Here is a 72089-nt window from a genome sequence, read left to right as displayed (position 1 = left end):
CTGGTAGGGCAAGTAGATGTTCTTAGGGAAAGGCAGTCACACAGATAGGTTGGCCTTGTGTCATGTGGATTTGTATTGATCAAAGATTGAATTTTCTTTCAAACATCTATTTTTTTCTGCTCAGCATAACAAGTTTATATTTTCATGAAATATACTATGATAGGTTTTTATATTGAAAATCAGAAATAATCTCCTCTGTAGAAAAATGGCAAATTAAATTGTGGAATTATACATCAACATAAACAATAATTTTATCTTTGAAAATAAGTTTGATTCAGAGTTTAATTCCATTCTTTAATTCTACAAACTGTAGATTATAACACCGGGGGCTTGGATATCTTTGAATATAAGGTTTTAATATCTAAATTATTGTTTGATTCATTAAAGAGGAAAATAATATTTGTGTTACACAGGCTTTTTTGTTATTTTTTAAAATTTCTCACACATTATAGTGATAATTGATGCTAATTATTGCATATTGTTCATATTCAATAACATTCTGAAGTCTTAAAAGGATACAAGATATTTTATCGGCATCAAGGTTAATGTTACTTTGAAATCTTTCTTCAATCTTATATTGTTCATAAATCTGTTAAAATTTATATTTCATTTCTTTTTTCTGTTTTTAAATATCTTGCTGTAATAATGCTAAATAAAAAATAAAAAGAAATCTTGAAATGTGAACAATCTGAACATATATATTGTTGTATAACATAGCCTTTTTTGAGGATGGTGGTGGTGAAAAAAAGTCATATGTCTTACCATCTTACGACCATCTCTGATAAAAGGACTGCAACAACCCAGCTGGAGAAAATCCAGCCACAATCCCACTGATGTAATAATGAATGTGGCAATTCACCAATATCTGGAAGCCCACCAGTTATCCGAGCAAGAGCATTTGCTTTTGTAAGATGCCCTGATCTCAGCAGAATAATGACAATAATAAAAGTATGGACAAGCAATTCCCATTTGCTCTCCACCCTTCATGCTGGCAAGGCACACACGCACACGCACAGACACACACACATAAACACACACACCATATTTCTTTTTGCTTACTATTTTTGGGGAAGCGTCTTTTGCCTTCAGTCGCTTCATTCAGCTAACAGCAGCTTTTTCTTTTGATTTCATGATGTCATTTATATTCTTGTATCTATTTTCTGCCCACCTAGAGATTATTTCCACACTAGAAGGTGGAGACAAGCTTAAGGTACCTGCCTAAGCTACTTGAAAATTAGGTTAGAGTATCTTTGTTCATGGTTGTCCTAAAGCTATTACACCCACAGCGGCGCCCATTTTTCCTATTGCACTATTGCAGAAGATTGACCTAAGTCATAGAAAGTCAACATTGCTTCCTGCTTTTCCCAGTTTTATTTCCAGTCAGTTATCAACACTGAATAAAATAATGTTTCTTTAATTCATGCTCTATTAATTATTTTACGTAAGTCTCTTTCACCAGGGCTAGAATTAGTGTAAGGTGATTTTCATTAAGGATTGTACCGCATGTCAATACAGTTTAGTTCTTCCTACCTCTTTTTATTTCACCTTTATTTTTGGTCATCCCAGGATGGCTTATATACCTAATATTCCTACGTCCTCTTTTCCTCACAACAACAACAACAACAACGAACCTAAGCCCTTTGATGTGGGTGAACCCATTTCTTGGGATGTTAACCTAGTTGATTGTTAATGTTGTTAACATTAGTTAGTTACTTGGTTACTATTTATATTATTTATACCTTTTTATTGTTTCTATTTTGTATTTAATTGCTAGCTGCTCAGAGTCATGTAAAAATTAAAAAACAAAACAATAAAACAGAACAAAAGAAAATAAAAATATAACAAAAGAAAAGAAAGTAATAAAATGAGTTTGCCTAAGAGAGAATGATTGCCCCCAAATCACCCATATTGCTGTCTTGTCTAAGAGACCATTGGAAATCACAATCTCCCAATTTCTAGCCCAGCACCTGAGCCACTACAGCAATCTGGCTTTTAATAGCCCCCAGCAACCGGTAAGATCCCACAGAGTTGATCTCCTCTGGGCCCCATCAGCTAAACAATGCCGGCTGGCGGGCCCGCGGGGGAGGGCCTTCTCTGTGGCTTCCCCAGCTCTCTGCAACCAGTTACCTCCTGAGATCCGGACCATCCCCACCCTATTGGCCTTCCGAAAAGCAGTGAAGACCTGGGTCCTGGGTCCTTTGATCTTGCTGTTGCGATCTGGCGAGATCCGGCCATGAATGGTGTGAATGGGTTTTAATTGTTTTTAATGAATGTGGCAATTCACCAATATCTGGAAGCCCACCAGTTATCCGAGCAAGAGCATTTGCTTTTGTAAGATGCCCTGATCTCAGCAGAATAATGACAATAATAAAAGTATGGACAAGCAATTCCCATTTGCTCTCCACCCTTCATGCTCTCCAACCTTCATTTTAATTTTTAATATTTTTATATATGGTTTTTAAATGCATTGTAAACTGCCTTGAGTCTTCGGAGAAAGGCAGCATACAAGTTGAACAAATAAATATAAGTTGAACAAGTAAATACATATACCAGTAGTTCTTGACTTACAACAATTTGTTTAGTGACCATTCAAAGCATTAGTGGGTTTCACTTACCTTCAGTACCAGTTTGGAACTGTGAGCATCCATGTGTGCTCACTTCCCTCACACGTGGTGCTTCTGTGCATGCGCAGAACCTTTTGCACATGCACAGAGAGTCCATGATGACATCCGGGTGGGTGGGCGGAGCCTCCCACCTCTGCTACTGGTTCAGGTGAACCAGGGCAAATCGGTAGAAACCCACCACTGATTCAAAGTTCTAAGTTCCCCTCTATCGGAACTATTACTCGAATGTGATCTGTGAGTATATGACTATGCCAGAGATTATTTCCATCTCTCTCCCTGGACTGATTGGCTGACTGATAGACTGATAGCTTTTGACTCTCCGACTGTGGTTAGTCAACGAGGCAATATCTGAGGGGGACGTTATTACATCTTGACTGTACCACTGGGAGGAATACTCTGTTTCGATCTAAGGTCACCTGTAGGCCGCTCGTCGTGTGAGGGCGAGTTGGATGTTACTCCTATTGAATTGTATCTGTCAGGACCCTTCCCGCTGTTGTGAGAGGACAGTGGAAGTACCAGTATGCCTCATTGAACTATACCTGTATTTTACATCTTTTGTGAGACCCCTGTTTATGCTCCGTGCCTCCATCGTTATACCTGGAGATGTATACGACATTGGACCTGCTTGTGCTGCGAGATTCCCCCCTCTCGCAGATGTGGCCCTCCTCTCTATCGAGGGCCTACCTCAAGGATGGGTTTTGGGACCCGGAGAGGCGGCATGTGAAAACTAGGGGGTTGAGGGGTCTTTTACTCAAATTTTTAGTTAAATTTTTAAGGAGTTCTAGGGAGGGGGAGGGTTTGATTGGAATGCGGGTTGTGGGCATGGGGGATAGCCCACTAAGGGGAGGAGTGGGCCTGGCAAGAAAGCATGGCGTGGGAGGTGGGGATCCTGGAGTCGAGGGGGGAGTCAGAGTTTGTCCAGATAGTGCTTTGAACATCACTACCATGAGTGGTAGGGGTAGATATGGTGGGAGCAGGGGGCCATATCAAGTCAGGGGAGTGCACACCCCTGTTTACGAGCGGTGGTGCACTCCGGCCCCCAAGGCTCCACCCGTTTCCCAGGTTGCGCAGACCCTCAGGGCCTGGCCCTCCGGCTGATGCTGTGCAATGCCAGGTCCATAGTAAATAAAGCCCCCCTCATCTGTGACTTAATTGGTGAGGGGGGAGCGGACCTGGCAGGTATTACGGAGACCTGGTTGGGCCAGGAGGGGGGGTTCCCCTCGTGGAAATGTGCCCGCCAGGTTTCCTTGCATTCCATTGGCTGAGGTCACAGGGCAGGGGCAGGGGAGTAGCGGTTATTATTAAAGAAGGTCTGAGACTGAGGGAGGCCACTGTTCCTCAGACGGCTGGCTGTGAGCCCCTCCTTGTGAAGTGGGGTCATGGGGTTCAGATGGGCTTGCTGATCACGTACCTGGCTCCCTGCCACGTGGCAGCAGCCCTGCCCGAGCTCCTCGACGTTATCGCCGCAGTGGCGGTTGATACCCCCAGACTTATGGTCATGGGGGATTTCAACCTGCCATCTGTGGGTGAGATGTCAGAGGTGGCTTGGGAGTTCATGGCTTCCATGACAGCTATGGACCTGACCCAGTTAATTCATGGCCCTACCCACACAGGGGGAAACACGCTGGACCTGATTTTTGTCTCTGGACAGTGGTTGAGTGATCTTGAGATAGGGGATATAGTCACCGAGCCCTTGTCATGGTCGGATCACTCTCTCCTTCGCCTTGACCTTCGAACCGCTATACCCCGTTGCAGGGAGGCGGAGCCTGTAAGATGGTTCCGCCCCAGGCACCTGATGGAACCTGATAGATTCCAGATGGAGCTTGGGCCATTTCCTGAGGCTCTGGCACATGCCTCGACTAGGGACCTAGTGGCCGCCTGGGATAGGGCAGCCGCTGGAGCTCTGGATCGGGTCGTGCCTTTGCAGCCTCTGACCCGGCGCCGATCTCACCTAGTTCCTTGGTTCACTGAGGAGCTGAGGGAGATGAAGCGCCGGAAAAGATGCCTAGAGAGTAGTTGGAGGGCCAGTCTTTCTGAATCCGACCGGACACTGGTAAGATCTCATATTAAGAATTACCTAGTGGCAATAAAAGCAGCAAAATGTACATATTTTGCTGCTCTTATTGCATCATCAGACAATCGCCCGGCCGCTCTGTTTAGGGTGACCCGCTCCCTGCTCCATCAGGAAGCGTGAGAGGACCCCTTGGAGGGTAGAGCCGAGGATTTTGTTCAATATCTGTATGACAAAATCACTCAGATTCGGGAAGATCTGGACTCCGACTGGGTAGTTCCAGGGGGGTTGACTGAGGCAGGTCTTGAGAATGTTATCTGGGATGAGTTTGATCCTGTGACCCCTGATGATGTGGACAGGATTCTGGGTGGACTGAACGCGACCACATGTTTATTGGACCCAGGCCCCTCCTGGTTAGTGCTGGCTTCCCGGGAGGTGACACGAGGCTCCAGGGGATTATAAATGCTTCGTTGGGTGAGGGTGACTTCCCCGCTGCCTTGAAAGAGGCGGTGGTGAGGCCTCTCCTCAAGAAGCCTTCCCTGGACCTGGCAGTGCTGGCTAACTATCGTCCGGTCTCCAACCTTTGCTTTGTTGTGAAGGTTGTTGAGAGTGTGGTTGCACGACAGCTCTCCCAGTACCTGGATGAAATGACGTATCTGGATCCATTCCAGTCAGGCTTCAGGCCTGGGTACAGCACGGAAACGGCATTGGTCGCGTTGGTTGATGATCTCTGGAGGGCTCGGGACAGGGGCTGCTCCTCTGTCCTGGTCCTATTAGACCTCTCAGCAGCTTTTGATACCATCGACCATGGTATCATGCTGCACCAGTTGGAAGAGTTAGGGGTGGGGGGCACTGTATTACGGTGGTTCTCCTCCTTTCTCTCTGACTGGTTGCAGTCTGTGTTGGCAGGGGGGCAGAGGTCGACCCCGAGGTGCCACAAGGGTCGGTCCTCTCGCCCCTTTTGTTCAACATTTATGTAAAGCCGCTGGGTGAGATCATCCGTGGTTTCGGGGTGAAGTACTATCAGTACGCTGATGACACCCAGCTGTACATCTCCACCCCGGACCACTCCAACGATGCCCTTGAAGTGATGTCCCGGTGTCTGGAGGCCATGCGGATCTGGATGGGGAGGAACAGGCTCAGGCTCAACCCATCCAAGACTGAGTGGCTGTGGTTTCCGACATCCAGATATAGTCAGTTGACGCCATCACTGACTATTGGGGGCAAATCACTGGCCCCCACGGAGAGGGCTCACAACTTGGGTGTTCTCCGGGATTCACAGCTGTCTTTAGAAGAGCACTTGATGGCCGTGACCGGGAGGGTTTTTCATCAGGTTCGCCTGATTCGCCAGTTGTGTCCCTTTCTGGATCGGGACTCCCTACACACAGTCACTCATGCCCTCGTCACTTCCCGCCTGGACTACTGCAATGCTCTCTACATGGGGCTCCCCTTGAGGAGCACCCGGAGGCTCCAACTGGCGCAGAGTGCAGCCGCGCGGGTGGTTATGGGAGCAACATGGCGCTCCCGTGTGACACCTGTCCTGCGTGAGTTGCACTGGCTCCCGGTGGTCTTCCGGGTGCGCTTCAAGGTTCTGGTTACCACCTTTAGAGCACTCCATGGCTTAGGACCTGGTTAATTACGGGACCGCCTACTACCACAAGCAGCCTCCCACTGGCCGGTACGCTCTCATAGAGAGGGGCTCCTCCGGGTGCCATCAGCTAAACAATGTCGACTGGCGGCCCCCAGGGGGAAGGCCTTCTCTGTGGGGGCACCCACTATCTGGAACGAGCTCCCCCCAGAGATACGGAGGATCCCGGATATACGCACTTTCCGCCGTGCTCTTAAGATTCTTCTATTCCAGCAAGCCGGCCTGGCCTAATTTTCTCCCCTGTTTTAAAATTCTTTTACATCGAAATTTTAATTTGTTTTAAATTATTGGGATTTTTTAATTGTCTTGGGCTAAATTATTTAATTTGGTTTTAATTATATCTTTTAACTTTTGTATTTATGTATTTTATTTTGTGCCTGTTCACTGCCCTGAGTCCTTCAGGAGTAGGGCGGTATATAAATCTAAATTAAAAAAAAGTTAAAACCCACCCCTATACCCAGCTGAGCTGTGCAATCATCAGAAGCTTTTTTTTAATTTTTAGAAGCATTTTTTCTACAACCTCTTCAGCCAAAAAAACACTTTTAAAAGTAAAAAAAAGCCTCTGATAATCGCGCGGCTCAGCTGGGATCATCAGAGGCTTTTAAAAGCATTTTTTCTACAACCTCTTCGGCCAAAGAGGTTATAGGGGGAAAAATGCCTTAAAAAGCCTCTGATGATCCCAGCTGAGTTGCCTGATCGTCAGAGGCTTTTAAAAGCATTTTAACCTTGGCCCGAAGAGGTTATAAAAAATGTTTTTAAAAGAAAAAGAAAGCCTCTGCCGATCAGGCAACTCAGCTGGCATTGACAGAGGCTTTTAAAAGCATTTTTACAACCTCTTTGGCTGAAGAGGTTGTGGAAAAAAATGGTTTTAAATGGTAAAAAAAAGTTGGCCACGCCCACCCAGTCACATTACCCACCACCACCAAGCCACACCCACAGAACCAGTAGCAGCAAATTTTACATTTCACCACTGAACTACCGTACTTTTTAGTTCCAGTTATGGATAAACTCTGTATTGACTTGCAAGGTACCCTATGGATCAGTGATCTGAATTTGCACAAAATCATCAATAGCGACTGATATGTCTATTGCTAATAGATGGCAAGCAATGTTGTAAATGCCTTGAGTAAGAGTACTTGTATATTACCCAAAAAGCTTGATGGATAGGAGAGGACAATATCTATGGGCCATCTGGTGATGTCCTCAGTATATTGAATATTGAGATTTGGAGCAAATCAGAGATAACACTAAAGAGAATGAATTTACCAACACAAAGAAAAAGAAGAAAGTAGGGAAATTGGGTATCCATAAAACTGAAAAAAATGGTGAAAGAGCTAAATGAAGTGGCCTCATCTTGTGGAGTGAAGTGGATAAATATATACACTGCTCAAAAAAATAAAGGGAACACAAGCAGAGGACATCCGAGATCTGAATGAATGAAATAGCCTTACTAAATACTTTGTTCGTTACATACAGTAGTTTTGTGTTTCCTTTAGTTGTTTGAGCAGTGTATAAACTACTGTATGTAAAGAACAAAGTATTTAATAAGGCTATTTCCTTCATTCAGATCTCAGATGTCTTTTGCTTGTGTTCCCTTTATTTTTTTTGAGCAGTATATATGCAAGGGAGATGTGGGTTTAACTAAATGCTTGCCAGACTACACAAATCAGTGCAACCAAAGTCATTGCATATTAAAGAATGAATTAAATGGCTGGCCCTAGTTGCACATTTTGCTGCAATGAATAGTGTTAATGGAAGAATCAGAAATACACTTCGCAACATTTGAAATGACTGAGATCCAACATGAGGTGGAAATATGTTCTGGATAAGTGAAAGTAGGAAAGATTACCCAGAAGCAACTTTTGGAGTCCTGAAAATGAATGAGAATGGCAAGAATCTCCTTATAAAAACAGATGTTTGGTTTTAGCATAAGTCTATTCATGGTACACTTGCATATTAAGGATGATTAACCAGATTGCTTATCATGAAATATTGACCTAGGATTAGTGAAAGATTAGTGAGGGCTTTAAGATTGATGAGTGGTTCTGAATTTGAGCCAGCTCAATTTTTGTGAATTGTTTAATGTTCGTTAAGGTTGCATTAATGTCTGATAGATGTTAGAAATTTGGTATTATTAGAATAGCACCAATAGAAACATGGTTTACTTTTCCCTATATAATGGGAAAGGTAGCAGGCAAATACAAAAACCACAGAACGATTAGCTTATTAAGTGTAAATAAATGAATGAGAGTAATTTTGGCTAGTGGTTAAGCAATGTTGGCACCGGGCTAGAAACAAGGATGCCATGAGTTAGGCATAAAGTCAGCCCCATGACCTTGGGCCAGTAATTTTCTTTCAACCTTAGGAAACAGCCAATATTAAACACTTTTTAAAAACAAAACCTTGCCAAGAAAATTTCAAGGAATTCACAAGGATTAACTTGTTAAATGTAAATAAACATGCAGTACTCTACTGGTGAAACTAAAGTTATGTTGAATTGAGAATGTGAATCTTTTTTTTTTAACTTGATACCTGACAGGCTGTCAAAGAGAAGATAGGGTTGACCTATTTTCCAAAGCACCTGAGGGCAGGACATGAAGTACCAGGTGGAAAGATCATTAAAGAGAGATCTAATCTAGAATTAAGGAGAAATTTCTTGACAGTGAGAACAATTAATCATTCAAACATAAGTTTCATAAGTTTATTTGTCAAGCATATATAAGATAACAGGTAGAAGTATAAACATAGTTTAATACATGAAGAGAGTAAGTAAAAAGGAATATTAGGACAGGGACAGTAGGTATGCTGGTGCACTTATGCACGCCCCTTACAGACCTCTTAGGAATGGGGTGAGGTCAGCGTAGACAGTTTAAGGTTAAAGTTTTGGGGGTTTGGGGAAGAAACTACAGAGTAAGGTAGTGCATTCCAGGCATTGACCACTCTGTTACTGAAGTCATATTTTCTGCAATCGAGTTTGGAATGGTTTACCTTGAGTTTGTATCTATTATTTGCTCGTGTATTGTTGTGGTTGAAGCTGAAGTAGTCATTGACAGGAAGGACATTGTGGCAGATAATTTTATGTACTATGCTTAGATGAGACTGAAGTTGGCATAGTTCTAAATTGTCTAAGCCCAAAATTTGGAGTCTGATGGCATAAGGTATTTTATTGCGGTTAGAGGAATGGAGGACTCTTCTTGTAAAATATCTCTGGACTCTCTCGATTGTATATATGTCTGATATGCAGTGCGGGTTCCAGACAGATGAGCTGTATTCAAGAATTGGTCAAGCAAATTTTTTGTATGCTCTAGTTAGTGGTACAACATTACCAGAGAAGAAGCTACGCAAGTTTAGGTTAACAACTCTTAATGCCTTTTTGGCAATGTAGTTACAGTGGGCTTGGGCACTTAGATCTTTAGAAATGAGTACTACAAGGTCCTTGACAGAGTGAGGGTCATCTACAAGGTCATGTCAATCTAAGTTTGCTTCCCAAAGTTGTGGGTGCTCCATCACTGGAGTTTTCAAGAAGAGCCATTTGTCAGGAATGGTATAGGTTCTCCTGTTTGAGCAGGGGATTAGATTAGAAGACTTCCAAGGTCGCTTCCAACCATATTATTGTATGTTCTATGTATTGGCGGAGAACCCAAAAGATTTTTGGCAAATGCTGGGTAGATTGCATTGTGAAATATGGAATAGGGTTCTGAAAATTGATGTAGTTGTTTTTGATGAGAAAATTTGAATATATGATTTTATATAAAAAAGGAAAATTGCAGTTGGTTTCCAATGAAAGAATATCACATTGGTCATCCAAATATTTTATCTCAATAAAGGTGGCCCTTGACTTACAACCACAATTGAGTCTAAAATTTCTGTTGCTAAGCAAGACAGTGGTTGTGAATTTTGCCCCATTTTTTTTACCTTTCTTGCCACCATGGTTAAGTGAATCACTGCAGTTGTTAAGTTAGTAACATGGTTGTTAAGTGAATCTGGCTTCCCCAGATTCTTGTCTTTGCTTGACTTTGCTTTGTTTTGCTTTGCTTTGCTATGCTTTGCTTTGTGAAGGTCACAAAGGGTGACCCTGGGACGCTGCAACTGTCATAAATATGAGTCAGTTGCCAAGCATCTGAATTTTATCACATGATCATGAGGATGCTACAATGGTCGTAAGTGTGAAAAACAGTCATAAGTCACTTTTTTCAGAGCCATTGTAATTTTGAATGGTCATTAAATGAACAGTTGTAAGTTGAGGACTACCTGCACTGTCTTCCAGGTGTGAGCATCTAAAATGTGTCAGAAAGACTGACGAGGCTCATTGGAGTTGACAATCACAAACCTTTCTACTCACCAATACGAGTGAAAATGAACCATGAGGCAAGTTCTCCAAAATATCTACAGTGACTTAATGGCTTTGGGGAATAGGATCGGGGTCCAAGTGATGTTCTCATCAATACCTTCTGTTAATCAGAATTCAAGCAAGAAAAAACAAACATTTAAAAGTGAACTCCTGGTGGTAAATCTGGCACAAGTGGCAGAAGTTCAGGTTTTGCAACGAACATCAAAGAACAACAGTAGCACAAACATAAGAGATAAATGATTGCTTTGTCCACTCACAAATCTGTGGATGCCCCAAAACACACAAGCCAGACAAGTCTCTTTGTCCAATTATATTATTACCAGAGATTCCAATCTATAACATTGCTAAAGAACGGACAAAAAAGCTTGGATATCTCACAGAGGGAAGCAAATATTTCATCAACTCCCCCACCATAGTGCCTCCAAAGAATCAAAGTCCTGACCAGAAATTATGGTTTCATTTGATGTCACAGTGCTCTTTACATTTATAGACTAAGAAATAGGGGGCGGGGGGAAATCCATGACAGCACTACAACACACAACACACCTAATCTAGCCAGATTGAAATAGCCAGAATCTTGGGAAAAAAACTGAAGGAATTTGGTTTCTTGGGAATTGAATAGCTTGAGAGTCAAGGATTTGCAACATGCCCTAAATCACTACCGTGTTTTCCCGAAAATAAGACCCTGTCTTATATTTTTTGAACCCCAAAATAAGTGCTTGGCTTTATTTCTAGGCTTTATTTTTATTATTTTGGGGTCCTTTCCTTTTCAAATGATTAAGCCAGTTGTATCATTTCTGTGTTTGTTTCAAGAGTTTCTCCTGCCGGAAATCCCTAAGGCAATTGTCAATGTCTGGTCTCATCTTCATGCCCATCCTCCATGCTTGATCAGGCCTGGATTTCCATTAATTTCACTAATATTCTTCGCCATAAGAACTTTTGCAAGGACTTCCATTTCATTAATAAAGTGAAACCATAGATAGAAGATTTCTGAGCTTCTATACTTTCTCCATGAACGATGAAGAAGCATGTTTTATGTGGCTTCCATAAGCCATTGCTTTGGTTTATGGCTTTGGCCAATAATTCAGAACACTAGTATATGTTGATGATAAGAAAAGCATTTCCTGCCTATCAATATGAAGAATATGGGTGCTCCTTAGTGGTGATGATTGGGCAGGTGACCATCTTTCTCCAAGCATGTGGTTCAAATAACAGTTATTGCTTATTTTAGCACTAGAAATGAAAATTGAAAAATTGAAATATATGAATGAAAAATGTAACATATGAATAGAGAAGCATAAGATGTTTCTTGTAATAAATTTTCCATTTTCTTTGCAAAGATTTCCAATGTTAGAACATTCATGCTATAATTGTTGAAATACAAGTAGTAACTACTACTGCTAGAACAACCAAACTAGAGTAGATTAGAGTACACATTAGATTTGCCAGTATCACTCATGGTTTTCCTCCAGCTATAGTTAAAATAATAGATAATGAAACAGGATCTTACAGACAATACCTTTAGAATATAGATGGAATATTTATTTAGCAGCTATGGATAGCCATTTACTAAGAGAGATAGACTGAGTAATTAATACTTTAGCTGGTTTGTGAGGTCAGTAGAAAGAACTGATACATGAAAATCCATTAATGAATTAATAAAAGAATCAATTCAGTCTGCACAAAAAATCAGACTTTTATTTTATTTTTCACTTTATATTACATTTAAATTCATAGTACAATAAACTAATTGTTACTTATGGTTAAACAATAAAATTACCAATTATGTAAATAAAGAATAATACAATTCTCAGCAACTCTTTCTTTTCTTATTTTTTCAGGCTAATAATTTAGAATTTTTACTGGAATACTGTATAATATTTTTGCTTAATATGTGTTGGGAAACTGACGGCTAGGCTGGAAGGAGAGGTCGAGCAAGGATCCAACGTGAAGTCATTGAGCAGCTGCAAGCATCATTAGCTCGACTTCCCCTAAGAAGTCTTAATTGACCTTTCCCAGGGAAAGCAAACAGTCTGGGGAGATTACATTGGTCTACAACGAGAAAATTAAGTCCTGAGTATTAATTGGCTCCCATTTCCAAGATACAGCTTCAGGTCAAAAATGCATCAAAATAATTCAAAATTACGAGGGGAATGTGTGATAATGCTCCATACATTTTCTGCAAAATATGATATAGCAATGACAATGGTACCCCCCTAATCATTATAAATTTATCTTTTTATTGATACCAATAACATAACTTTCCATTCATTTATTGGTTTTCATGTAATATTTTCATGCTTTTTGCATGAAAAACTGACAAGCTCTAACATTAGATTAAACAACAAGGTTCCATCTTTATCTAAACAGTGCTTTTTGGCTTTTCTCTTGTGAACAGCAGTTGGATCATCCCTGGAGAGATTCCAGCAGTAATTGGCAAGCATGGATGGACCATTTCCCTTGGTATCTTTTCTCCAAGCCTGTAATATACTGGTGGAATCTCTCCCCATGCTCATCACTCACTACCCCCAGTTCAAAGAGAAATAGTCTAAACGCAAGTATAAGAAGGGAATTTTCAATGACATGTTTGCCTAAGCAAATTTTCCATGTGTTTTTCATAGTGATCTGTCTTGCTGTTCTCAAGAAACTCCATTGCCATGTGGTACCATTTTTATTGTTCTATCATACTTTATTGAGAAGTTACGAGGCATCATGATCAAGCCCTCCCTTGTAAACAAATATACTCACCATCTGTATAAATCTTTATTGTGAAATATCTTGGAAACTTTAGCCAACCAGCACCTGTTTTCTAATTCATCTAATCAAAATATGTAAGAATTAACACATTTTATCTCAGAGGACGATTATTTCCCAAAATTTGTAAGCCAGTGTTATTGTAAACATATGTAGAAGACAATAAAGTTGTTTACTTTAGCTTTTTACAAGTGGCTCTGATTTCTTGTGTCTGAAGTATATTGATAAAATAGTATATGAGGAACACCTTGGGAGATTAAGCAAAGAAGCCTGCCAAGGAAAGACTAAGATAAGAGACAACATAACCCCTACCAGATAGTGGGCAAGGCAAGAGATTCAGAAATAAACTCTCCCTAGTTTCTTGTACTATAAAATGGGGTCAAGGGAGAATTGTACTGTACTTTTAGGCTTACAAGATTCTATTAATATAGCTTTACAATAGAGTAGAATTCACTCATTTGGTCATGTCTAAACTATCACGTAAGTCTGATAATTGAAAACTAAGATAAATTTTACATATAACTAAGCTGTAATGTCTTTTTTGGTAACAATTGCTTATAGCTTTTGTTACTACGATATATTTGTGTTTATTCCCCACATCTGAAATTCCATTTAAAAATCATCATTTTGAATAGCCATCATCTTTGCTCTGGTACAGTCATCTCAAAACAACTCCCTTGTAAATGTTCTCTCTCTATAAGAGATCATTCACGCTTTGGGTGAAACAAAGTTGATATTGTATATGATAACAGCAGCGAGATTATTGATAGGTAAATACTGGAAAAATGAAGCTTTGCCCACTATCGAGGAATGGACTTTGAAGATGGCCAGCTTTGCAGAGATGGCGAAGATTTCAGCATATCTAAAAGATCGCTCACAAGAGATTTATGAATGGGAATGGAAAAAGTGGATAGATTATGTGCAAAACAAATATCAAACTAGGAAGTATCAAATAGCTTTTCACTGAAGGTATTATATAAAGATAGAAATATTTGAATTTTGTGAAGATGAAAAATTATATGGGGGATGGAGGAGTTCAAGTTTTATAAAAAGGGGATTTTGATGGGATTATATTCTGTGGAAGTCCACGGGGGAGGGGAGAGTTAGGGGGGTTGGGAGGGTTAGGGAGGTTGGGGAGCTTGGGGTGGGTTGGGGGGGAAATGGGGTGAAAATGTAATTGTAAAACTTTTGCAATAAAAAAAAATAAAAAAATAAAAATCATCATTTTGAATAGCCATCATCTTTGCTCTGGTACAGTCATCTCAAAACAACTCCCTTGTAAATGTTCTCTCTCTATAAGAGATCATTACGGTAGATTCTGTTTAAATTAGTCTGAAAAAAATGTCAGTCTGTCTTTAGTTTTACTTAAAATTTTATGTACTATGAATTAGTAATGTATTAAACCTTCAGCAAGAAGACTTGGGCACTGATCAGTCCCACTCAAATAAGTTCAGCATTGGTGCATGGTCTAAACAGAAACTTTAAAAATTTAAAATAACATACAATTTACAAAAAGGCAAAAAAAAAGATTTTAAGAAAGATTTAAATGCCTTAGGAAACTAGAGAGATTTGAAATATTTGTTATTTTAGGTGTAAGATTTGATAAACAGGTAACTAATTAAAACTATTATATTTGTAGGAAATTACAGAAATGGAATTAAACCCATTATGAGGAACTGAGGCTTGATAAAGATGCAAATGCACACTAGAGGGAACTAAAGAACCAGGCTTACAATACCTTTACAATAGCTAAATTCCCGCTCACTTTTTCTTAAAGCATTTTTTGAAACATGGACTGAAATATTAACAATTAATATCCCAGAAAGGATACAATTTCTATGGTTAAACTTTTCAAAGATGATAAGAAAAACTTCAAAAAATTTTAACCTGACATAGGTATTACAGACAGTTTGGACCAGTGGTGGGATTCAAGTAATTTAACAACCGGTTCTCTGACCTAATGATTTCTTCCAACAACCAGTTTGCCAGACTGCTCAGAAAGTTAACAACCGGTTCTCCCGAAGTGGTGCGAACTGGCTGAATCCCACCACTGGTTTGGAGGCATGGAAGATAAGAAAATCTAGATTACCATAATGGGAATACAAAGACAAATCAATATGGACAACTGGGACAAGAAATTCTAGATAATGTCTCTTTATGGGATTTAGAAATTAGGCTGGGGAAAATTTTGAAGATTCCTTTTAAATACCAGTTTTGAAAGATCAAGCTCTGCAATGTCATATGAATGATTTGTGCAGAGCAAAAAGAAGGAATACAAAATTGTACTAAATGACCAGAAATAATCTGTTTGATGTTTCGGGTAAGTCCCAATAGGCTTTTTGCTGAACTAGGGTTGAAAAGATTTTGGTTTCCGGGTAGATAAAAGTTATGGAGACAAGATGGGGGGTTTTAATCTATAATTTTAAAAGATTGTGACAAGTTAATATATTAGCTTAAGCTTTTGTGATAGAGGTTGAAAGACACTTAATTATTGCTTTTGTGGCTTTTTTTCTTTTCTCTTCTACTTTATTCCTTTTTTTCCTGCACTTTCTGAACTTTTATTTTATTTTTCTTTGGATTTAGTTTGTATTAGTTTTTGCTGTGTATATTAAAACTTCAGTACAATTATTAATAAAAACTTATTTATCACCCCTCATTTTCTGCTGTGCACATAGCTGATGTCTCCAGAGCCAAAAAGATAGTGGGAAATTATTTTGTACTTTATAAAGGTTAACATGATTAAACTTATGAGATGAGATGAGGGGAGGGGAGGGAAGGGGAGAAGAGAAAACCTTTATTGTCACTTTTTTTCTGTGTACACACTGGTACACATTAAAAAATGAAATTCTGCTCTCAAAAGAAAACCATGCTTAATATCTCTTTAACTCTTCAGTTTTTAAAATTGTGTTTTCTTTCTTGATGTGGTATTAATTATATTATCTATAATTATAAATATATAATTATATTATAATTATATTATAATTATATAAATATAATTATATTATTAGATATAATCATATCTCAAGACCTAAAATGGACACCTAATATCAAAAACATCATCAAAAAAGCACAACAAAGAATGTTCTTTCTGCGCCAACTCAGGAAGCTCAAACTGCCCAAGGAGCTGCTGATATAGTTCTACAAAGGAATTATTGAGTCTGTCATCTGCACCTCTATAACTGTCTGGTTTGGCTCTGCAACCAGACAGACAGACACAGACTTCAGAAGATAATTAGAACTGCAGAAAAAACAATTACTACCAACCTGCCTTCCATTGAGGACCTGTATATTGCATGACTCAAAAAGAGGGCTGTGAAAATATTTACAGACCCCTCACATCCTGGACATAAATTGTTTCAACTTCTACCCTTAAAACGATGCTATAAGGCACTGCACACCAGAACCACTAGACATAAGGACAGTTTTTCCCTGAACGCCATCACTTTGCTAAACAAATTATTCCCTCAAGACAAACTATTCACTAGGTCTGCATTACTATTACTATTAATCTTCTCATCATTCCAATCATCCATCTCCACCCACTTATGACTGTAACTTGTTGATGTATCCTTACGATTTATATTGATTGTTTCCTAGTATGATGTGATTGCTTATTTGTACCCTATAATTATCATTAAGTGTTGTACCTTATGATTCTTAACGAATGTATCTTTTCTTTTTATGTACACTGAGAGCATATGCACCAAAGACAAATTCCTTGTCCTTCGGGAGTAGGGCGGTATATAAATCAAATAAAACCTAAAACCTAAAACCTTGTGTGTCCAATCACACTTGGCCAAATAAAGAATTGTATTCTATCATATTACAGAATTTTGTAAATCTAATTGTGCTTTCTCCTCTTCCTTCTTACACTTTGGTAAATTAGGCAGACATCTGTCCAACCTACCTCTCAACTTTATCTTGGAATAGTGGAATAGAATAACATCTGGAATAGTGGACTGGATGCAAACTGAACTACAAGCCATGGATTGGAAGATCAAGAAAAGCAATAATCACACAGACAGAATACAAACAAACGTCACGACAAAGTAGTAACAATGGTGCATTGGAATACAAGAAATATCATTTACCTACAAGCAGGAACTGGTGGGAACCATAAAATATACACAGTAATAGAAAATAAAGAAGATAAAGTAGACTGGGACTTTAGAATTCAAATAGGCACCTGCCACATATCACCCCAAACTTAACAATTGTCAATGAGACAAAAAAGTCTGAGGTACTAAAAGCTCAAATAAAAACAATACTGCAGAGAAAGAATAAGATGAGACAAGCATGGTTGCCAAAAGAGCCATCCAGTAAATTAAGAGACAAAAAGGACAATAAAAACTGGAAAGAGGGACATATAACCAGAACAGAATACCAGCAAATAGCTCCAGTCTTCAAGGACAGAGTCAGGAAAGTTAAGGCTCATATTGAACTAAGAATTTCAACGAATGCCAAAAATAGCAAAAAAAAAAAAAGGGGGGGGGTTCTTTCAATATGTAAGAAGCAAGACAAAAGTTAAAAAAATAGCCAGTCCACTAATGGGAGAAGATGGCAAGAAAGTAGCAGGCAGGAAAGAGAAACCAGAACTGCTCAATTCCTTCTTTGCATCTATGTTCATGCAAAAAGCAAAAATAGCCCAACCTATTAAAATCAGCAGTGTGGGAAACAGAGTAGAAATGCAGATAAAGATACACAAGGAATTGGTAAGAGAACACCTATCTGCTTTGGATGAATTCAAATTTCATGGACCAGATGGTTTACATGCCAGGATACTGAAGGAACTGGCAGATGTGATCTCAGAACCACTGGATGAAATCTTTCAGAGCTCCTGGAGCACAGGGGACCTGCCAGAGAACTGGAAAAAAGCTGATGTGGTTCCTATCTTTACAAAGAGGAAAAAAGAGGACTCAGGAAACTACAGACTACTCAGCTTGATAGCAATACCAGAGAAAAAAAATAGAAAAGATAATCAAGCAGTGGATTTTTCAGCACCTACAAATGAACAAGCTGATTACTAGAAGCCAGATGTGTTTGATAAAAAAAAAACATCATGCCAAACAAACATTTTTGCCTTCTTTGATAAAGTGACTAAATTAGTGGATCAAGGAAACCTTGTGGATATACTCATGTAGACTTCAGTAAAGCATTTAATAAATTAGACCACAGCCTATCTCTTGGTAAGATAGAAAAATATGGGATAGACCATGAGTTTGCAACCTTAAATACTCAAAGAGCCATTTGGACCCGTTTCCCACAGAAAAGAAATCACCGGGAGCCACAAAACCTGGGTGGGCATGGCCAACTTGATGTCACTCACTCCCACCCAGTCACATGACACTTCCCCCCCCCAGCTTACCCAGGTTTTGTGGCTCCTCGTATTTTCTTTTCTGTGGGAAACATGTATCTCTCTGTCTCTCTCGTTCTCTCTCTTTCTCCCTCTCTGTCTCTCTCTTTCTTTCTTTCTTTCTCTCTGTCTCATGACTGTATGTGTGTGCTCCCTCTTGAAACATTTCCAAAAACAGGTGAGGGTTGGTGGGGTTTTTTTGTTTTTTGTTTTGCTGATATTGTTCTTTCTTCTTCTTTGGGTGCTTTTTATCATATTTAAATCAAGAGTCATTTCAGGTTTCCAGATAAATGAAGCTCTTTCGTCCCCCTGCTGTGGCTTCCAGTCAGTTGAACCCACCACTGGCTGGCCATGCCCCATGCCCTCCCCTCCCAGTCACTTCTCACCTGACCTAAGAAGGTAAGAACGATGGTGGGCGATGGAGACTTGCTCCATATTCTAGAGTGGGAGCAAAGCATCCTGTACTTTCCATGTCTCACAGGCACTTCTTCTGGCCCTTGTTAGTGCTGCGCACACCTTGATCACTCGGGGAGATGCGTGACTTGTTCTCCACCCAGAGACACTGGTTTGGCCCTGGCTATGGCCAATGCTGCTGCTGTTGCCACCTCCTGCCAGCTGCTCTCACAGCACCTTGTGCAGCACAGTTAAAATTAGTGCACTTCACAATGGGGGAGATGGTGTACCCTCATCCTCCTGGAGCCCATTACGATGAAGAGGATCGGGCTTGGCCAGTGTCTTAGGACAAAGAGCAAGTTGTGTATCTCCCTGAGTGACCAAGGTGTGCACAGCACCAACAAGGGCCGGAAGAAGTACCTGCGAGATATGGTAAGTACAGGGGTGCTTCACTCCTGCTCTGGAATATGGAGCAAGTCTCCATCCCTCGCTGTTGCCCTTACTTTCTCAGGCCAGGCGTGGAGTGCCTGGGAGGGGAGGGTGAGGGGCAGGGCCGGGCCAGCCAGTTCTGGGTTCAGTGGACAGAGAGCCACAGCAGGGGACAAAAGAGCTGCATGTGACTCCGGAGCTGCAGGTTGTAGACACCCGGTATAGACAATACTACCACCAGATGGATTTGCAGTTCGCTGATCAGCCACATTCAGTATATAGTCCTCAATGGGACTACATCTACATGGAGCAAAGCATGAGTGCGGTACCTCACTTGAGTCCAGTGCTCTTCCACATCTTCATAAATGAACTGAATGAAGGGATTGAAGGGATGCTCATCAAATTTGAAAATGATACAAAGCTGAGAGGAACTGCTACTATTTTGGAAGATAGACTACAGATTCAGAAGGCTCTTGAAAGTCTTGAACTGGGCCCCGTCCAGTAAAATGTGGTTCAGTGGTTAGAAAAGAAAGGTACTGCATTTAGGCAGAAAAAACCAAATGAGCAGGTACAGGAGAGGAATGCCTGGCCCACAGTAGTGCCTGCGAGAGGGATCTAGGTGTCCTGTTGAACCACCACATAAGTATGAGTCAGAAGTGTGCTTTAGCTACCAAAAAAGCCAAAGGGAGAACATCAAAATCACAAGAAGTGATACTGCACTAGTAAGGCCACATTTGAAATACTGCATCCAGTTCTCGTCACCATGATACAAAAAGATGCAGAGGACCTAGAAAGACCACAGAGAGAGACATCAGCAATGTAAGGAGTCCGGAAGCTAAATCGTATGATCAATGGGAACTAGTTATGTTTAGTTTAGTGAAGAGAAGCGTTAGGGGAAACCTAATAGCAGTCTTCTAATACTTGAAGGGTTGTTACAGGGAAGAGGGTATCAATTTACTCTCCATAGCACTTGAAGGCAGGTCAAGAAGCAATGGGTAGAAGCTCATCAGAGGGAGTCCAACCTGGTAATGAGGAGGAATTTTCTGACAGTGAGAATTATTAAACAATGGAACAGCTTGTCTCCCAGAATTGTGGGTGCTCTATTGCTGGAGGTTTTCAAGAAAAGATTGGACAATTATTTGCCCAGGATACTATAAAGATTGCTGCCTTGAGCAGGGGGTTGAACTAGAATACTTCCCATATTCCTATGATTCTTTGAATCTTACAATGTTAGCAGATTCGGAGACCAAAATTAGAGAACATGTAAAACAAAAGACCTAGCAGTCCGAGAAGAAAAATCAGGAGTCATCTACAACACACAGTGTAAAGACTTTAATAGTCACTATGTAGGACAAGATGTGGGGTGATGGCTCAGTAGTTAAAGATGCTGAGCTTGTCAGATAGAAAGCTGAAAGCCCAGATTCGAGAAGTGAGTGCTGCACGACAGGGTGAGCTCTCTTTACTTGTCCTAAATCATTTCTCCTGTGCTCCTTTTCCCTATTGCTTTTAGATTTCAAACTATAAGGGTTTAGATTTATATTACAACTAGTGTGTGAAATTCCTGAGACAGTCAACAATTTTAAATGTTTTAATTATATCTTTGATCTTTAAATATTTTAACAATATTTTATTATATTTTTACAAAGATTTAGAACACTTTTTGATATATAATACAAGCTTGATTATTCAGATCCCCATTCAATAGACTTCATTTTTTTCTTATTTTATTTAAAATTTATAGGGAATATAAAACTATTAAACTAATATAGAATAAAAAGAAAGAGAGAAAGAATAAAAACAAAAATGCAGAAAGAAAGAATAAAAATCAATAGAAAAAGTGGACTTCAGAAGCAACAAAATTTTAAATTGGACTAGGCTTCTCCAAACTGACATAATTTATATCATTTGCACAATGATGTAAATTTATGCAAATGGTGCAAGATACATCTATATCGTGAGCAAATCTTTACATTATATTATTGATGTAGATGTGAATTTAATTAATATTTCAGTATAACACTGAAATATATCCCTTCAGTATACCCCTTCAGTATACCCCTTTCCACAAAATGGTCTATTAAACTGAGTTTGAGAACCAAATAGAAATAAAATTAAAAGGCTGAATTTATTTTGAAATTGCAAATAAATTGAAGTCACAAAATTCACTCTCTTTGAGGGAGATTATAGAAAATGCCATATTTATATAAATATTTCTTTTATATATTGTTTCAGAACTAACATAAAATGTTGGTGATCAGTATGAAGAAGAATGAAGTCATAGCACAAAAACAACAATAATTAAAGGAATGGTGGGAGACCATTAACAGATAACTATCTTCTTGCAGCTAAGGGAAGTGATATGGTTATTAAACAATAATTAGAGACATAAACCACACCTACAGCAAGGTAGTTTTAAAGTCAAAAGATACAGTCAGCAGAAATATCTCAACATATGACAGATGAACAAAAGAAGAAACAAAAGTGTAAACCCATTAACAAATAAAAGATTTCAAGCTCGGACAGCTCTTACAAATTAATCCACTTAAAAGGCTTTGAAAAAGAAGAGGACAATAATCACCTACCCAGATTTTGGTAATATTTTTAAATTGTTATTTTGAAGTTTAATACATAATACTATTTAAGGTAATAAGATTTTAATAAGCAGTAACTAAATAATCTTAAAGGAACAAAGTAATGAGATTGCTAAAATTCTTATATTCTTGCAAAAATTTTCATTATCCAAACTAGGTAACATTATCAGTGCTAGTCCAGTAAGTAAGTAAGTAAGTAAGTAAGTAAGTAAGTAAGTAAGTAAGTAAGTAAATGTATACCTAGTAAATATAACAAAAATATATTAATTTGTATTGTCCCTCTTTCATTTAAAAAAGTAGATAAAACTGAACAATTTGATGGAAAGGATTGTAAACATTAAGATGATCCTGTGAAAGTTTTTTTTTAAGTAAATAATTTGCAAGTGTGTTTTCAGAATTACGACGTAGCTAAAATCTATGAAGAAAAATGGGGAAATGTTTTCACAATCAACATGTGACTTATTTGATTGGACAATTTTGAATTTCTAGTTTCAAATTTCTAATTCAGCTTTTTAAAAGTCTGACAATATTATTCAAGTTAGGAATTTGCATATCTCTCCATTCTGACCTCAATAAAGGTCATCAATGAGTGGAAGAAAGCTGTTACATGCATTATTATTTTCCCATATAACTTTATATTTTGAGTTGCCATGAAAAAAAAAGTGATATCTTTTGTTTGTAAGGTATAATTCAAATTTCAGCTACATAGTTTAATGTATATTGATCTTAACATTATTGAACCAATTATAAACAAATATGATAGCAGAAATTGTTAATTAAAGATATTTAATTAACATAAATATTTAGTTTTGTTCTTGGCTACAGATTTATAAACACAGACTAATCAAATACCCGATCTCTAACACTTATGGATTTAAGGTTTTGTACATGATATCCTGAGTATTTTCCTCCTCAGTTATCTAAGATCAGGTTAATGCTCTTTAAGTAATGTAGCATAAGTAATTAACAGGAAAGTTGAAACCTGATATATGAGTATGAATTAATGAGTTTTCAGTGCTTACTGTTAAAGAATTAAAAAGAAAGCAAATCAACTTATACTTTGAAGTCCATGTCTGACTGTCCTAATATATTTCATAACCAGCATTAGCTTTTTTAAAATTGTCTTAATATGCATATGTATTATCACAGTACATATCTAAAATTATATTAAAATCCTTCAAAATCTACTCCTAACTTTCAGATACAATCCAGTAAAATGCAAGCCAATTGATTGTCTAGATTAATTTAATTAGCCATTTAGGACAGGGATCAAAATATATAGTAGTAAGTATCTGGCCCATAGTTGTGAATGCTTTTGGAGTATCTCAGCTTACTATTTTGTGAGTCCTGTGTGGCCTCCAATTTAATTAAAAGCTTGCAAAATAATTAAAATTTGAGATTATATATACAAGCACTGAGATCTTGAGAAATTGCATTCACAAGATTTCAACCATTCTCACAGACAATTGCTGTTATTTTGCAGGAAGGAAGGCAATGCATGCCCTAATATTCCTAAACTTTATATTGCAAGATTTGTGGCAGCTCAATATTTTTGTTGAGTATTGTTAATCTTATATTGTTCTTTGATTTCCCCCCCCCCCTTCTCATCAGATAATAAACATTACCACATTTTGCACCGGACTTATGAACTCCACAATAAGTCTGCCATACATATATGGAGAATGGCTTCCCTTGGGCTTGGAGAAATATTTTATTTACGCAGTCTTATCACCTGTACTGGCATTAATGGTAGTTCCGGTTTGGATTTTTTTCTATGTCTACCTATCTGTTTTCATTGTCCTGTTCTATGAGATGTCTAGTAAAGCTAAAGAAGAGGCCCAAAGAAGCTACTATTTTATTTTGGGACATCTTTGGGACTTCTTTGGAAGAATATGGCATGGTAAGAAATGTTTATTCTTCTGGGTTTGCTTGTTCTGGGAAAAGGGTCCTATTTCTAATGTTTCTATTTGCCATCAGACATTTCTTAAATTCACTGGAATATGAATACTGGGATTTGAGTTCAGATAATTCTGCTTTAAGTTCTGCAATCTGTCTATATGTTCACTACCTGTATTTAAATATTACATTTAAATCACTTACTAATTAGATGATCTACTGCATTAACTAGTTTCTACTGTCCTGAGCTACTGCTTCAGCAAAACAATAATCATTACTAAAAATATTTAGCACAACATAAATTGGTATTAATTACATGTTATTCAGGAGATCATTGTCTGGATACTCTGTTTTAATTGAATGGTAATGACGAGATACTGGTTTGTTTATTTAGAGTAAAAATGTAGGTATTTCTATTATCTATACAATATATAATAGAACATGGACATGAATTTTTATAAAAAAATACTTATATGAGCAAGTTGTTCCTCTGTCATTGATCAAACTGAAACTTACAGAATTAATGCTTGTTGCATTAGAGCAGGGGTCCCCAACCCTCAGTATATGGACCGGCACTGGGCCATGGCATGCAGCAACTGGGCCATCCAAAAAAGTGAAGCTTTTTCTATTAATATATGTCAAAGTTTTAAATCTTCCTTATTAATCAATAAAGTCTAATAATTTATGTGTTTTAATAAAATACCTAAAACAGTAGAGATACTTAGAGTTAGTTATTTGGCAAGCGGAAGTATTTTGAGTCATTAAATCCTCCAGTTCCCTGTTCTCCATAAAACTCTCAATACACAATTTAATAATTCTATCAGACAATATAATATTGTGCTATTTTAATAGAAGTAGAGACTACTGTGATCCAAAGGTGAGTTTCAGCAGGTTCTGACCAGTTCTGGAGAACCGGTAGCGGAAATTTTGAGTAGTTTGGAGAACCGGTAGTAGAAATACCAGACTGACTGGACCCACCCCCATCTATTCTCTGCCTCCCAAGTCCCAGCTGATTAGGAGGAAATGGGGATTTTTCAGTATCCTTCCCCAGCCATGCCCACCAAGCCACAGCCACAGAACCGGTAGTAAAAAAAATTGAAATTTGGGCCAGATACGTCATGCACTGGCCACACCCACTCCGCTACTGCTGTGATCTAATAATAGATCAAGCATAATCAACTATAGATACTTTGGAACCTCTTGGTATAATAAAGTCTTATGATCAGGGGTGAAATCTAAAATTTGTTACTACCGGTTCTGTGGGCGTGGCTTGGTGGTGGTGGTGGTAATGTGACTGGGTGGGCATGGCCAACTTTTTTTATTTTTAACTTTTCAAAACATTTTTTCTAACGCTTTGAAAAGCCCCTCTTGTGATCAGGCAACTCAACTGGGATCGTCAGACACTTTTCAAAGCATTTTTTTAACCACCTCTTCGGCCAAGAGGTTGCAGAAAAAAATGCTTTGAAAAGCCTCTGATGATCCCAGCTGAGCTGTGCGATCATAAGAGGCTTTTTTAAAAAAACTTTTAAAAGAATTTTTTTGTCAGAAGAGGTTGTAGAAAAAATGCTTTTAAAAGTAAAAAAAAAAAGCCTCTGATGATCGTGTGGCTCAGCTGGGCATAAGGGGTGGGGACGCAAGGATTTTTGCTACCGGTTCTCCGAACCACCCGCTGCCATCGCTACCGGATCAGGCAATCTGGTCCAAACCAGGAGCATTTCACCCCTGCTTATGATGCATTTGATTATATGAATGACACTATTCTGTTCTGTTTTGTATTAAAAACAGGTTATGAATTACATGGAGTAGAAAATCTACCGGATGGACCAGGCCTTATTATTTATTATCATGCTCCACTTCCTATAGATTATATTTTCTTTCTAGCAAGGATCTTTTTCCTGAAGAACAGATTGTGTTGCCATACAGTGGTCGATCATTTTGTCTTTAAGTTGCCAGGTGATATATATTTTATTTATTTATTTATTTATTTGTTTATTTATTTGTTTGTTTGTTTGTTTATTTGTTTATTTATTTATTTATTTTGTATACCGCCCTTCTCCCAAGGGGACTCATTATTTGTATCATTGCATTTATAGATTTGCATTGCATGGTTTGTCTAAAGGAGCTGACAATATATTGTCCTGCTTCACTTTATTCTAAAACTTATTTGAGGTTGTTCAGGTTAAAAGTATTTTTGGGATTTGGTATACATGTAAACTTGAAGGACTATTTGTGGATTATCTCACAGACATATTTTCTTGCTGGTAGAGCCCCATTGATGGAATTCGCTTTGACCGAAGTTTAAAGTTTCTCTGTTTTACAGAAACTGAAGAAATGCCTGTTTACTCAGGCAGGCATGGGGTAATACTGTAGCTGTTTTGGATGGCCTTTAAAGATTATTATTGTTATACTTTTATTCATTAAACATGAAACTCAGTCAACTGAACATTTAAAAATGTATCACAAATATTATTGATTGGCATTGATGGTTGAAATGGGTTGCTGCCAGCATCTTAGGTATTGACCAATCACATAGTTTCGAGGTCATGATATTTCGTGATTTTTTCTAGTTCTTTTTCTTCACAGTCATCAAAAACCGAAGCATACAATTTATTGATATCACTGTACCAGGAGACGCCAGAGTCGAAGAAAAAGAACTAGAAAAAATAACAAAATATGGTGCCCTGGTCATCGAAACTACGTTATTATGGATGAAACATGTGACAGTGATACCCACTGTCATTGGGGCACTTGGCATCATGTCCAAGAATTTTTAAAAAGTACATCAAGAAATTGCAGCTTTCTGCAATAACTCCAGCGGAACTGCAAAAAACTGTGCTACTCGGAACTTGGTACATTTTAAGAAAATACTTGGTCGATACCTAGGATGCTGGCAGCAACCCTTAACAACCATCAGTTCCAGTCAATAATATTTGTGATACACTTTTAAATGTTCAGTTGACTGAGTTTCATGTTTAAGGAATAAATGTGTAATTATTATTATTATTATTTCTATTATTCAGTTTTTTGCAGTTCCGCTGGTGTTATTGCAGGAAGCTGCAATTGATGTGTTTTATAAAATTCTTGGACATGGTACCAAGTGGCCTGATGACAATGGGTATCACTGTTACATTTTTCATCCATAACCGTGTAGTTTCAAAGGCCAGGTCGCGATACTTCATGATTTTTTTCAGTTTTCTGTCTCTGGCATCTCCTGGTACAGTGATATCAATAAACTGTATACTTTGGCCCTCGATAACCATGATATCTGGATTATTATTATTATTATTATTATTATTATTATTATTATTATTATTATCATCATTATTATTCAAAGTTTAAGTTCAAAATTTAAGTTGTTGTTGTTATTATTATTATTATTATTATTATTAGTAGTAGTAGTAGTAGTAGTAGTAGTATTTGTACTTTCATTTGCATTTCTTATTTTTACTATGGGGAATTTAAAATTGTTTTCTATTCTTCTTGTACATTGCTCTGAACAGGTTCAGGACGAAAAGCAATATGAAAATAAAATTAATAGCAATAGCAAAGCACCCAGATTTATATACCGCTTTACAGTGATTTACAGCCCTTTCTAAGTAGTGTACAGAGTCAGCATATTGTCCCCAACAATATGGGTCCTCATTTTACCCATCTCAGAAGGATGGAAGGCTTAGCAAACTTGAGCCTGGTGGGTTTGAACTGCTAAAGTTGCCTTGAGTCTTTGGAGAAAGGCGGCATACAAATTGAACAAATAAATAAATTGCAGACAGCCAGCAGGCAGCCAAAGTAGCCTGTAATACTGAGCTCTAAAACACTGTGCCACCGAGGCTCTAATAGGGGAGTTTCGATTCAGGAATCATAGCACATCACTCAAAGAGAGCACAATACATATCATAGATCTCTGCAAAGTAATATATTTTCACACTGAGCAAACAACTGAGGCTATGAAAATGATTTAATTTGTTATCTTGAAAGAAAGAAGATATCAAATTTGCCCTGATAAAACAATTTAGGTGGTGTCAGATTAATCTGAGGTAAATGCTAAAAGCTTAGGGTTCCTCTCAACCTTTTCCCTGAGAGCTAGGGAATTGCCCCCAAGATATGATGCTTCAGCCATCTTCGTGAAGCCATGTCTTCTAGAAGACTTTCAGCATGCATAGGCCAGTATTAAGAGAGAAGTCTTTTCTTAGCTGTCTCGGTCAGCACCTAGAAAAGCTCTCTATACACATCCATACAACATATAATTATATTACCATATTTATATTGGTTATCCTTTTCTATAGGGATCTTAGCTCAGTGGCTAAGATGCTGAGCTTGTCAATCGAAAGGTCAGCAGTTCAGCGGTTTGAATCCGTAGTGCCACATAACGGGGTGAGCTCCCATTACTTGTCCCAGCTTCTGCCAACCTAGCAGTTTGAAAGCACATAAAAAATGCAACTAGAAAAATAGGAACCACCTTTGGTGGGAATGTAACAGCACTCTGTGCACCTTCGGCATTCAGTCACGCCGACCATATGACCACGGAGACGTCTTCGGACAGCACTGGCTCTTCGGCTTTGAAACGGAGATGAGCACCGCTCCCTAGAGTCAGGAACGACTAGCACATATTTACTTTTCTATAACATAATGGTTTGAAACTTTTAGGGTAGGGGAAATTTCACAACAGATGTTCTACCTTCTAGTCAATACGTCTTCTAAATCTATATGTTATAGGGTTACTTTAAAATGCAATCCAGCAAAATAGCTCATATTATGAGAAACTATATATAATTCTTGTTGCTATTTATTAATGAATAATAGAATGAGAAAATAAAAGACTTACTATTTAAAATGAAAACAATTCAATTTGAAATAAAACAATTCTTGGATCTTATAATTTGTATGCTGGCTAGATGGTTTGTCATTTTCTTCCCAGCTAAAACATGTTGATTGTCACTGACAAAGTTAAGAAAATAAATTAGTACTGTTGATTGCTTTATTTCAGAAATAAAGCAATTTAGTCTTTCAAAAAATATACTTTCTTATGACATTGTTCAGCTTTCTGCTCTCAAAAAGATTTTTAATTTTATTTTTTATTCATTTTATCTCTTTCCTTCAGGCTTAAAAATGCTTGGCAGTAATTTGAAAATGATAACTGGTTCAAAGGAAGAATGTCTTCATGCCCTGAAGAATGGCGATTGGGTGGCTATTTCACCAGGAGGAACACGAGAAGCCATCTTTAGTGATGAAACCTATAACATTTTATGGGGTAAACGCACAGGTTTTGCAAAAGTTGCTTTAGAAGCAAGAGTGGTAAGTCCTACCAAATACATAGCAATAGGAATGACATGTAGACTTATATACTGCTTCATAGGGCTTTACAGAACTCTCTAAGTGGTTTACAAATTCAGCACATTTGCCCCCAACAATCTGGGTCCTCATTTTATCCATCTCGGAAGAAGGGAAGGCTGAGGCAATCAGAATCTTACTCCTGCCTGTGGGCAGAGTTAGTCTGCAGTATTGCATTCTAACCACTGCACCACCATGCTCGTACATGGAAAAATCTCACTGTATATTCCACAACATTCATCAGATTGCATTTTTATTAATTTGATGACAGTTGTCTTATTGTTTAATTTGTATCCCACCCTTATTATTTTTACAAATAACTCAAGGCAACATATCCAACACACCTCCTCCCCTCAACCATAATCCTGTGAGGTGGGTTGGGCTAAGAGAGTATCAGTGGCCCAAAGTCACCCACTGGCTTTCATAGCTAAGGTAGAACTTGAACTCACAGTCTCCTGCTTTCTAACTCAGTGCTGTAACCACTAGACCAGGGCTGTCAAACTCACAGCCCACAGGCCGGCTGCATCACACGCTGGCCACGCCCAGTTTAGCAAAGGGGGAAAAAGTCCCGATACATCACGTGATGCCGCCGTGACGATGCCAGTTTGACAACCCTGCACTAGACCAAACTATCTGTAGAATCAAGTGGCATCTAAATCAAATTAATAAATTGACAATGCATGAGAAAGGCACCTATATAACATGCCTTTCTCATGCATTATCATTCTATTTGTAAAGTAGTTCTAACACACAACTCCATCTAATACACAAACTTTTGGGAGGATGCTAAATTATGACTGGGAAGTGCCTAGTTCAAGCCTACCATCAACCATGACTTTGAGTCAATTATTATCTTTCAGCATCTCTATCCTATAGGGCTGTTTTTAAAGAGAGAATCAAAGGAGGGGATGTTATATATGTCACTTTAGGTTCCTGGCAGGAAGATGAGATATACATCTAATAACTTTGTAGATAAAGAACATCTACAGGAATGTACTGTAGCAGCTGAGGAAGCTGCTACAGTAATTAAAAACAGGCACATCAAACCACATGTTCTTCAAATTACCAGTTATTAAAATGAAATATTTTAAAGAAATGAAGTTGATATTTGCTTCCTTGCTTCTTTTCCCCAGCCCATAATTCCAATGTTTACAGAGAACAGTCGTGAGGGGTATAAGATACTTGGAAGTAAGATAAGTAAGTTAAACATACTACATATTTTCTAAACTTATTTTTTTTATAAGTTTTATAACTTATAATTATAAGTTTTTTTAAAAAATAAACTATGTCAATGTTCCTAAACACTCAAATAAACAAATAGTATTTGTTTTATAGTGTTCCACCACAGCTCCAACACAGTGATTTTGCAGAAAGATGGAATTTTCTACTGAGCAAGTTTTACTAATGGATTTATTTATTTATTTATTTATTTATTGATTGATTGATTGATTGATTGATTGATTTTAGCCACCCATCTCCAATGCAAGTAAGTCTGGGTGGTGTATCCCAATACTGGAACAATAAATATCTAAAATCATTATCAATACCCTTTCCTTATTATCAGTAACAAAAAAAAACATTAGCATCCAGTTTATTTTTTTTCTAATTTAGCCCTCCATTTCACAAGCAACTGACTCATGCAATTATAATATAAAAATTAAAGGCTATAAAACACAAAACAAATAAATAACAAATAAAGGGATGTTAGTAATAGTGGAACCACCTCACAAGTTCACCCATCCTCTAAGGTCCAAGCTTACTGGTACAATACAGCATATACATAATATTTCTGATTTTATTCCACTTGACAAATGTTTTTTTCTGCTTGTAGATCTTGTTTTACTGGGAAAATGCATATTTCTAGACTATGTTGCTATTTGTATTGACTGCAGTCTAAGAACCCAAATTTTAAATTGCTTATTATTTGAAATATGCTCACTAAGCAAGGCAGGAGAAGACTGAAGAACATCCTTCTGGATTTTTTTCTAATTCTTTAGCAACAGAGCTACTGAATTTATCTGTGTAATAAACTAATGGACTTCAAAAAATTTCGCTACCAGTTCAGTGGGCATGGCTAGGTGGGGGAGGCCATGTGACTGAGTGGGTATGGCCAACTTGATGTCACTCACGCCCTCACCTAGCCATGCCTACAGGAAAAAGTAGGAAATTTTTTGGAATTTCCACCTATCCCCTTTTTGTCAGTCACCTGGTTTCCCCTCCTTTAGTGGCCCCAGCTCTAGCCCCACTTCCTCCCCCCTCACCACCTCTTTGTTCAGGCTGCTTACCTTCTGCAGCAGCTGGTCCAGAGTCCGGAAGGCAAGCTGACCAGAGTTTTTGGCGGCCCCTAGCCAGCTGCCACAGCCGTATAGCGACTCTCAAAGAGGCGGCAGTTGGCTACAGGCTGCCAAAAAGTACCAGAGGTCTCAGAAAAGGCTGCTGACATCTCCACCATGTTCTTCGCACATGCGCATCCCATTGGACTTGCAAAGCAATGGGATGCACGTGTGAAGAATAGGGCAGCGACGAACATGACAGGCGGGGCAAGTGAGCAGCAACCGGAAGGCCAGATTGGGGGCATGGCCAGCTGGCCATCACTACTGGTTTGGCGAACTTGGCCAAATTTCCACAAACAGTTCCACAAATCAGTGCAAACTGGCTGAATACCACCTCTGGTGGTAGTCGTTATGGTCCTGTTAAGTGCATACTTTGCTTCTGTGTCTGTGTGTTTGTGTGAAGATGTAATTTAGGCTGGGTGATATATATTGCCAGCTTAAATATTTCTGTGTCTTTTTGTATAAGTCCATCAAGGTGGATGCTTTTGTGAGCGTGTCTGCTTTTGCTCTTTCCTTGTGTAAAAAAATATTTTTAAGTGTATACTGTGAAGCGTAGAATTCCACCCTGGTTTCATGATCAGGAGGCAGGAAATAAGGAAGTTTAAACTGGAGCAATCAGTAGCACTCCCAAGGAGTGCTTGCTTATCTCCAAGGTCTGCACTGGTGGATTTTTTTCCAAAACCTTTTCTCCGAGAAAAAGGATAGCCTCTGAATCTGAACAGTCTGAACAGGTCCAATCCATTTTACAACTCTCTTTTGCTACCCACTTTCACAAATTTGGTTTTATTCTCTTCTGTTTTGAGAATTAATGTGTCGATTGACAGATAGCCCTAAGTCTCCCTGTATTTCTTTCCATTCTAGATGAAAAAAATAATAAAAACAAAAAGAAATGCTTTCATATATGCAGTTATATTGTATGCTGAACATAGAATGATACAGAATGCTGATTTAATAGTTGTCATCAATGATATAATAGGCATTGATAATTTAGGAGCTGCTGTAATTTTACATCACTTTTTAAAATATTTTTATTGAAGCATTTTTTAACGAAGTACAAACCATAAAAGACAATAAAATCATATAAGTTAACTTCAGAATGCTGTTCATCTGAACCTAACCTTGAAGACTGACTTTTATACTTAACATGCAACCTAATTTTCTCATCATATAGAACCAGTAAAAGACTTATACGAATATGTTCGATGGCCACTAATTATTTTGTATGGAGGGTTTCCAGTGAAATGGCGTACACATATTGGAAAGCCCATACCATATGATCCAAACATAACTGTTGAAGAGCTGGTGAAAAAGGTAAACTGATCTATATGTGACTGTCATTAAGCAAAAGCATTCAGGAGTCGAGAGAAATTTACATATGTGTTTTCTTCTTCTAATAGGCACAAAATGCTTTACAGACTTTAATAGAAAAAAACCAAAAACAACCAGGAAGTATAAGAAGTGGTCTTTTGGCACGGTTTCATAACAAGAAAAAAGAATAATTGCAATGAAAATACTATGTAACAATGACAGTCTTATCCTTATTGTAATTCTATATCCTCATGCATTATTGAATTATTGCTACTCTTATAAACTTGTAAACAGTTAAAATGAAGCCTTTTGATGTTGTTATAATATGTGTTATATACACATTTAACTAAATGGGCTCCTGGAAATTATAGTTCAGCTGGTTTTGAAATCTTCCATGCAACAATGCTGAAGGATTTCATTCTCCATACCCTGGGTGAGTAATTCATTTGGGCTTGGAATCTCAAAGTTTCTATGGCCAACATGGGCTTGTTACACATGATTTTGGATCCAACACATATCATAGATATAATTATTTATTTTTATATATTATAATATCATTATTATTAATAATAATATGTTATTAATAATAACATATTATATCTTGTCTTTCTCTTGAAGCAGATGAGACATAATTTGAAGATGGAGGACATTGACATTAGTACTTGGCCATAGTTCAGTTATTATTTTGTTCATGTGCACATTGCTGCCATACTTAATCTGCAAGAGTCGTGGACTGGTTAGGAAGTCTTATCCCATGTGCCTGATGGAACAATTGACATTTCTAAGGTTTATTGAGATTTTTTCTGGGAAGAAAGTAGGCATTTGTAGAGGACAGAGGGAATGGCCTTGAAAGACAAAAAAGAAAAGCTGCTACCAAGGCAATGTTCAGATGAAAGTGTCCTGATCCCCGGCCAAGAAAGTCATTTGAAAAAATTTTTGTTTAATTCAAATGATTTTAAAACTATTAAAATTGTTAAATAATATTTTCTTTAATTGTAGTAATTTATTGTGATTGTAAAATTTATGCAGGGGATTGTTTCTTTATATTGATATTTTATTACTGCTGATGGTAATAATAAATAGAGTCTTTGAAGCTGCCAGTATTTAAATTGTTCAATAAATAAATACATAGACAATTTTGTGGATGATAATTATTTTTTATATGTTTTTCATATTAAGGGACACCTTAATTTTAATGTTAGTTCATGATTATCCTTAAATATTTTGCTACCTGAAATGAAGTTGCATGTAGTACCTATCTAATAGGGTCAAAACATAAGTATTATAGGAAGCTATTTCACATTTAAGACTCAGAAAAAAATATTTTCTCCAAGGCACCTGTGTTACCAAGTTTAATTTTAGGACTGGCTCCTTGGCATATAAATAAATTTGATGAATGATATATAATTTTTTACAGAAAATCCAGTACATAGTCTAATGAAATCCATTGCAGTCAGATATTACTGCTTGATGTTGTAGAAATATCTTAAAATACAGATGGCTATAATACTCAAATAATTAAGAGGTTTACTAATGTCATTCAGAACTCTTATCGCCCTTAAATATTCAGACAGAGCCCCATAAATTTTCGTACCTGAAGTTCAGGTACCTTCTCCTGATGCCCATCACTTCAGCAATCTCTTCCCTTTTTTCCTCCTTTGAAAAGTCACATTTTATTTTATCCAAGCTGACAGTCAATGGTCTAGCTTGGTCCACATATTACATCATTGAATTTTCATTGTCTATCCTTTGCAATTTTTATTAAATATAAAATAATAATTTAAAAAATTAAAACTTTCATTCTCCAAGGTATGTGTTAACGGTTTTTTTATTATTACATTAGTATTATATAACATTACTCCAATACAATAAAGTGTGATAATAATGGATTCTTTTTTAAAAAAGAATTAAAAAGAAGAAAAAAGAATTAAAAAGAAGAAGCTACCTTGTACCATGGTGTACTTAGTTATTCCACAGTGTTTCATTACTGTTACCTATTTTCTCACAGAAGGCGAGATTTTTGTGTTTGAAAGGACACCAAAATAAATATAGAAATGGGAATTCCATTTTACATTGCTAGATTGAGAGATTAACTGAGAATACAAACTAATATAGTTAAAATAATACCAAAGTCCACATCAATTTCTAAATGACTAAATGAAATAAGCTGAAAATGTTTATTTTAGTTGCCTAGGGTAATTCACAGATTATATATGTATTTAACAAGTATACTGTAAATAACAACCAGAATATTTTAGCACTGAAGTCCTAGTATTATAACAGGACTCCAACAATTATCCCTCATTCATAACGTTCTCCTGCTTCTAACCAGGCACACCCAAAGCTTCATTTTTTTCTAGACAAATGAGACCCCGCCTCAAAAAATGAGTTTACATATTGTACACAAAATACACAATGGAAAATAATGAATATTTAATAATATAATGTAATAGGACTACAAAATGTTCAGAAGAATTGAACATACTAAAAAAATGGAGACAAAGTACAGTGGCTCCCAACTTTTCTTTTATGATCACAATTACGATATCATTCATTACCAATCTATTCTTGGATTACCAAATTCCACTCATGAAATTTGAAAAGAAGTTTCTTTCATAATAATATTATACAAAAGGGCCACTATAAACATTCACAACACATTAGATTTGCAGAATGGTTTTTATGAAACAAATTACACTGTTATTAACAATGGATGCTCCAGAACTTTCCCTTTTTCAGCAAAATCCAGACGAGATAATGTTCTGGGAATGATACTGTATATATGTTTTCTAAAAGTTAAACTTTTTAAAAGCTTTCTGATGTGCATATTATAATTCTTCAATCTAGTTGCACAATGAAATGTTGTTAAATTCAACAGTGCAAGATTGCATTCCAGTCATATATACATATACATATACATATACATATACATATACATATACATATACATATACATATACATATACATATATATATATATATATATATATATATATATATATATACACATACATACATACATACACACACACATACATACATACACACACACACACAATCACATGGAGTGTCTTTTGACACCTGGCATGATTGAATTTAGAAATATTGGACTGCAATTTCAAAACTCAGAAAACATCTCCATTGGCCATCATAGCTGAGATTTATGGAAACTAAAATTGAATTGACAGCTGGAGGAGTTATAAGTGAACAAAGTAGTTAACTTGCTTGAGTATGTTAGCAGTAATTTTATAATATATATTAATCTATTCTCAAATTCACTGCATTGCACTTAGATGGCAAGAAATAATAGAAGCAGCAGACTGGACTGGAAATAGATGAACAAGCGTTCTGGTTCAAAGACTTCATTCTGCTCTATTTCTATTTATTAATATTCCTTACTTTTACTTTCTTGGCTGAGTAAATACATTCTATACCAAACCCAATAGTAGAAAACCCTCCCTTGATCTGAAAGCATTAATATTTGGCCTGGCTCAGATATCAATAGATATGTCAGATGTTGACAGAGATGTTCAGGGTAATAATAATCAACATAGTGAGATGTAATTTTCAGAAATTCTTACTAGATTGGTCACCACTCAGATTAACAAGGTACACCCTAGGTTTTGAAGTTTTAGACATCTGTGTAATTCCAAATCTGCCCAGCTTCCGGAATTACACCCAATACACACACACACACACACACACACACACACACACACACACACACACACACATATATACATTTTTCTTTTTTGTAGGCTTTTATGTGCATATTCTTTCTAGCCAGGTTTTACCTACGTAAACTTAGTTGTTCTACAACCCTAGGTTCTCCAAACTCCACCTTCTACCATCTGCAGGCACTTTGACTGTTCTCATGGGAAAGAATGCCACCTAGCCATAACAATCCATTTATTTATTTATTTATTTATTTATTTATTTATTTATTTATTTATTTATTTATTTGTTCGATTTATATGCCGTCCTTCTCCGCAGACTCAGGGCGGCTTACAATGCGTTAAGCAATAGCCTTTATACTTTTGTATATACCTGCTTAGTAGGGCTTTTGCCCCCCCCCCAATGGTGTTCTTTTTTATACAAAGTCACCTTATTGCCCCCACAATCTGGGTCCTCATTTTACCTACCTCGAAAGGATGGAAGGCTGAGTCAACCTTGAGCCTGGTGAGATTTGAACTTGCAGTAATTGCAGGCAGCTGGTGCTATTTAACAGCACTTTAGTCTGCTGCACCACCATCCCTTATCTCTCCTACCCCCCTTCTAGCTGCCAGATGTGGCGAGCTTGAAGCACTGTTAATCCCCATAAAGCATATTGAAAAAAGTAGGAAAGAATATGCATAAGAAATGATTACAATTAAAAATGGCTACGCATATGTCAGCTTGGCTGAACAACCAGAGCCATCAGCTTTATAGGATCAATAAAAGGAAAGTTGGTTGAATACCATCAAGGCAATTAACATCTGGATACTTCCAGTCATTAGATACACAACCAGAATAATGGAATGGGCTCAATCAGAACTAAAAGCCTTGGATTGAAAAAAATGGATTAGAATGAATTGTGGTCTTCGTCCATGCATTGAGAAACTCTACTTGCCAAAGAGCATAGATGGGCATGGAGTGTTGTAAGTCAAGGTAGTCCTTGACTTACAAGAGTTTATTTAGTGACCATTCAAGGTTAAAACAGCACTGAAAAAAGTGACTTATGACTATTTTTCACACTTACAACCATTGCAGCATCCCCATGGTCACGTGTTAAAGTTCAGATGCTTGGCAACTGATTCATATTTATGATGGTTGTCCCAAGATCATGTATTCCCCTTTTGTGACCTTCTGACAAGCAAAGTCAATGGGGAAGCCAGATTCACTTAACAACCACGTTCCTAATTTAACAATTGTATTGATTCACTTAACAATCGTCACAAGAAAGGGCATTAAATTGGGGCAAAATTCATTTAACAACTGACTTGGTTAGCAACAGAAATTTTGGTCTCAATTGTGGTCATAAGTCAAGGACTACCTGTACACCAGTTAATTGCAGAAGAAAAAAGGGCATTGGAAGAATGCCCTTCACTGATGGACAATGAAGGAAATGCACTAAAACTAGTGTACCATGAAGGTTTACTGAACCTTCTGGACTGTCCCAAAGGTGCTTTTTTTCAAAAAGCAACTAGACTTTTCTTTTTGTTGTTTTCTTTTTGAAAACATTTTGCTTCTCATCCAAGAAGCTTTTGCAGGTCTGAGTTAGAACTGAATAAGCTTGGATGAGAAGCAAAATGTTTTCAAAGAAAAAAAAACCCAAGTCCAAGACAACCATGACCTGGATAATTGAGAATCTCCATTGACAAGTACTGGACTGAACAAACTGGCCTACATGAAAGACCAATGAAGAGACATGGCAAGGCAGAATATTACAATACCAGTACATACATACATATGCACATTAGTAGGCAAGGCAGTTACCAACATGACTCGGAAGTGACTAAGAGTTGGAAAGGAGATAGGGGAGAATTGTACTTTCAGACTTCCAAGATTGGGATAGCCTAGCATGGCAAACCAGATAGGAAACATTACTACATGAGCTAATACTACTTTATTATAAAGCTACACTGTCAGAATTATGCAAATCTTAAAGTACGTTTCTCTTCCTCTCATTTCATCTCATTTTTACAGCCTGAGAAACTAGGGAATGTCTCCTCTGAGCCTCTTGTTGTGCCCATTATCCAGCTACAGGCAAAGGTGGGTTTCAACAGGTTCTGACCAGTTCTGGAGAACCGGTAGCGGAAATTTTGAGTAGTTCAGAGAACCGGTAAATACTACCTCTGACTGGCCCCACCCTCATCTATTCTCTGCCTCCTGAATCCCAGCTGATTGGGAAGAAATGGGAATTTTGCAGTACCTTCTCCTGCCATGTCCACCAAGCCACACCCACAGAACAGTAGTAAAAAAAACTGAAACCCACCACTGGCTGCAGGCTATGTTGTCTTTTATCTGACCATTCTCTTGGAAGCGTCTCTTCACCTACTCTCCCAAGAGCTTTCCCTCATTCCATAACAAAAAGTGGGCTTCTAAAATCCTGATAGATGGCATTGTTTAAGCAAAGGAATCCGGAAGGTACCTACCAACTACAAGATCGGTAGGTATTAGGAGATTAGGTATTATTTATTTCACCTTTCACAAGCCTATTTCATTTTATATCTTCTGCTATTATTCTTGCTTCTGTCCACAGCATTCAGAAATTACTCAGTAACTCTATCTTCCTCCCCAGAAGTCAGCACATTTCACAGACATTTGATACTCATTTGTGTCCCTTTGGCCCTTCTGAGTTACTTTAGGAACTGAATCATACTTCTGAACAGGATTATCTGACTTCATAAGAGAGAATCTTTTTTTAAATTTCTCACTTAAATTTATTTATATGCTTATAAAGAAGTCTATGTTTTATTTATAGATTTATTTCTTTATTTCTTTACTTATAAATAAATGTACACTGTATACATACATTTCTTTATACACTGTCAGATAATAATCATTTCTTCTTTATCGTATACCGTAGACTATTTCCAAGGCAATGGGAAAATGTGCGGCGAACTCATATACCTTCATTAGAAAAGGGATTAAGGCAATGAATGACTCTTACAGAAGATTCTAGAAACCTTTTAGAAGGTCTGTAGCATGGTTCCTGTTAGGAAAGGGCTGGTGAAATGAACTAAGAAGCTGACAGGAGATCAGTTGTGAGGAAGTTGGACAAAGCAAGGAAAAAAATAAGATGGCAATTAGCAAAGTGGAACTCATGCAGTCTTTGGCTGATGAACAGATGCAGATTCCAAGGGGATTCAAGAAGATATTGTTACAGTCATTTTGAGAAACAGGTAGTTAAATTTTAAGTACAATCTTTGACTAATTCTTTGAAAAATTAGTGGTAACTGCATTTTAGAACAGGGACAATGTCCTTTTACCAGAAGGGTTGTTATTGCCCAGGGTTACTTAATCTCAGAATGGTAGTGCAAAACCTCTTTGAAGACATAACCTGGAGGAAAGAGAAGTGGGAGGACTATAGATCTTCTTTAGAGGAAGATAGAGATAACCTTTAAATAGGCGTGCAGAAACAAGTAATGGAAAATAAAAGATAAGTTGGTCCTGGGAAAGAAGAAGGCGTCAGAAAGAAATTCAAAATAACCCCACCTTGATTCTCTCTAGTGTAAGAAGGGCAGAGGGAAACTCTGGCGGTCTTTCAAGACTTTGCTATTGTACCTTGCAACAATAAAGTAGCAATTATTAGGCTCCTTCCTGACATTGATTACCTTGAAGAGCTGACAGTTTATACATACTAGCGGAATTCCATTTGTCTGGTTAACGAGAAAAGTACACCTTTTACAGAAATCGATATTTTTCTATCCTTGTTTTGCTACTAAAGGATAACAATTTAGAGGGTACATAAGAAGGTTCTTGTAGTCTATATTTTATCCAATCAGTTCTGAAGCTCACAAACACATCTTTTTTTAGTGAAAGAAGAGAATGCCTACACATTTCGTTTTTAGACTAAATGTGCTTAATTAAGTTATGGTTTTCCTTGGTTTTTAGCAAATTTTGTTAAAACCAGATATTATTGATTTTGATCCCAGGCAATTGGAATGGGACTTTTCGCCTCCTATCTTTGGCTGCTCCTGCTTCTCCACCAGGCTTTCACTTGGCGGATTCTCCTCTAGCTTTTCTCCTTGGCTGACCCACACCCTTCCATTCATCCTGGCCAGTCGGCCACGGCCCCTCCATCCCACATGCTTTGGCATGGCCCATTCGGCACCACACTGTTCATCCCAGGTGTTTCGCCTCCCGGGACAGTTAGCCACCAGCCAATTGGCTAGTGTCCCTTCCAGCCCTGGATTGCTGAGCTGTTTCAAAGCATCCACCGAAGCTGCATCTAGTGCCAAGGTTTGTGAGTCTTCCTTCCTCTCCTTTTTCTCTCTCTCCCTCCCTTCCCACCCTCTTTCTTTCTTTCTTTCTTTCTTTCTTTCTTTCTTTCTTTCTTTTCTTTCTCTTTCTCTCTCTCTCTCTCTCTCTCGCTCTCTATCTCCTCTTTCCCTTTCTCCTTCCCTCTCTCTTTCTAGGATACCCACTCAAAACAAAAATTTCTTTGGATGAATCCACTTACTATCCACACATCCCCCACTCTTCCCTTCCACCTCTCCCCTTCCTTTTCCTAACAAACACCTGAGCAGCAACTCCCCCAACCCCTACTCCCACCCCTGCACTTGTGGCTACCAACATTGGCAACTAGCCGATTGGCTGGCAGCTAACTGTCCTGGACGGTGAAAAGCCCAGGACAAACAGTGTGGCATCAAATGGACTGTGCCGAAGTGTGTGGGACAGATGGACCAGGATCAACTAGCTGGGGCAAATGGGCATGTTAGCTGACGAGAAAAGCTAGAGGAGAATCCCCCAAGGTGGAAGCCTGGCAGAGAAGCAGGCATGGTCAAGGGTCTGAGGCGAAAAGTCCTAAACCTCAGCCAATTGTTCGTAGTAACTTGTTCTGTTTTCCAGTTTCTCATTATCGTACCTAAGTTTTAGCATGATTCAGTTGTTTAAAAAGTATGTGCTAATGTTTCATCAGAAGGAACATTTCTGCAGAATGCAGCATTATGTGAAGCTTTACCACTATCCGACAGCTGGCTTCCTTTAATATCAGACCAAACTTTATAGCTTAGGAGTTCCTTCACCAGAGTGCTGTGACTCTCAAGGCTTGGTTCTTTTATTGTGAGATCAATGATCTAGAACCAATAACACTACTTGTTGACTATTCCCTATTCATTTTTTTTAAAAAAAAAGTGTATAATGTACTTGAAGTCCCTCAACTATGCAACATGGCTAAAAGAAATATCTTAACCTCAATTCAGGGAGAAAAAGCCATGCTAACAGATTACTGGGTTTGATTATCTGCATCCATGTAAATAATTAATTATAGAATCTTCTTGGTCCAGAAGACTCTGAAACCTTCAATGCAAGTCATTTACTTCAGGTAAGCCATTTATTATATAGCCAGGCTTTTTATATTATTTTTCACAAATTACTTTAAAATATGATGCTGTTCAAAATGAGAATGGAATCTAATTTAACTAATCATTTTTAAAAGGTTCTCTTTCCTTTTCCTATCATTAATGATAATAGAAGTGATGTAACTGAAGATAATTGCTTTTCACGTCATTGTATGAAAAGTATGCTCTGACTCATAAAGTAGCAATTTTGTCTTTATCTTTCATAGCTGTTATGAAGAAAAATATCAGCACACACCTTCAAGATGTGGGAGAAATAATAATATAAAGAGATATTTCTTCTCTGATAGTGTACTTTTCTGCCTACACACTGATCTGAGCTAAAGCAAACAATTATTATAAACATAACTATGAACTGAAACGTATAATATTCAAAAGTTACCTTGGAACGGTGTTATATAGAACAGTGTTGGCAACTTTTAAGATGCTGGATGGGGAATTCTACAGCTGAAGACCACACATGTTAAAGATGCCAAGGCTGAGAAAGAAAATAGAAGACCTGCTGTCTATTAACCCAGCCATCAGAATACAACATGTGTCGGATGTCATGGGACTTCTGGCTTTGTGACCCCGAAGTCCCAACTATAAAATGTGCATTGAGAGATGACAGAGGTTGAAAACTACAGAGTTAGAATATTTTAATCAATGGAAAAACAGTCTTCCCATGTGAAAAAAAAGAGCTAAGGTTTAAAGAGAATTGGAAAAATCATAGGAAACATAAGAAATTAATTGGATGATGATTAGAATTATGTATAGATACCATGTCGATGTCTACTTATCTACTTTATTATTTGTTTTAGATAACATAGTGCAAGCTAAAGAAGAAACGTAATATCTAATTACAGACATATATAGAAGATGACATTTTGAAAAATAAATAAATGGTTGCTTCATATATGGAGAAGTGGGGTATACGATCAATGAGAGGGATGAGTATTAATCATTGTGTTGTAACACAAAATAAGCTTTAAAAGGTGTCAAACCCAACAGGTAGACCAGGTCCAGAAAATCAGTTCCAATGGAAGTCTAAAACTACACTTCACTGAGTTTGGCTATAGTAGTAAAATCTTACAAATCTGATTATGCTATATTTTTCCCTTTTCTTTTACCCTAGTGACTTAGGTAGGCATTTGCCTTCCAACCAGGGGTGAAATCCAGCAGGTTCTGACAGGTTCTGGAGAACCGGTAGCGGAAATTTTGAATAGTTTGGAGAACCGGCAAATACCACCTCTGGCTGGCCCCAGTATGGGGTGGGAATGGAGATTTTGCAATATCCTTCCCCTAGGAGTGGGGAGGGAATGGGGATTTTGCAGTATCCTTCCCCTGTAGTGGGGTGGGAATGGAGATTTTGCAGTATCTTTCCCCTGGAGTGGGGTGGGAATGGAGATTTTGCAGTATCCTTTCCCTGCCATGCCCACCAAGCCACACCACCACCATGTCCACCAAGCCACACCCACAGAACCGGTAATAAAAAAAATTGGATTTCACCACTGCTTCCAACTATTGTTTTGTTTCCCCAGACTTAAAGAATATTTCATCCCTCTTTGTCTAGATAATAGTTCTTACATATTTCTGTCAATGTTATCTCCTTAGTCTCTACAAACAAAAGGGAAGAGGCACAGAAAAAGGAATATGATGAGTCTGCAGTTTGCCAATTGTAACACACCAGCCCACTAGTTTCTGCTTTCAGCAGAAGTCCTAATCTACCTGATCCTGCCTCTGAGATGTTGATGACTTTGCAGTATGAAATGAAAACTTAAAAACAGAATACAGAAATGGCAGCACTCCATTTTATGTACATCTTCACAGACATTTTCCTATGACCTTCTTTCTTTACCTTTTATTTCCTCCTTCCATTAAATTAGTATGCTAAATGCTGTAAACATTTAATAATAGTGATGACTAATTTGATACCAGGTATTCAGCTAAGTCAAGAGGAAACTATTTATCAGAACCAGCCTTTATGTATCTATTTATTCAAATAACCTGAAGAGGTGTAATCCGGAACAGTAAGTATTATGGCCATGCCAAATAGAATGAATGGTGTTTGAGTGTGTGTTTCAGTAGGAGGTAATCACACAGGGCATGAAATTGACTTCTCCTCAGTCAGTAAGTAGAAGTTTACTAATCTTAGTGGCAGCAATAATCATGTAGGTGGAAAATGGGCAGTTGGTATTCAGTGGCTAGAACTCACCAATCTTTTAGAGAGTTCCTTTTTTTTTGGAATTAATTTTATTAAATATACAATTTAAAAACATTACATTGTATGGTATGTACTTTTCTAGCACTTTTTCTTTCGTGTATATTACAATATAATATCATGCATATTCCATATATAAAATCAATCTTTTGGAGAGTTCTTGATGAATTCAAGAGTTCTTGATGAATTCGAGAGTTAAGAAATTGCTTCTGACTTATAAGGTGCAAGACCAGGGGTGAAATCCAGCAGGTTCTGACAAGTTCTGGAGAACCGGTAGCAGAAATTTTGAGCATTTCAGAGAATCAGTAGCAAAAATTTTGAGTAGTTCGGAGAACCGGCAAATACCACCTCTGGCTGGCCTCAGAGTGGGGTTGGAATTTGAGATTTTGCAATATCCTTCCCCTGCCATGCCCACCAAGTCACGCCCACAGAACTGGTAGTAAAAAAAATGTGGATTTCACCCACATTGTGCAAGACTAACTGTAGAATTGTGATTTGTGGTTTCTAAACGGGAACAGCAAGACATATAATTGTTAGTCCTTTAGGAAGTGGTGTGAATAAAAACAGACCAAAGTGAAGAGGTGGCTAAGACGCTGATCTTGTTGATCAGAAAGGTCAGCGGTTCAAATACCTCGTTATAGGTCTCCTGTGTGAGTAGGAGGGTTGGACTAGATGACCTCCAAGGTCCCTTCCAACTCTGTTACTGTGTGGCAGTAGGAACACCCAAACACAAATTTGGCAAAACACAATCCCCTTTAAAAATGAGGATTAAATCAAAAGAGAGAGAGAGAGAGAGAGAGAGAGAGAGAGAAGAATCAAGACCTCTCTCATCAATTCTCATTATCATATTCTTGGCAACTGAAACCAACCTTTTCAAATACAATATGAATTGAAACTTGACATTTATATACTACTAAAACTGTTTATCTGTTTCTAACCTTCAATTAACCCAAAAAGTGCATCATAGTGCAAAGAATTTTGAATCAAGGTACCTCAAATACAATAACTTAAAGAATGCATTAGAAAATTCAGAATCCATTATTCCTGTGTAATTGAAATATCAAGAATATTCACACAGAAGTTTTGTTTGCAAAGTTGTGGCATCACCATACCACATCACATGTGGTCATGTGATCATGATTTCCAATGCTCTCTGCCAGCTTCCCACAGGCAAAGTCAATGGGCAATTTTATGATGTATTACACAACCCGTTACTCATTGGGACATCATTTTGGAAATATTCCCCAAAGCCAACAAAAAATTAGAAGTCACTCTTGCTTCCACAGCTTTTTTTATCCATGCAGTTCCTTCTGTTTTTCTGTTTGGGTGAGAAAATATAATCATAATCATAAAAGTTTATTTGTCAAGCATATATAAGATAACAGGTAAAAGAATAAACATAATTTGAATACATGAAAAGTATAAGTAAAAAGAAATATTAGGACAGGGATGGTACCCAATGAGTAATGTGAAGTACATCATAAAATCAACTGTGTAGAATTTAGAAAGTATTTTTTCCTTGAATTTAAAATGAATTCATTCTTCTTTCTATCTTACAATGTTGAAATGGTACAAAAGTCACAGAACCCGATCTATTTCCATTTAACAGTTAGCTCTACTGAAATAAATGACATTATTTAAGAACAGAATGAGAATGTATCCTCACTTTCATGACAATGCACAGCATAGAATGATTAAAAGACATCCTTTAAAAGTATGGAATTTACTACACAGACAGAACTAGGACTCTGAGTTTCTACATACAGGTTGTCCTTGTTTAATGACCACAAGTAGGACTGGCAACTCAGTTATTAAGCGAAGTGGTCATTGAGTGAAATTGTGACTGTGCTTATGATCTTATTTCAGTTTTCCTTTCCTTTATAGATCTGCAAAGATTGTAATGCAAGGACTGGTTGCAAAATTACTTTTCAATCATTGTCATCACTGCAAACAACTGTCATCTGAGGCAGTCACTAAATGAGGACTAGCTGCACAAACAACCTAAATATAAATGATAGAAATGGAAAAACTGAAGATGAAATAACTGAAGTAAATTAAATGGAATTTACTTCATTTTCTAATTTGGAGATTACTATTGTCTGTATTACAGATGAATAAGTACATTATTTTAAAATATTTTTTCAATATTGTACTTCTATTCATCATGTAACAATATTCCCCCCATGACTAGTTCACAATCAGTAAAATCAAATAAAAATAAATCTTTATTCTGGCACACAGAATTAGAAGGCTTTAAAGCTATAAGTAGTAAAATTTATCACAGAAGGCACATCTCTTTCTAAAGATTTCAGAAAAATCTAGATTTTATTAAGGATTTATAAGCAGCCTGTTTAATGTTTATTCCTTTTGATTAGCTTTAGAGTTTCAAGAATATTGGTATATTGGTTTGTTTTTTAGATTTTCTTGTAAGATTTAATTCAGAAGAATAGGAATATGAATGCAGCAGATGCCTGCAATTCATTACAGGTAGCCTTCGATTTACAATTCATTTAGTGACCATTCTAATGCCACTGAAAAAAGTGGCTTATGACCATTTTTCACACTGATGACTATTTCAGTGTCCTCTTGGTCACATGATCAAAATTCAGATAGATGACAAATGGTTCATATTTATGACGGTTGCAGTGTCCTGGATTCACTTTTGCGACTTTCTTATAAGCAAAGTCAATGGAGAAGCCAAATTCACTTAACCGTGTTACTAATTTAACATGTGCAGTGATTCACTTAACAAGTGAATCAAACAAGGGAAAGAAAGGTTGTAAAATAGGACAAAATTCATTTAACAAATGTTTTTCTTAGCAAGAGAAATTTTGGACTCAATTGTAGTCATAAATCAAGGATTATCTGTACAACTCATGAATGCAAATAATGTTGTTCTGCAGGATCATATAGTTGTTATAAAGAGAAATTCATTCCAGATTTGCTATCAGATCTGGTAAACAAATACAGATGTTTGCATGAGTCACAAAAAAAGTGTTGCATTCACACTCCAAAGTGCCTTTCCAAATGGCCTCGTAGATGCTATCAATATTTCACCAAGGTTGAAAATTAATGGCAAACTGCTTAACATAAATGGCTGACCCATTTCCCAAAAAATAGATTTTACCAGGATTTCTGATAATTTGAAGCTTTGTTTTTTTATTTACAAGCCAAAGTAGTCCTTGTGACATTCTATGGATGCAAAAGTTGGAAATTAAAGAAGCAGGATAGGAAATGTAGTTGCTTTTGAACTTTGGTGTTGGAGAAGACTACTGGGAATTTTAAAAAGGTTAAGATAGCAATAGCACTTAGACTTATATATTGCTTCAGGGTGCTTTACAGTTCTCTCTAAGCAATTTACTGAGTCAGCATATTGTCTCCAACAATCTGGGTCCTCATTTTATCAACCTATGAAGGATGGAAGACTGAGTCAACCTTGAGCTGATGAGATTTGAACTGCTGAACTGCAGCTAGCAGTCAGCTGAAGTAGCCTGCAGGGCTGCACTCTAACAACTGTGCCACCTTGGCTATTAAGATAAAGGCTTCCCCTGTTCTGTTGTGAATGACTATAGGAGTGGTGCTCACTTCCACTTCTTAAGCTTTTAAACTGCTGGGGGGCAGGAGTTGGGGCAGGAACAGGAGGTCATCACATCACACAACACTCAAGTCTTGAACCCAGACCGTTAGCTTTCCAGCTGTCAAGCTCAACTCTTTAACCATTCAGCCATCATGCCCCCCCCCAAGTACTATGGACGGCCAAAAAATAAACAAACACCAAACTGATGGATCATCAAACAAATCAATCCAGACTTTTCACTCAAGGCACAAATGACCAGGATAAAATGTTTCTATTTGGGACACATTTTTTTTTAAAAAGACTAGCGTCCTAGAGAGGTCTCTAATGCTGGGGAAGGTGGAATCTAAAGGGGAAAAAAGGATGACCAACAGCAATCTGGATGGGCTCAGTTACAGTGACAAATGCACTGTTGGAAGATGTGAAAGAATAGATCATCATGGATAAAATCTATGTGGACCCCAAGAACTGAAAAAAGCTTGATGGCACATAATAAATTAAAAATAAAATTCAATGAATATATTGGCTTTTATGAAACAGCAGGATAATCCCACAATAGTGAAATGGGCATTGGGAGTCATTCCACCTTCATCCGGAAGATTCTGGGGTGTTAGGAACTTAATAAAAATACTATCAAGAGGGTTACTATCTTTAAAGTAACTGATTTTACTTCAATGCTGATTCAGTTGTAACGCATTGAGATGCTTCCGGTAGCCACTATATTACACAGAGGCTCGTGCCAGGCGAGTTCGGGTTCAGCTCCTGAACGCCGTTGGCTTTTCTCTGAGATCTGGTGTCGCAAGAACGTTTTTATAATCAGCGTAACTTGTACGGATTTTCTTCGGGCATTTTGCATGAGAATATTAGGGAAATTTAGAGAGGAGGTGCGAGCTCAGCGGCTGTTTTATTCTCTGAGAAAAGAAACAAAATCTTCAGACTGGATCAGGAAGATTGACGTGTAAAGGACCAACCCTCTTTGGAGCATCATGGGTCTCTTTCCCCCTTCTATAGTCTTCACCCGTGGTCGGTAAGGCTCTTTTTGCATGAAGCCCTGATTGTGTCTGATTTTTGTTTGTTTTTCCCCTCCTCCGGTACAAGCTGAATATGAGACTGACCGGGAGCTGCTATGGGACGACCGATGGAAAGCGAAAGAAGCAACGATAACGAGAAGGCAAGTGGAGTCGAGGCGAGGAAATACCGACGGGGTTGCCTGGGAGCTTCCGTAGGTTTGCATGGTTAGGACAGGCTTTCGGTTTGCGTTTTTTTGTTTTTGTTTTTGTTTTTGTTTTTTTGTTTGGCGAACGATAAAAACAAGGCTTGAAAAGGAAAGGGGCGTAATGGAGGAGGAAAATGGCAGAACTGGTTTAATGAGTGGCTGTGGGACGGAACCGTTTCCTCTGGGCAGGTCATCCACATGTGTTGAACTTCAGGTCATACAATTCCCTACCTGGGAACTGCCTCCCTCTCCAACACATCTGGACACACCACAGTGGAGATTACAGATTAACAGAGTTAATCATCCTGGTTGTTGTTTTCTGCACTTTTTCTAGCGCCTCAACATTTTATAGTGTGATGACCAAAACTGGATGTAGTATTCTAGGTGTGGTCTTATTAAGGCTTTATAGAGTGGTATTAGTACCTCACTTGATCTTAATTGTATCCCTCTGTTGATGCAATTTAGGATTGCATTGGCTTTTTTAGCTGCTGCCACACACTGCTGGCTCATATTTAGCAGGTTGTCCACTAAAACTCCAAGATCCCTCTCACAGTTACTGCTATTAAACCTGGTTTCACCCAGTCTATATGTGTACTTTTGGTTTTTCTTGCTTAAGTGTAGGACTTTACTTTTCTCTACATTGAATTTCATTTTGTTAGATAGGGCCCAGTGATCCATCTGGATCTTGAGCCTATCTTCCAGGGTGTTAGCTATTCCTGCCAGCTTAGTATCATCTGCAAATTTGCTAACTTCTCCTACTGCGCCCATATAATCTGCTAAGTATTTTCAGAAAAGCCTTGTGGCTCATTTCTTTTGAAATTAAATACACTGACCCACTTTGCAGCAGCATATTAAAGAGAAGAAGAAATGCTTTTCAGGTTCTCAAGTACATAACATACATGTTTATGTTGGTTAACACTAATGCATCTGGGCTGCAGAAATCCCTACAGCCAATGAAGGAGAGGGGAAAGCTCTGAAAACTCTTTAATTTGAAAAGTCTATTTAGTGGTCGTCTGGATTTTGTAGCCTTGATGCTGGTGCTTTTGTGCGTGGTTATTCTTCCTGGTTATAAATGGGTATGGACATCTGAGATGTTTTGCAGGTAAGATCAGCTATGGTTTGAAGCAATTTCCAGAAGACTTGAAATAATACATTAGAAAATAGATCATGGAGAAAATCCATGTGACATATAGTTCTGTTAAGATTTGTTATGCAGATATTTTGATTAAAATATATAGTGAAATATGGGATACTGTCAACAATAAGTAAGCTTTGCTTTCCCTGTACTGACTGGGAAATTCTGGAAGCTGAAGTCTATCCATCTTAAAATTGTTAAAGTTGAGAACATTGTTCTGCAGAAGGACTGCCAGATCTGAATTGCAGAAATCAAGAGGATCCTTAGGAAGCAGCTGAAAGATAGAAAGGCTTTTTTGCCCTCTAATGGTCATCCAGTATATATAAAATTTGGAAAAAATATATTTTTGCTTCTTGATGGAGAAACATTTCATCCTGTTTTAGGACGCAGTCAAATAACACATTTTATAGAAGTATTATTCTAACTGACTTTATCTTTCTTCTCCTAGCAAAGTGTTTTCTATTTTTTTTTTGCTCCACACACAACTGCATATATTAGGAACATTCACATTTCTAGTAATTAATTTTATGCTCCATATACTTGAACTGGATCTATCATTTGGATTGGTTGATTTAGATTTGGGTGTGTTTTATCAAGATTATCTTGATTGTTGCATAGCTAGCATATTTAGACCTCTGTGATGTTTCTGACTGAGCACTTGAATTATTTTCTGTGGGATGAAGACACAATAGTGCTGTGGAAAGAATGTGACTAAATGCTGCTTGCCTTGATAGTCAACAATGATCTTCTCTACATGCCTTCAATATCTTTTGGAAGAATGGCTTCTTAACAATCTTCTTTATATAGTTGCTTGCTCAGTGCTGCTGCTTTTTACTATATTATTTGCCGTTCCACTTGCCATCGTATTATTTTTCTATATTTCCGCTTTATTCCTCCTCTTGTATGAAAGGACTTGCAAACTGAATGGAAATTATTCCAGTAATATATGGGATCCTGTGAGGCTAATAATAGCAATCATATTGGATGGATATGGAAGATTATGGCATGGTAAGCAAATGTGTAATAGTGAGAAACTTAGATTCTGTTACAGAATTATCTATATTTGTTGGATCATTCAGCATAACTGTACTTACTGAGATAATGGATGTTTAACTTATAGTATTTTGTATCAAAGTCTTCCATAAATTATTCACTTAATAAATGTGTATGGCTGCCTATATCACTGAACATTATTCTGGGTGGTGAACAGCCAAAACAATATTTGTTTTTAAACTATTATTAGCTAGCTATTATTAGCTAGTTCTCCAATTGTCAATATGTATTATACAAAAGCACTAAAATTGGAAACATTGACCAACATCCAGAGTGAACTCACAAATAATGTTAGTATTTAATACATTTTACTTATTTCTTAAATATCTGTGTCACTTTACTTTATGTGTCTTGTTTCTTTGGATTTTGTTGTTAGATGTTTGAAGGATCAGTATTAGTCCAGCCCTGCAGTATAGGCTTGGGCAATTACTTCAAATAATGTCAAATTTCTGTTCCTGATGGTTGCAAATCTAATGGTGAATAATGGTGCATGTTAAGTGTGCTGCCAGGTGAAGATGGACCTGTGGTAGATGGTCTATTGGTCATCTACCACAGCTACCATAATATGCCTACCATTATAATTAGTTCTGGCTTTTTGCTACTTGAGAAATGCCATTTTGAAGCAACTAGTGTTGCTGAATCATTTTATTGCACTGAGAGGAAAAAGAGGGTCACTGGAGGGGACTCCTGCCTTGTTTTGCCTTCCAACTTCTACTAACCCAATATGATTGGATATTATGATTCAGTAAAGGAGCCCAAAGACAGTATAGCCTTCATTATATCGTAAGATGCTTGGAAGGAGAGACTTGTCACAAAAATGCCAGCAGTGTAATTTTATTTCACATTTTTGTAGTAGAAAACATTTGCAATACGGTACAAAACTGAAAGATTGGGAAGAGGCTTTTGTTACTTAGTCAACCAACCAACACCAAACGGTTGATTATTTTCAGTGCTCTGCTTTTGGCCAAAGGGTCATTACCTGTTGGTTCAGTTCTCTGTAAGGACTACAGATTTATAAATACATCTGCTCTACTAGTATCTTGGGTTGTGACTACAAATACAAATCGCAGCATCCTTGCTAGTACCAACTGACAAGGATGCTCCAATTGTTGAGTTGAAACACTTGAGTGACAGGCTTGTTATCTTCAGATGCTCAAGTTTATGCACCATAGCATAGCTTTTTCCCTACTGCCAAGTGTTCCTCATTTCAGCACAGGAATCCATCATTGAAAGTATCTCATAAGAATTCTGCTGTGGGTGCTCTGAATAAAGAAGTGAGGCAGTAGTATTTGCTGGTTCTTCCCTCCCTGTAAAATCTGTAGCAAACATGTTCTTGGAAGGTGGGAGCAGGGTAGATACAAATTCTGGGATAGATCTTGGGATGCAAAAAGACCAGTTAATTGAAGAAAATGCCTTATCTCTTGCTCAGTCACTGGAATGTTTCAGTGATTGGATTTTTGGAAAACCGTTTCTTAAATGGTTAACACTTCCCCAAGCCATCATACTAGACATGTGCAATACAGTTTTCTTAGCAACGTTACATAAGTTGTATTATTGATGTTCTAAGAAATGCCTAATTTTTCTGGAGCAGACTACAGCTCTGGAATTTCCTGTTAGATTCCACTTAAGTACTAATTAGGTCTAATCAGCCAAGGTCAGTTAGATGCCATTGCTTGCTATGACTCCATAAATGAAAGAAGTTTTTAATTCCACAGAAAATATACTCTTAATTCAAACTATATTTGACCATAGATGGCAGCTTTCAGTACATGGGAATTTCAGGCAGTTGTTTGATTGTGACTATGGTACTTACTAGTTAATCATATCTAAAATTTGATAGTCTGCAATAGAAAGATTCATATAGTAAATGTGCATGGTATTTTAATTAGTGCATTACTGATTTATATAGCACAATATGGAATAACCGTTGATTTATATTTTGCATTTCAAACAGGGTATGAGCTACATGGCATCGAAAACATACCAGATGGGCCAGGGCTAATTATTTATTACCATGGAGCGGTTCCCTTGGACTACTTGTGTTTTCTGGCTAAAATTTTTATTCTGAAGCGCAGGTGTTGTTACTCAATAGCAGATGATTGTGTTTTCATATTTCCAGGTGATGTTTATAAATTATATTAATATGTATGATGGTAAAACATTTCATTCAGTTTGTTTTTCCAAACTTTAGGAAGCTTGAAACATGGATTTTTATATGATCAGTTTCCTGTGTTGGTAGCCAGCAGCTGTCAAAAGTTCTCAAAACTTACTTTAGAGAACACTTTCTATTTGCTAGAAATTGTTAGTTAGCATTAGTGATTTAGAAGCGTGTTAAACAAAAGAGTAGGAAAAAGTATTTACTTCTATTGAATCATATTCTTATCTATATATGAAACTAACAGTTTTACCTAGGCCTCTGACATAATCTAGTCAGTTCTTAGAATCGGTTGCTTGTGAAAAGAAAATGAAATAATAGAGAATATGACATTAGTAGAAGTGTTACACAAACCTAACCCCAAACTAACACACTGCAGTTCTGGATGTTTTGCAGAACCACTCAGTTGATGAACTGAGTTATTAGGACACAGAAAAAACCCTGTGGAAAAAACCCTTAGAGTGACCTGAACTGATTTTAGGGTTAGTGTGCATTGCTCCTTCTTTACCTGCTTTCATTCAGGAGGTCCCAGCATAGATGATGATGATGATGATGATGATGATGATGATGATGATGATGATGAATTAAACTTGCACATCATCTGACACGTCCTTCTGCTGCTAATCCATGCCAGTCTGGCTGTAATCTGTGTTCTATCAGAAAATACCCAAACAGTTTCATTCCTTTAATTTGTTCCACAAACAAGAAACAAAATTATTTATAAATTAGGTAGTGTAGGCATAATGCACCTCATCTTGCATTGGCATAGTGCTGAATTGCTATTTTATACTATATTAAATCAATTGGGGTCATTTAAAAACTACACATTTCCATGCAAATTTCAAATTCTCCATGCAGGTACATAGTTAGGCAACACAGTTAACAAAGTAGGATAAAGTTATGCTGTGGCATTGCCCATTTCTTAATCTGTTTTTCAAATATATAGTATAGACACAATTTTTGTATTACAGATTAATTTTCATAGTCTTAATAAATTCTTTCACAGTATAAATTTTGAAAATACTTTTATTTGGCCAAATATATGAAATATTTCCATAATGACTTACATGTATTAAAAATAATTTCAATGTATCAGTTCAAAATAGGTTCTGCAATTTTTAACATAGAAAATTAATTGAAAATATGTTATTGGTTGAAAGTATATTTTCATATACCGTATTTTCCTGTGTATAAGACGACTGGGTGTATAAGATGACCCCCGACTTTTCCTCTTAAAATATAGGGTTTATGCTATACTCACCGTATAAGACTACCCCTCTTCCAACGCACATCAAATAAAAATTAAAAAACATCAACTGGCTCACCCACAATGTAAAAGCAGCAGTGCTAGACCCAAAATGGCCCCTGCAACAAGCAGGAACCTCACACAGCCACAAAAAGCCCCAAAAAAACAACTTTCACACTTTACACACACAAAATTCCACATACAGCTTTGTGAGATTTTGTGTGTTTGTGTAGTTAGCGTGAAACACTACAGAAACACACTAAATCTCAGAAAGCTGCACAAATATTATTTTATTTTATTTTATTTTTATATGAAAACTAAAATTAAAACTTCCTAAACTTTAAATGGCTAGGTCTAAAAAAGAACAACTAAAAAAAACCCCAATTAACTATTTTTTTTAAAGCTCCAAAAGGGGAAAAAAACTTATCCAATAGAACAGGGGTCTCCAACCTTGGCAACTTTAAGACTTGTAGACTTCAACTCCCAGAATTCCTCAGCCAGCTTTGTTTTGCTGGCTGAGGAATTCTGGGAGTTGAAGTCCACAACTCCCTGCCTGCTTGATTGCAGGCAGGGAGTGGCTTGCTGATGGAATGGATTCAGGCAAGCGAAGCAAGACAAGCGTTGCGACTAGCAGCTAAGGTAAGCAAGCTGGAGGGGAAAATCTTTTTTCCTTTTACATGGTTCTGGCGATCCCAGCTGCGTTGCCTGATTAGCAGGCAATGCAGCTGGGATCGTCAGAGCTTGGATCGCCAGAGCCATTTAAGGCTCGTCAGAGCCTTTCGGGCTGGTCTGCCTGGTTACAGCAGAACAACACCCAGTGTATAAGACAATCCCCAACTTTTGAGAAGATTTTCATGTGTTAAAAAGTCGTCTTATATGCCGGAAAATACGGTAACTGGTATTTCAGCCTTCAGGTGAAATTAAAAATTAAAATAAATGAAGACTGAAAATGTCTTTCTCCTTACATAGAATCCCAATCAGACCCACACATTTTACAGTTCTGATTCCCTCTATTACCTTAAGGTAAAGCATTAATGCAACTTCATAGATTTTTACACATAGCATATTATTTTGTAATCTTGCACTTTCTTTCAGGTGTTCAAGTATTAACTGGTGTGACAGGTATTATTCAAAATAAAAAGGAAGAGTGTTTAAATGTTCTCAAGAAAGGCAAGCTACTTGGAATTTCTCCAGGAGGAATGAGAGAAGCACTCTTTAGTGATAAATCATACAAGCTCATATGGCATAAGCGTAAAGGTTTCGCTCAGTTAGCTGTAGATATGAAAGTGGTAAGTATGGTGTTCATATCATTATTAAATCTTTGCTGATTACATTTTATCAGACAGAACATGATGCTAAACAACTGGAAAACTTAGTTTTTTAGAGAAGTATTGTGATAGGTTTTCTTGAAGATAACAACTCACAAAGTATATTTAATGTAAATATATTTTGCTGTTTGAGAGTTAAATAAGTAAAGTAGTGGTAGCCTAGTTCATATTTCCCAATTTTGGAACAAAAGGGAATAATTTTTGACTTAATTCTTCATGGCCATGACAGCAGACCTCTTTTCCTTCAACTAGGTCCATACTGTACTTCCCCTATTGCTTATATCATATCTTCTGTGACTTCTGCTATGAAAGAAAATACTGTTCTTCCATTATCTTAATGATAAGTATTTCAATATCTCAAATATTTTCTTAATATTCAATTATTTAACAAACTACAATTTTTTATTTTTAACTCTCTGATTAGACATTCATTCAGTTAAAAAAAATGGGAAGTCCTGATCTATTCCAAAGATTTATTATTAAATAATTGACATTTTGTGTATACATCATGATGATTGAACCAGGTATCCAGTATGGAAGCAAAGTTCAAAAATATCAAGTAAGGGCCATATTAGAATGTTTAATGAAACTAATTATGCAAATAGAAATAGTTTTTAAAAAACAGTGGTGTCTTGGTACTCAACTGCTTTGAAACTCATCTAATTTGGTACTCAATACATTTTGATTTGAAAATTTTGTCCTGGTACTCATTGTTTGTTTGGTACTTGGCACACAAGTTAGAACTTGTCAGTGTAGGCTGCCTTGTGACTCATTGTATTATTCCTTATGGGAAAAAAATTGTTTGGTACTCATCGTTTCTGGTACTCATCACATCTCCTGGAAACAACAATGACTATCAAGGTACTACTGTACAGAACTTGGATAGAAAATTAAGTCTCACACAATTGGATCCTTTTCACTTAGATTCCTAGCATTTCAAATCTTTTCTGTTCCCTGGTTTTTGGTTTTTGGTTTCATTCTATCCCTTCAGACCAGAGGTGGGTTTCAGCAGGTTCTGAGCAGTTCTGGAGAACCGGTAGCAGAAATTTTGAACAGTTCGGAGAACCGGTAAATATACCTCTGACTGGCCCTGCCCCCATCTATTCTCTGCCTCCTGAGTCCCAGCTGAATGAGAGGAAATGGGGATTTTGCAGTAACCTTCTCCTGCCATGCCCACCATGTCATGCCCACCAAGCTATACCACGCCCACCAAGCCACACCCACAGAACCGGTAGTAAAAATTTTTGAATCCCACTACTATTTCAGACCCAGTATTTTGCATTTTTTAATACTCAAGAGTAGGGGGGGTATTCTAATCTTATTCAACAATTTACAGTTCACTTTATTTTTATACAAAAATAAGTATACCAAGTTTACCTATACACTGCAACACGACTATCTTGCTTGTTAGAACAGATAATCTATCATGCATTAAAGTGGGACTTTGTTTCCATTTGTGATACTCTGGCCAAAATGACCGGCTGACTTTACCATTAGTAGAGAATGCTGCATTTGTCATAAGCATTACTAAAACTGATAATCTAATTTTTATCATCACCTTATTTAAAAGCATTATGTAAAATTCTCAGTTGACCAAGGCAGGATGGGTAGGGAAGTTCAGTATCTATGGGCCTATCTGGGACTGACTATAGCACATAGAAAACAGTGACTTGAATGGGAATAAATTAAATCTTCTGTGTCCTCTTTGCATAGTCTGAACCTCAGATCCTGTCTAATGTGGTTGATCTATGCTTTTATGAATGTATTGCTTAGTGACTATTGTGCTGCTGTGATCAGTGCTTCAAGTAGGATCGCCCAGTGTCAGCACCTCAGCTATCAATGGTGCATCCCATGCAGGGTCTTGCCTTGCCATGGCACTTCCTCTGCTTGATTTTTCTTGCATATCTGTTTCTGCTTCAGGCACTTTTTCAGGATCTAATCTTTTGGTGTCATTTTACCGATGTACACTTGAATATTCTGAGTTTCATCCACAACAATCACTTTGACACCAGATTCCTCCTCCTCTCTCTCAGACCGCTCAACAAACCCTGGCACTGCAGCCGAATAAAGCCTTGAGCAGGAAACAGGTTTATTTATTCTCCAGGTTTGCCGCAGACAAAGGTTGAGGTCAATATGCAATAACACAAAGTTGGCTTTGGGATCTACTGCAACCTAACGCCGTTTAAATAGCCGCGCCACTCAGTCTTCCAATCGGCTACGCTCCCGGGTTTCCAGCCCCGCAATTGCGCCAGCTGCCACGTCACTCGGATGCGCAAATAGGCGGCAGCAAACAACCAAACGGCCCCTATCCCGTCCGCAGCATGACCGTCCGCCTACCAAGCCTCTATCACCCCCATCACCGTGAATATGCCCTTCCCCCCATTGCAGCCCACGATCCTTCCATAGCGTTTCCGGTTTTGCATGGTGAGATCTTTGCTTTGCTCTTATCCCCAGTGTGTCAAGCGTGGGATGTCTCAACAGGCGGCTCCCCCTACCAGGAATCCACCTGCAAGATATAAAGGAAAGGGTTAGTACAGGTTCGTTAATTGTTCGTCTTTCTGCCACCTCCAGGTTTATGAGGATATTTTCTGTGGTACAATTTCCGCAGTTTATTCGCCTTAAGGTTTTCAACAGGAACCCAGGATGCCGCCTCCAACGGGTAGCCCTTCCATTGTACTAAATACTTAAGCCTTCCTCTACTTATTTTGGAGTCCAGTATGTCAACAATTTCATATTGGTCCCCACTCAGCGGCCCTGGACGTTCTAAAGGGTCCCGTACACTATCTACAGGTTTTAGCAGACTGCTGTGAAATACCGGGTGAACTTTACCCAGTAAAGATGGTAACTTTAATTCAACTGTTACCGGGTTTATGACTTTCGTAATAGTGAACAGTCCAAGGTATTTGGGACCTAGTTTTCTACTGGGTACTTTCAGCTTGATGTATTTAGTAGACACATATACCTGGTCCCCCACCCGGAATGGCTTATGATCCATTCTTTTCCTATCAGCATATAGCTTATACTCCTTTGACGCTTTCTGTAATGCTTCCTCAAGCGTGGGATGTCTCGACACTCTCTTTCTCATCCAAACATTGTGAGAAACTTCCAGATCTTTATATTGGCAGCCCTCATATCCTTGCTTTGGTCAGTTCACTATACTGACTGGCAAGTCATACACATTGATGGTGTATATCTTGTTCTTCCCATTGAATTGGCCCTTCAGGACCTGTGTTATCCTTTAATGGTACTTAAATGTTGTTGTCTTCTTTGCCTGCCATGTGATTCCCGTGTAATTGTGGGATACCAGGTACTTGTAACTGGTCTGAATGTTTGCTATGTCATCTGCTGGTATTTCCACCCATCAGTTTTTAAACTACCTTCTCTTTTCTACCATGCCGTAGCTTTCTTGCAAATGAACAACACTTGGTGTCAGAAGTGAATTCTTCTGCAGCAGTAATGGATGCTAGAGTCAAAGGTTTGATTAAAACAAAGAACAAACATTTTTTAAAAACTTTCTGTTTGTTTATTAAAAGGTTTATTAAACCTGTTTTACAGTGTTCACACTGTTTTACAGCAATTATTGTTGCACTGTAAATTAGAATCAGCAAAAGACTGGAAGATCTGTTGCAACATTACCAAGCAATCTTTACAGAATAGTGGTTTTTTTTTTTACCGTTAGCTTCTTCTTCTTCCTCCTCTTCTTTTTTTTTTAAAGATGCTTGAAAGTCATTGCCAAACTTGAGGCTTCCTAGGAATGTGGAAATCAAAGGCAATTCTTTCAGCAAGGATTTCTTAACAGCAAGGATTACATGACAGCAATTAGTTACCATGAAAAAAACTTAGATATATAGTTAAATAGCTGAAGATGCTGCCATATGTTCTAAAGTTGTCCTGGAACGTGACATGTATATATATTTGAGCTACATGAACATTTATTTATTTATTTATTCAATTTATATGCCGCCCCTCTCCGAAGACCCAGGGTGGCTCACAATACACTCAAAAAATCACTATAAAAACACTTAAAAATTAAAAACATTAAAAACATTAAAACCCATTCACACCATTCATGGCCGGATCTCGTCAGATCGCAAAGCAAGATCAACGGCCCCAGGCCTGCTGGAAAAGCCAGGTCTTCATTGCTTTTCAGAAAGCCAATAGGGTGGGGATGGTCCGGACCTCAGGAGGTAACTGGTTCCAGAGAGCTGGGGCAGCAATAGACAAGGCCCTCCCCACGGGCCCGCCAGCCAGCATTGTTTAGCTGACGGGACCCGGAGGAGACCAACTCTGTGGGATCTTACCGGTCGCTGGGAGCTATGCGGTAGAAGGAAGTCTCGAAGATAACCTGGCCCTGAGCCATGTAGGGCCATGTAGGGCTTTAAAGGTAATAACCACCTTGAATTGTGACTGGAGACCAATAGGGAGCCAGTGCAGCTCGCAGCACATTCTGCGTCACTGAACTAAAAAAAGAAAAAAGAAAATAGCACTGTTCTAGGAAGTGGCTGGAGCAGATATCTTTGAATTGTATAATACATTTATATTCGGGGATTAAGAAAGCAATGCCTTTTAAATCCTATTGCAAAATTTGAGGCTTGTTATGGGCCATGAAAAAAGTAAGGTAATAAAAGTTTTATCTTCAGATTACGTCTACAAATTAAACCAAAATAATTGAATAGTTAGTAAGAGTTCTTAAACTAAGGAATAAATATGGTATTTTGATAGTGCTACTATTGATTGCATTATTGAGTAAAGATAAAATTATTTTGGCCATAAGAAACGAGAGTGTTTCTCTCTTAAAGAAACCAGATTGTCCCTTGATAATGCAACTGATACACATTAAGTAGTAGATATTCACATATCTACTGAATGTTTTCTGAATGTGCAACAGGAAACTTTTATGAAAGTATTTGCTGCAAGTGTTCAAATTCCCTGTGTGCCATTGGCCCTAAAAAAGTTCCCTGTTTTTTCTGGGTGACAACATTATTGTTTCCATTTTAGAAGGTGTGTTTATTTTAGTACTGACTGTTCTATATTTATCACAAATTCTCTTTATAATTTGTGCTTGAAAAAAAGCCATTCTGGTTCATGAGATTCATATTATATAGAAGGAACTGTGAATAACCAAATATATTATGGATATTGAGCAAAACAAATGTAAAATATAATCCAGAACTCCCTGCTACATGATTGAGTAATTGATTGATATTTAATGTGGGTGGATATTTAATGTGACATGCAATCCAAACTAGTACATTATATTCAACTCTTAGTTTAAGACCGTAGCAAAATGTCCATTTTCTTCCCAAAAGAAAAGGGAAAATAGAAAAAGGGTTCTTCATATGCTTGGAAGCAGCCAGACGTCATTGTTTGTATATATTTATGTTTTCCTTTCTTTTCCTTTATACTTTTCTATCCCTATTCTCTTTTTACTCTTTATTTTTTTCTTGATCATTAGTTTATGCTGTTGTTCTAATGTGTATGCTTTGCAAAATATAATAAAATTATTTGACCAGACATCACTACATTATGATTGGTGTTGCTAGTCTTATATTTGTTTTAAGCATATAGAAATTGAAGATTATGAGGCTGAAAGGCAGAGTCTTAAATATTAAGAAAAACTATCGTTGATCAATGATAATAATTAGGCATACCTTAAGTGCAGATTGAGTTAGAAAAGATAAGAATGTTAGGGCTGTGCATCAGAACTAAGCAAGATCAGTAAGAAATTATAATACCTGCTCTGTGAAAAGACCTCAGCGTATCAAAATAAGGGGTGCCCAAGTGATTAATGTTTATCCCAACTTTTGTGCAAAGAGTAGCTTAAAATGGTGAGGAACCTCGCTCCTCTCATACATATTCAAAACAGCCACATGTGCCTCTTTGACAAAGTCTTCACCTTCTGAAATTTTTATAATGATGTTTTTTATAATTTTAAAACTTTTAATTACTCTGATTTTAATGTTTCATTATATTGATGATCTCGTGTACTGCCCAGAGCCCCTCTCCAAGGGAAATGGAAAATTAATAAATATGAAGTATAGGTAGTCCTTGACTTAGGACCACAATTGAGTCCAAAATGTCTGTTGTTAAACGAGACAGTTGTTAAGTGAGCTTTGCTCCAATTTACAACTTTCTTTGCCACAGTTGTTAAATGAATCACTGCAGTTCTTAAGTTAGTAACATTGTTGTTAAGTGAATCTAGCTCCCTCATTGACTTTGGTTTCAGAAAGTCACAACTGGTGATCACATGACCCTGGGACACTGCAAACGTCATAAATATGAGTCAGTTGCCAAATGTCTTATTTTTGATCATGTGACCAGGAGATTGTTGCAATGGTTGTAAGTGTGAAAACTGTCCCAAGTCACTTTTTTCACTTTGAACAGTCACAAAATGAATTGTTGTAAATTGAAGACTACCTGTATAAATAAATAAATAAATAAAATAGGGGCTGATGGTCTCTTAATACTTTAATATAATTAAATATTTTTTTAAAAAATATATCTTTTTTTTTTCTTTAGCCTATTATACCCATGTGTACACAAAATATTCGAGAAGGATATTGGATCTTTGGGCAATCAAGTAAGGCATACTTATATTGCATATTTTAATTTGAAAATTATTTGTTGTTCAGTCTATAGCTCTATGTTTTCCATAGCATTTAGATAGAGTGTATAAGACACAAAGAGGTCCCTAGCCCATTCTCTTTGGGAAGCAGAGTTTAACTGAGCTCACGGCTGAGTCTACCAGGTTAATAGACTGATAAATTATTTTTATTCTATTGTACTTTTAATTGCCTTGATGAAGAAACACTTTTCTTGGGAAACTAAAACAATGTATTGCATGGTACACAGTCATCCCTGTGCTTTATAGGTGAAGCAAGAGGTTTTCTTGAAGTACAATACAAATGCAGAGTTTGTTCTTTAGCTTCACACTATTCCAAACACTTAGGAACTTTCAGATTGTCGGAAGGTCTGCAAAAAATAGCTGCTTTGTTTACCCTTTTCTCTATTTGGCAAATGAAGAGGGAAGGAGAAAATATGCACAACAATTACAGCTTTTAATCACAGGAGTGATATGCATCAAGGCCTCTCCAGAATACTTTGCAAACAGATGTTGTAACCCTATTACAATTTGTTACACCCTGTTCTCTGCTCATTGCTGATAACTGAAGAGCAATATTTGAAATAAAAATGTAGCACAGTGAAGTATATCAAGCGCAGGAAATCAGGAGCCAAGTTGGTTCAAATGAATACAGGTTTATTGCAGGTTAACATTCTAAGAATCTGAACTACTAATGGTCGAAGTGAATCGGTGGTAGATAAGAGTGAACAGAATTCAAGGTGGGCTGGACTTAGATCTCTTGTGGGTGCAAAGGGACTTGAGACTGATGATGCACCTGTGATTGATATATTGAATTTTTTCCAGTCCTTTTAATTAATTCTTTACATGCCAGATTTCTTATTCATTCAACCATACCCTGAACTCCCCATCATTTTATGCTATAAATTATTAATCTGCTTTCTGTCTTGTTAGAATTTAGTTGTAACATTTCCATACAGAATTTTTGTGGCAGTCTGAAATCAGAACCAAATTTATCAGTTCTCACAGTATTAACTAAGCCAGGAGCTAAATACATTTATTACTACTGGTAGCTTCAGCATCCTGCTATGCAATGTCTTTTCATTTGAATCTTTGCACTGTTGGTAAGCTTCTGATTAGCTTGTTACCCCTTGCAGAAATCTTTCCTTACTTGGTTGTAAACTTGATCAGATTATTGGCAAGCTCCTTCAGTATCTAGAATGCAATTAATTTGGAGACTTAAATTCATTTCCTGACCATGTTTCTTTGAGTTTCAAACCACAACCCACTTTCTTTATTCTGGTTTTTTTAAATGGCATTGTAAAGCATGTTCTTTTGTTGGAAATGAAGAAAACAAGAGATATTTAATAGCAGTCTTCTCTGTTAGTATTTTTCTGTTTTACATTTTACATACACACGTGTGTGTGTGTTTCATTTTTTATTACTTTTATACATATTATAATTTTTCCCTTTTTATAAAAACTTTTATTTCTTGATTTTCTTTTATATATGTTTTCTACTTTTTTTATAAAGGCTCTGCTCTACTTCTTTAGGACTTATAAACAGTGCCACAAGAGAAAAAACACTATTTGTCTGCCTCTTGTGCAGTTATAAAAAATACTACAGAATAAATTTTTGCATGAAAAATAACAAAGGAAAGTGTCTGGTAACATGGTTACATGCAATGTGTATTCAATGCTTGTATTCTTACCTATGGAGGACTCAAATGACACTTGCAATAGGTGTAAATTGGTTAGATTACTTGAAGAAAAGGTGAAGAATTTGAAGGCAGGTAAGCCATTAAAACTCCTGACACTCCCGCACTAGACACTTTCAAGTGTGTTTATTTATCAAACTTATTTGCCACCCATCTTACGGTTTAGGCAAATTTCCATAGTGGACATGAAGAACATGATGAACTGTTAAAATCAGAAGTCTCTATCCAAACAAGAGGAAAGGCAAGGGTAGTATGTCACATAAAGAACAAAAAGATTGAGAAGGCAGCCCAGGCCTTCTCTGGAACTGCGCAGTAAATTTCATATCATTCCCCAGGAAGGAAACATATAGACAGCTGAAGAAAAGACTTTCTCAAATGTTTCAGTGATAAGTAAGATTCCAATAATAAGAAATAAAGTAGCTTAGACTTTCTCAAAGAAAAAAGGTGTGCAATGACTCAATATTTAGAAGAACAGAGTCATCTATTTGTAGACCAGACAATTTCTTAAGGGAAGTATGTTGTCTACCAGGTGCAAAGATTAAAAATGTGACAGAAATAATCAAGCCTATGGATTGCTATCTATTTCTCCTCAGTCACGTTGGAACAAATGATACAACTAAGAGCCTGAAAACAATTTCAATGAACTATGAGCAATTAGGCAGGAAAGCCAAAGAGACAGGAGTGCAGGTGGTGCTTTCATCTGTCAACAAATGAAAAGGGTCAACATCCAATGTGAGAACATAGTAGAAGTAAATTTCTGGCTAAAGAATGGTACCATCTATATTATGGATTACTCACTATGTACAGGAAGGGCTTCTTGCAAGAGATAGACTGCACCTCACAAAGACCAGCAAGTAAGTGGTCTGGCTTTGCACCTGTCTGGGAAACATCTGGCTCAGACCATCTGAAGGGCTTTAAACTAAAACTGGAGGAAGGAGATTAGTTCACAGGATTAAACCCACCACAGCAAACCAGAAAGGGAATGGTGAACAAAGGGCACACAAGTACTGTACAAATCAGGAGATACAGGAAGCAAAACTAGGGTCAATCATAAAAGGGTTCAAATGCCTGAATACCAGTGCCCAAAGTATGGGGAACAATCAGGGAGAGCATAAAATCCTAGTTTAACAATGTTGAGTGAGTTTCTGCTTCTTGTTCATAATTTCAAGAGTACAGGAAGCCTTTACTTAGATCAGGACTGATAGACCAGAGATTCCTATCATATCGGTACGTGCTACTTCTAGTAACCAAAACTACTGATATTTCTCAACTATAAATTACTGCTGAGAAAATTGTTGCTTTACTGTTGTTATTGAAAGGTCCTAATCTTGTCTAAATTTTTCAATCTCTGCTTCCTTATTAACAGTAATTCAGTGTAAAGAAGATCACATTTTGATAGCAGATAATCTGATGTGCTGAAAAAAAGAGGGCATCCTCAGGTTACCAACAGCACCCTCCGGATATTATCTGTAGATCTTTCAAATTACATTTTTAATTTTAAAATTACTAAAATCTAGCAGCTGAAAAGATTACCATGCCCTGCCTTAGAAGAAGAATTGCTGTTGGCAGTTTCTATCTTAAATTATACTAATAAAGTAAAATCAAGTAGAGAAGGGTTATGTTCTTGAGACAGAATTCTCAATGCTAGGCAAATTTATAATTCTTGTAGTTCCTATGAAGAAAAAAGTATGATTTAAGACACAAACAAAAGTGATCTTACCTTAGAATCAGATTCCATTTCTCACAGTTCCCTAGGTTGAATGTGTAAGCATATATATAAAATTATTTTAAAAACAACAGTTTAAGTACTCATATTTTGAAGGGGAAAAAAGTAAATCATATTAGAATAAGCAAATATATGCATTTCTTTCTGTCTGTGGGATTTTTTCCCTTTGCAGAGTATTTCCATAATTACTATTTAGCTAAAATACTCAGTCTTTGGAATCTAAAGATAGAAGCATGGTATATGGGTATCTGCCAATTCAAATGTTAACAAAGAGAAATTCATTACAATCTAGTGAAATCTTGGTTGAATCCAGAGAAAGCATTAAATGAATTAAGCTTTGCCTGAGGAACAGGATAGAAAAGCAGTTTTCCCTATGTGCCTTTTCTTGTTGGTTCCTTTTGCTTGGGGAAAAAAAAAAATCTCTACTCTATCTGACTGGTGCAGCCTATGAGCTATGTTACAAAACTGAACAACATAGAAAGAATTAATAAAAATAAATAAATTTTGCTGAATCTGGGCTTCTACTGAAGCCCAATGTCTATAAAAGCTCTTCATAAAATTTTTCCAATTGTGAAATAACCAGCCAACATACAACCCAAAAATAGAGAATATGATCTCTTTCATCAATTTTTTCCTAGGTTAATCTGCTATACAGATTCCTTGTTCTCCAGCTGAAACAATGGATTTTGTTAAACCCGTTTTTTAAGGGAGTGACTTTGGGATGCAATACTAAATAGAAATCCCTCTATTTTAATTTTTTGCTTGCTAGAAACTGTTTGTGTGTGTGTGTGTGTGTGTGTGTGTGTGTGCGCGCACGTACATGCAGATGTGTATAATTTTTATTTAAATGAATAGCTTTATGACTATATTGCAGCTGAAGAGCAACTATAGTTCTAAAGAGTGATTCCAATAACATGTACAGTAGTTTAGGTATTTAAACTGATTCAAGTTATGTTTTAGTTTTAACTTTTTTTTTCTTTCACAGGACCTTTAGCTAGGAGACTATATGAATATAGTCGAATCCCCTTCCTTCCAGTGTGTGGTGGATTTCCAGTCAAATTTCGTACTTACATTGGAGAACCCATTTTGTATAATCCAAATGTAACTGCTGAGGAATTGGCTACAAAGGTATGCTTTGTTTAGCAGTTTAAACTTCTTCAATTCCTGCTAAATTGTCAACAAATATTTGTATTTTAAATTAATGAATTACATTGATTTAATGTCTCAAAGTTTTTTATAAGACTAATATAATTCAAATTATTCCTTGAAAAGTATTTTCTTTTTGTGTTTTCAAAACAGTGCAAATAAAATCTAGTAATGACCAAATTCTATTACTAAATTGTGGAAATTACACTTAGTGGCATTAACCTTAAAATGGTTCGGTGTTTACAAACAGGTAGCTTCAAATAAAACCAACCAAAATATTTTAGATGACTTTATATTCTTTGAATGGATTGGTAAGTTCTAACTATTGTGGGTTTTAAACATTATTTATTTTATTTTATTAATTTATTTTACCATTATTTTTTCAATTTCTGTAGCTGCCCATTTCATTCTTACTCTGGGTAGCTTGCAACTCAAGAAATAGATTACAGTTAAAACACTGAAACGTTTTAAAACAATAAGAAACAATAAAAACATCAAAAAATATACATAGCAGCTGAGATACTTGGCCAGTTAGCAATACAACCAGGAAACAGAGCCCTTAACACATTTAGGACCCCAGATTTATTTATAGATTAATATTATGATTTGTAGATTAATGTATCAAGCTATTGTGCCTTCAGAAATTTATAGTCTAGTTGTTTTGGCATGTGATGCCCTATAGCACTCTCCCAAGCGGAGGAGTTGAAAGAGTTTAGGTTTAGAAGATAAGGGGTCAGTAGATATATTTTCAGCCTCCTTCTGATCTGTGCAATATACATGTCTTATATGGAAGGCAGGCTGGTTGCAGTTGTTTTTTCTGCGGTCTTAACTATCTGTTGGAGTATGTACCTGTCCAGTTTAGTTGCTCTAACAAACCAGTATAGATGTACAAATGACAGACTCAATAATTCCTCTGTAAAACCGTATCAACAGCTCCTGGGACAGTCTGAACTTCCTGAGGTTGCAGGAAGAACATTCTTGGTTGTGCCTTTTTAGTGATGGTTCTAATATTAAATGCCCACTTCAAGACCTTGGATTATAGAACCACAAAATCTGAAGAACTCTACTGCTGACAATTTTCTGACAAATATAGTAAGAGGTGGTAGAATAGAAGGGCTTTATTTAAAAATAAAAAAGAATATAGAAAAGAAGAGTCATAATCTGACAGACTTTATTTAGTCTAGATCTGGGAATTGGAGTGAGAAGGGACCCCCAAATCATTTCTCAAGATATTGCTAGCCTGTATACTTTTCTATGAGAATAAAAAAATTAAACAGCAACTATATTTTTATATAATGCCTCCCTTTGCTCCGAACCTTTGGGGACACAGAACAGATTGGGTCTAGATAGTACCTGGATGTGAGAGTACCAAGGATGTAGCTTCCATAAATTTAGCATTTATTCTTCTAGTAAATCCTTATTACCAACATAATTGTGATAATGAAATGTTTTATTATTTCCTTTTTTTCTCTTTCATTTTCAGACCCAAATTGCACTCCAGTCATTAATTAGAAAGCACCAGCAAATTCCTGGAAGCATCTGTCGGGCTTTATTGGAAAGATTTCACAAAGAAAAGAAAAAGGAATAAATTTGTCAAATGTTATGATTAGGCCAAGTGAGGTAGCACACTGCTAATAATGAGTTTGATAATCATCTAGGATATCAAAATTTCTAATTTATATTATTTTCTAATTTAGTATTGTACTTTTTTGGGCAAAGAAAGGATAAAGTATTACGCGATTTTTCATTTGTAGGCAAAAAGCACTTGAATAGCTTTTCATAAGGCTTTTAAGACATGGGTGTATTTCAAGGTTGAAGTATTACTTAGAGACTTTGGTGTGCTTACAGGTGAATGATACAATACTAGTATTGTACAATACTAGTATTAGTAAGAAGTTGCATATAAGGAGATCCCAAATTCAGTTAAGGCGAGGCTACACATGTGCAATCGCGGTGGAGATTTTAGTCACTCTTCCTCTTCATATGTGTAAAATGGATAAAAGGCAGATTCTGTCAAAGAAAAACTGCAAGTGTAATTAGAATAAATATTTGCTATAATTGAATAACACGAACATAATCATAGCAATCCTAAATTAGGATGAATTTAGGGAAGAATTATTTTGTTTTTGCTTTCTATTTACTCTCACAGAGTGTTTACTCCGTGATTTTATCTATATGAATTTGAATTTCAGCACCGGGCCTGGTAGCTCAGCAGACTAAAAGCATTGTGATTAACATCAGCTGTCTGCTATTAACTGTAAGTTTGAATCTCACCAGGTCCAAGGTTGACTCAGCCTTCCATCCTTTCTAAGGTAGGTTAAATGAGGACCCAGTTTGTGGGGGCAATAAGCTGACTTTGTATAAATATACAAAAGTATGAAGGCTATTGCTTAACGCATTGTAAGCCGCCCTGAGTCTTCAGAGAAGGGCGGCATATAAATCAAATAAAAAATAAAAAATAAAAAATAATAATAAAAAAATAATACAACCATTTCATTGGATTCATTAATCACACTAATCAATATTTTTTAGACTGATTTGATTCCTTGGCTGCTGTTTATATTGTGCATTTCACTACTGTATTGTTTTTAAATATTGTAAGCCCTCCAGAATTGCTAATGTGAGATAGGCAGTTGTATAAATATTTTTTTAAAATATTAAAATTATATTGAATAAGATAGCATTTATGTTGTGCTTCACTGCAATATGTATTGGAATGGATCTGTCAATATACATTTAATGGTAAAGAATTTCACTATTGGGTTTTTGTGAAACAGACAATGTTGAAGCAATATTTCATCAGACTTTTTAACAAAGTAAATTTTTATGGGATGTATTTTGAGTGGAAAGAAATTTTAGAAAATTTTGTTTCTATCAAACATATTCAAATTGATGATCTGTCTGGATAAGCATATAGAGAAGGCTGGTACAAGACATTGCCTGCATGCAGCCCATCAGCCATATTTATTTAATAATAAAAAAATAAATTTATCCTCACCCTCAGGAAGGATCTGCAACCATTGCCACGAAGACACACTGCTCCAACATTTCCAGGCCTTACCAATGCTGCCAGCTCAGTTGCTGCTCCACCAGCCATCAGACAATTATAGGTAGTCCTCGCCTTGCAGCAGTTCACTTAGTGACCATTTAAATTTGCAACAGCACTGAAAAATTAATGGATGATTGTTTTTCACACTTACCACAGTAGAAGCATCCCTATAGTCACATGATCAAAATTCAGACACTTGGGAAGTGACTCACACTTATGACCATTGCAGTGTTCCAGGGTCATGTGATTACCTTTTGCGACCTTCTGACAAGCAAAGTCAATCGGAAAACCAGATTTGCTTAACAATTGTTACTAATCTGACAACTGAAATGATTCATTTAACAACTGGGACAAGAAAGGTCATAAAATGGGGGAAAATTTACTTAACAAATGTTTTACTTAGCAACAAAAGTTTTAGGCTCAATTGTGGTCGTAAATCGAGGACTACCTGTAATTGGCATACCAGCTATTTCTTTGCAGACAGCTAATATTTTTAATTTATTAACATGGCCTTTTTCCATCTACAACTTGCGTAGCTCTGATGTAGCGGGTTGTGCAAATAGTTTTAAGATTGAATTTCAGATGTTTTGGCTAAAAAATGAATAAAAACACTGAAATAAATAAATAATAATTATGTGGAAACCAATCTGATCTAAAGCTTCTTTCAGTGAAAACTGACATTGGGCTTTGTAAGAGAATGTATTTATGGATGCTTCTTTGGAGATCTGATGTTGGCAATTGGACTTATTATCCTTTAGTTATGTTTTTTATCTTTATATTTATGAATAAACTCAGATATTCTAAAACATAGAGTTACCGTGGCCTTTTTTCTAAATGGAACTCTTTTGGAATATGTACTGTAGCCCTCGATACGACCACAGATGGAATTTTGGTAATAAGGCAGGATAATCATTAAAACAATCAACTAGATGACTGAACTCAATTTCAAAACCATTTTATGATGGCTGTAAAGTGAGCCACTATGGTTGTTAAGCAAACCATGTGGTCCTTAAGTGAATCCAGTGCACGCAATAGGCTTTCTAGCAGAAAACAGCAAAAAAAAAAAATGTGGCATAGTCGGGGGCACGTGACTATGGAACACTGCAACTAGTTGTAAATTGAGTGGGTTGCCTACACCTGAAATGTAGTCAAATGATTGTGGGGCTGCTGTGTGACATTTTACAGTGGTTAGAAGTGCTTTACAGGCCACAAAGTAACCTTTTGGAGGCCACCATAACTTCAAATGGTCATTAAGCAACCAGGTATTAACCAAGGACTACCTGTAATTTTTCCAGTTCCAGAAAAAGTAATGACTGACAATATTACCTAACCTACAAATCAGTGGTGGGTTTCAAAAATTTTTACTACCAGTTCTATGGATGTGGCTTGGTGGGCTGGCATGGCTTGGTGGGTGTGGCTTGGTGGGCATGGATACTGTAAAGTCTACATTTCCTCCTGATCAGCTGGGATTTGGGAGGCAGAGAATAGATGGGGGCGGGGCCAGTCAGTATTTTTACTACCGGTTCTCCGAACTACTAAAAATTTCCGCTACCGGTTCTTCAGAATTGGTCAGAACCTGCTGAAACCCACCTCTGCTACAAATCTCTCCTGAGTTCATGTATGGCAGGGCTGTCAAATAACTGGTCCTCAGGCCAGATGCATCACGCACTGGCCATGCTCACCCCCGGTTTAGCAAAGGGGGAAAAAAGTCCCAATACATCATGTGACGCTACCGTGATGACGTGAGTTTGACACCCCGATGTACGGTGAATCATTTTTAACAGTGCTTGCTCTTGATTTGGGATGGATAGAAGGTACTGTAATTTGGGTTAGACAGGCTAAAATGAAAATAAATTTGGTAGTTTAGAAGTTAAAGCATAACA

The 72089-nt window shown here is 37.2% G+C and overlaps 1 protein-coding gene, 1 long non-coding RNA gene and 1 pseudogene across 3 annotated transcripts; 2 read left to right on the top strand and 1 right to left on the bottom strand.

Annotated features, from left to right (window-relative positions):
• The first annotated feature begins 22059 nt into the window (after positions 1 to 22059).
• Positions 22060 to 33319, top strand: LOC117672389 (DGAT1/2-independent enzyme synthesizing storage lipids-like). The gene is made up of 7 exons (XM_034429030.3): positions 22060 to 22155; positions 23766 to 24054; positions 25836 to 26003; positions 29149 to 29342; positions 30512 to 30575; positions 32883 to 33022; positions 33109 to 33319. Exons 2-7 carry the CDS (start codon positions 23799 to 23801, stop codon positions 33208 to 33210), a joined length of 924 nt encoding a protein of 307 aa, XP_034284921.2. The 5' UTR covers positions 22060 to 22155; positions 23766 to 23798; the 3' UTR covers positions 33211 to 33319.
• A 7500-nt stretch (positions 33320 to 40819) lies between these two features.
• LOC117672803 (DGAT1/2-independent enzyme synthesizing storage lipids-like) lies at positions 40820 to 71012 on the top strand (annotated as a pseudogene). The gene is made up of 9 exons (XR_015733414.1): positions 40820 to 40963; positions 41994 to 42047; positions 48911 to 49026; positions 51117 to 51214; positions 53214 to 53378; positions 55756 to 55949; positions 62508 to 62568; positions 66997 to 67139; positions 68641 to 71012. The product of XR_015733414.1 is annotated as a DGAT1/2-independent enzyme synthesizing storage lipids-like (transcript).
• On the bottom strand, positions 58054 to 60274 carry LOC132709135 (uncharacterized). Its single transcript, XR_015733382.1, has 2 exons — positions 59662 to 60274; positions 58054 to 58494 (listed from the first exon to the last, which is right to left on the bottom strand). It is a non-coding gene; the product is annotated as an uncharacterized LOC132709135 (long non-coding RNA).
• Positions 71013 to 72089: the final 1077 nt, after the last annotated feature.

Source organism: Pantherophis guttatus, chromosome 3 (assembly GCF_059756535.1).
Source record: "Pantherophis guttatus breed Tessera chromosome 3, ASM5975653v1, whole genome shotgun sequence".
Lineage (NCBI taxonomy): Eukaryota > Metazoa > Chordata > Lepidosauria > Squamata > Colubridae > Pantherophis > Pantherophis guttatus.
This window is presented reverse-complemented; position numbering and strand designations above follow the sequence as displayed.

Excerpts from the sequence above, each read along its gene's own strand:
- LOC117672389 (XM_034429030.3), top strand. The coding sequence starts at position 23,799 with ATGAACTCCACAATAAGTCTGCCATACATATATGGAGAATGGCTTCCC. Across the intron at positions 24,055-25,835 it reads CTTTGGAAGAATATGGCATG|GTTATGAATTACATGGAGTA; the intron begins GTAAGAAATGTT and ends TATTAAAAACAG. Across the intron at positions 33,023-33,108 it reads TTGAAGAGCTGGTGAAAAAG|GCACAAAATGCTTTACAGAC; the intron begins GTAAACTGATCT and ends TTCTTCTAATAG.